The following is a 72,089-nucleotide window of genomic DNA, read 5'->3' on the forward strand; positions in this document are numbered from 1 at the left end:
TTGCTAGGTGCCAAACATTCACACGGTATAAACCACTCGAAACAAACAAGTTTTATTTTGAATTTCCACGAAGAAACACAAGCATCTGAAAGTGTTCATCTGACATTTTGTTGCGTTTTGGTTTCAATATGTCTTTGCCCATTGAAAGCATTCTTTCAACCGCAGCACTGGAAGGTATTGGCGTGTTGTAGCGAAAAAAAGTATTTTGGAAATCTTTCGTTGGAAAAGCGCCCACGGTTAATGGTCCTTTGTGAGGCCTCTCTTCCAAGTACGCTTTTACAACCTCGTCTATGCTGTCTTCGCCAGTGTCCTCATAAAGAGCAAGAGCTTCCTTCGTCTGGTTGCAGTGGCTCTCAGCCTCAGAGTTTTTTAACAACTTTGATATGTGGCGAGTGTCTATCAAGAAAGTTCTAGTATTACACTAACTGTCGCTCCGAGTAACCTACTAACTGTCGCTCCCTAAAAATCCATTATAAAAAACACTATTTTTAAAATGATTCCGTTTGAATAAGACTGATGTTGCTTTTAATGCCATAATTCTCTCAGTAAGCTCTATGCTTTTTTCTGATAAGATTTTTAAAAAGTGGGTTAATGGAAGACAAAACTGCCAGACACAAACAAGTTTAGATTCTGAACTGCACAACTCACAACTCTTTGTTATTAGCATTCAGGGATAGTTAGCATTAGCCTACTAGTGTTATTAGCAGTAGGCTACTCAAAAGCCTCTCACAATTGGCCCCTGGATGCATGTTTTGCTAAACTGCTCATCAAGTTACAAAACATATATAATTACGTACTTACAGAATGTATAACAGAATGTACAACAGAATGTATAAATTGTCAAGTAAAAATTACCTTAGCTTGATAGCCTACTGTATGTAGGCCTACACATTACTACGCTACATATGCCTAGCCTACAACAAGAATAACCGGCAAAGGCACATTAATGTACTACATACAACATACAGAGTACAACATCATGCAAGCAATCACGGTCGGAGACCAAATATTTGAGTTTGTTTAGATACATAGGTTGCACTGCTCATTGCCTGAGAAGTTTCTGATTTGCCCCAAAATGCAAGACTTAACTAATATAAATTAAAGTGCTCACAATAGCTTACAAACGCCTTCAACACTGCTTGACTAAAAATACTTCACACTACGAAGCCAAGTCATTGTTTACATTTTACATGGAGCGACATTACCAACCTACCTACTTGCTTGCTTACACTACATTCCTGTTCTGACCCGTAATTTACTAATTTTTCAGTAGGCCTAAGTTGTTTTAACTAATTCTTTCTTTTTTTCTGCAAGACTGCAGTCTCCACGTGGGACTCTAGCGTCAAAGGCGGTAGTGCGATATTCGATATACAAACAAACTCCAGCTGACTGAACAATAGATGACACTGTGACACAACACTAGAGCAATGGGCAATTGCAAGACGTCAACATTTCGCAGTTTGACAAAAAAAATTGCAAACAACAACTAAGACATTAAAAAGTATGCGTTGACGCTATGCGCTAAAAAACCGCGAAAACTTTACGGCGCAGCCTCAAGCGCAAACTATCCAAAAAACTGTGGCCGCAAGCGTTAGCGCAAACAAAAATTCTAAGCTGCAAGTATGCGGCGTAGAATTTGCGGCGCATACGTACATCTCTGAAACTAAGCATACCGTACCTATAAATGATCCTAAAAATATAGGGTTATCAGTTATCACAACAGAATGTGAAAATTGCAGAGAGCATGTTTCGACTCCAGTGTTTTTATATAGCATTCGATCAGGGATATCTATAACTACGGGATTGGAAACTCTATTCAGTGCTATACATCAGTAGGGTCATCACATTACCACGACTACAGAAAGATTAACAAAATACAATACCCACTAAAAGATATACACAATTCGATTTTACAATAATAATACAAAATGTACACTCACATTAAAACTTAATTGATGTATAAAAGATTAAAAGTACATTTACGCTGCTAGAAAAAAAAACGATGAATCCAAAAAATGAATGAATGCAATGAGTCCAAAAACCGCCTACTGTTGTTCTTTAGCATTTTGCGTACTGCAAATCGCATCAGAAGTAAATGAGGACTGTTCAGCAATCAATGAAATGTGCTGTTGTATCATCAACTTGTTCACAGAGACCAATCCAGTACGGTATGAAACCAATAGGCTACGTTTACAATGTTATCAGAACTAAAACCAATAATCATTCTGGAAATTTTTTAAGCAGCAAACAAAATACTACATGACTGCACTAATGGAATACAAACAAATAAACAAACCAGGCAAGCGCAGTCTTTACAATTTACAGCAGGTGAATTGATTGTTACACTTTTGGTTGTTCGTTTAGCCTACCACTTGCTGCCCTTTGAGGTCAATTTATGTGATTATTTATCACAGCAGCGCACAAAGAAAAGTGACCCTACTGGTGTATAAAATGGTTTTCAGTTCCACAGAGTTTCCAATCCCGTAGTTATAGATATCCCTGCATTCGATACAAAGAAGTGACTGCTGTACTGCAGTCAACATGCTCTCTGCAATTGTCGAGTTTTGTACCACCAAACATTAACAAGGTGGGAAGGTTGTCATACAACAAGCCAAAACTAATTTCGTACAAAAAATTACAAAACTGAAAAAGGCCAACAATTAACATGTCTGCAATAAAATCAAGAACACATATACAAATAACCAAGGTAGCAATTGATTCGTAAATAGGCTAGCGACAAAGCAACGTCCATGTCTGAAGTATAATGCGAAAGATGTAAGGACGCTCTCTATTATTTCTTTTTACTTCAGTTATTCATTTTCATCCTCCGGGATGGCAAGGCGAATTGTATCGCCGGTGTCATTGTTTTCGGTTGTTGATTTTATGACTAGTGTTGTTGTAATTTCGAACTACCCATCACTCCTGATGGATCACTCGGTAGAGGCAATTATCGTACAGTTTCTTGCCCAAAGCAAACAAGCGAGACTGGCAGGATACGAATTCACAAGGTCACGACTACGAGATGGAAACGCTATCAATGTGCCACGCTAGCCGACGAAGTTTTATGAAAAGTATTAAATCTGGCCATGCTTTGCACAAGGGCGTCTTCAGTCGGCCTTTCAAATTCTGAGGACAATGGCTGGGGTTCAATTGAGCTCATCTGGCTTCTGTAAGAATGCAATTCCTCGGTGGTTGAGTTTGCCACACAATGCATGATGGTTTTGACGTAATCTAAAAAAATAAATAAAACCACACTTTAGGTTTTTGCCGATTGAAATGATCAACCCAACCTCTATAGGCTATAGCATTTTCATTATCAAAACTTAATTAAAAACTAAAATTTAATCAAGTGGAACACCATCATTCCGTGCCAGGTGTAGCCTCTGTCTTCGCAGATCTGACAAATAATTATTTTTCTTCACCATACGTTGGCTTAGCTACAACTGGTCGCAGAAAATGCTCCTTTTGCTTGAAGTGTTGGAATCATCATCAGCAACTGGTTGCATCTTTGCTTTTATTGATGGTATGGCAGATTTCTTCAAAATGTAAAGTTTGCTCAAGCCCATTTTTACTTGAATGGTGTTAACAAAATCATCTTCAGTGAAGTGAAGAGAACATATACGACTAGTTTTGTATGGCCCATCCAACTGTCGAACACTTGAAGAAAACTTTGACCATTTTCTTCTCAGTAGGCTACCTTGTTTTGTGGGAAAGCGTGAAAAGAAAGCACACGGTCTTTGTCACTGACACTGTCACATAAACAGCAACTTGTAGGCATTGCCTAAACCATAAATTAAAGGTACTGTTTGTGAGATACTGTTGTTACACTGCAAATGGTTATAGCCAGATTAGGACAAATAAAAAAGTATCAAAATTTTAGCCCTATGAAACTGCAGTTTCAATTGAATTGAGATGCTGTTTGATAAAAATAAACTCAACCTATTTGATCGAAACCTGGTAGTAATAATAAGTTCACTTTTTCATTTCGGTAATTCTTAATTTGTACATGCTTTAGACCAACAGAGCCCCCACAGGCCCACACATTCACGTGTTGCAGTAGCCGTACCATACCTCACCATGTCACCACAGAGAAAGAATGCATCCTTCCCGCTTACGTCACAGCGATGTTGCCATTTTTATTTTCGCAATTGAATGAGTGTCAGATTCGCCGATGTCAACGAAAGTTTGCAAGCGTGTAACTTAGTAGCCTGTTGATATTTTTTAAGATTTACTGGTCAGGGAAGTTTGTTAGTGTCACCTTTTTGGTATCTTAGGTAAATTTCACGAATTTATTTATCTGTCAAAGGCACTTTAACCTTTGGCGCAATTCCTGCCCCAGTTCGAAAGTTCCACAAGCGTTAGGGTTTTGTGAAACGTTAACTATTCGATTCATCGGACATCAGTACAAAAGCAGTATCATTAAGTTTTCCGCTCTGTGATTGTCGAAATGCAAACCAGTGTTAGTTGGTGTGTTTCTTTGATGCGTATGATGAAAGTAAGTTAGTTATTAAAAACAAGTTTTTAGAATACTGTTGACAATTTTGAGAGTGGCTTAGAAAGTCAGATATAAAGTATCAAATACTGGTAACACCAAGGTCGCTTCCCTGAAGAACACACCCTCTTTGGGCAAAATGTAAAATCCGAAACCAACTCCGAACTAGTGTTGGCTGCACCAAATCTACAATGATAATGATAGGACTGCAAGACAGACCCAATTACAAGCTCCAGTAACATTGAGTCGTAAATGTCTGTATGACGTAGGCCTACTTACGTTTCTCTATGTATATTTTAGTTCAGCGTAAAACATGTAAAGACCTCGCTTACTTACAGTGATGTACGCGCATACAAAAAATATTGACGCCGTCAGCGTAAACGCAAACGTTCGCAAAACCATACGCCGTATGCGTCAACGTAACTTGTAAAAAAGTTGGCGACGTCAGCGTCAGCGCATACACTAGCTTAAACTCATTTTGTTTGCTAGGTGCCAAACATTCACACGGTATAAACCACTCGAAACAAACAAGTTTTATTTTGAATTTTCACGACGAAACACAAGCATCTGAAACTATTCATCTGACAATATGTCTTTGCCCATTGAAAACATTCTTTCAACTTATTCAAATTTGGAAAGTTTGATAAAAAAAATGCAAACAAAAGCTAAGACATTAAAAAGTATGCGTTGACGCTATGCGCTAAAAAAACGCGAAAACTTTACGGCTTAGCCGCAAGCGACAACTATCCAAAAAAATGTGGCCGCAAGCGTTAGCGTAAACAAAAAGTCTACGCCGCAAGTCTGCGGCGTATAGGCCTACGTACATTTCTGCTTACTTATAACACTAAAGCCTGGTCTACACTACAAGCCCGAAAAGTGCAAAAATGCATTGTCCAGCCTCGACTGAATAAAAACTGCATACACTGGCAAATTTGATCTTGCGACCGTGTGCATTCAAGCACTAACAACTTCACTTTCTGCTTGGTTACGTTATCTGGCTGGAAATTCGCCTTCAATTGATTTAAACTTATCAATCAAACGCATCCATCACTGTACTGACACAGTGTAATAGGTCAACTGAAAATAATCTAGAATAGTATTGTAGACCTAGAGCTATCCTATAACTTGTACAGTTGAACACTGCAATCAATGCAAGGCTAGCAGGTAGGCCAACCCAAGTTTGACCAAAAGCCTGGTGAAGTGCTACCTGAACCTGACCAACAGCTAAAGATAGTTTGAATCCGTCTAAGAGGTAGGACCACCATACCAGCTGGAAAGCCAACTTTAATCATACCAAAAGCCTAGTGAAGTGCCACCTTAACCAAACTAACAGCTAAGTAGGCCTATGTAAGACTTTTTTAAAGCTAACCTTTTAATTTTTATCTACACACTCCAACTAACCTAATTAACTGAAACAGAGTAGGCCTACCATCTTTCCAGAAAACTGAAACTGCCTTTCCACCAAAGTCCCACAAAATGCCAAGGCCTGAACTCAAACTAAATTTTGCGCCAGAACCTTGGTCAAGCGAATCTCTCCAGAGCGTAAAAAAAGCTCGCGATGACCAGACATTTTCAGGCCGACGGCGGCGCTGTTGCCGAGAGAAGCTTTGTGTTAAATAAACAAAGAATGAGCCACGCTCAGCTCAAAATATTTTGTAGTGTAGGCCAGGCTTAAGCCAGCGCGAAATTTAATTGTATTTCTACAAGAAGTTCTGTTGATCAAACAACGTTTTGTATGGAATTCTCAACATACACAGCTGATTTTTCTTTGCATAATAATAGGACAACCAAAATTCTTTTCTCGGTCAGTTCTTAAACATTGAAACTGTGAGCTTAGGCTAACGAAGTACGTAACGTTCTGGTTCAACAGGTGTAAACTGTTTAGAAAACGTTTAGAAAATTAGATAGAAAAAAAGTTACAACGCAACATGGAGATAAATGAAAATAATGATATATTTTTCACAATGCGTTAGATTTCAACACAAATTCGATTCCGTAAGGCTTCTTTGTTTTTTAAAGAAATTGGTTTATTCTTGCTTCAGTAGCCTATACAGTATTCAGCTATGAGTCTAGAAAACCTGACTCAGTTCACCTCTGCTTGCTGTTGCTGTTGCCACTCTCTTGTCATGGAAAAGTACTAGATTTGACTGAGAAAAATACTAGATTCACAAAAAAAACACTAGTATCATAAATACCCATAGCCGTACAAGCCAGGGGGGCAGCTGCTCCCCTTGTTGTTTCAAAACGTCGCGAATTCGGGCAAAATCTTGCAATTATTAGGGAAAAAATTGTTATATGAAAAACTTCGAAAGTGCATAAATTAAGAAAAACTATGAATTAATATCTTTTACCTATCAAACTAAGTACGGTACAGCCTCTTATTTGCACAAGAAATGTGCCGCAAATTTTTCATTTGGCACACCCGTATTGACAGGGCCCACAAGAGGGGGGACAACCGGTGCATTGCACCGGGGCCCCGTGAGTCCAAGGGGGCCCGACAAAATGTCTAAATTCACGCAATAAAAAGATTGATTTCAACGATTTTGCATAAAATATTGTTTTTATATTAGTTCCGTATTGTTTTGTTTGTTTGTTTTATTATCTTTATCCTGCATTGCGGGAAAGCGGACTTGAGCGCTATGCATCGGTGTACGCCTTCCGACGTACATCTGACCCACGCTGCAGCCGACGGCAATGTCTGTTTCCGGTTGTCTACTCTACTTATGACTTAAATTTGGTACTACCCATTACTCGAAATCGATCACTAGGTAGAGGCAATTATCGTAAAGTTTCTTGCCCAGAGAAACAACAGCAACCCAAGTAGCAAAGATTGGCGTCTAGCCAGCTACACGCTAGCGAAGTTATTGGCGACGCGCCGGCGATAATCGCCAGCCAGCCGCCACCGATCTGCTCATCGTTTAACCAGCGTAACGCTGACGAAAATCGACAATAAAGTCAACGACGCGTAAGCGCCCCGAATGTGAAAGTCGCTCAAGTCAGTTAACGGCGGGCTGTCTGTACGTCAACGAATTTCGCTAAACTTACTGGCACGTTTTTCTGGCTGCGCGCGCTGTCGCTTGGCTGACGAATGCCGCCCTGCTGAAGCCCTTTTTTTCGGCCACCATCAGCAGCTGTTGTTTTGCGAAATTACCAAAACAAAACAGTAAAAGTTTTGGAAGCATTTTGTGTATTAATTGTCTTTTTGTGATTAGCACTTTCATGCCTGGGCTAGGGCATCTCATGCCTTACGAAATTTTAAACGCTGAAAACCATACGATAAAACTATTCTAAAAAGCTGAAATTTCATGACTTTGTCACAAAGTTCATACGCATATTGGAGATGCTACTCAAAAATTTGTACCTCAGATACTTTTTGAAATACAACGTGGTTTATGACACCTTGTCAGAAACATTTTTGCAGTTTGCTCTTTTTAGGAGCAGAAATTTTCTCCTGTTGTTTCTTTATTCACTGGTGTTACGCGCCGGCGCATAGCACGTGCCCAACTTGCAGAATTGAATCTTTTATAGAAACATCACCCTATTTGCATTGATTCAACGCCAGTAGACGTCAAATTATTATGAGCATCTCCTTTTCGTGCGTCGCCTTGCGTTAGCTTGTGCAGCTTTAACCGAAATGATCGCGCCGCTTTTACAAGACATACACAACATCAACAGACGTCGAACGTATGTAAGTAATATTTTGCAAGATAATAACCATGTGTATTGTGCGTGTAGAAATTAAAATTTTACCCCACAAAATTATTGAAATAAAGTGTTTGAGATGAAAAAACGATAGAAAGTAGGTTTTTATTCTAATTTCCCGAAAACAGCTTCAAAATTGACCGTTCGAACGCATATTTTTGAATTATAACATGGAGTAATGCTAAACTAAACAAAAATTTACTTTTCCTTATAAATGTAAGGCATTTTTGGGCGTTTTTACATTACAATGAAATTGCACTAATATTTATAATTTACCATATAATTTGTTTGCTCAAATATCAAGCAGCGAAAGGTCAACTCTGGTTTGCCGCTCTTGCCCTGACCTAATTCTCATAGTAGAGAAATAAGCACAGCTTGATATGTCCTATCGTGTCATTGCGAGTGCTAACAGCTTATAGATACTTTGCTTATGTCGATACAACGTTCAGCGGTGTTGCGATACAACCTAAGAAAATCATGAGTTTGTTTGAAATTGCATTCCTCTTGAATGAATGCTTTTTTGTTACGCAAAACTTTCGCAGGAAATATCGGCCGCTTTACAGCGGTTCACCATCGTCAGACGTTGAAACAGTACAAACATTTGATCTGTGAAAGTAATGCCTATCAGCGAAAATGGAAACACATAATGTCATCCAGGCACTGTTTATTGAAAATGAAGACATGCAGCTAGTCATTGCATTGTGGACCTCTGAGCCCGATAGGACACAACATCCTGCCATCCCAAGTCCTTCCGAAAGTCTACAACAAACTCCCACCCTTGAGAGAAGAGAGTGGTGCTGCCTAAACAGAGCCCGCTGCGGAGTCGGGAGAAATAAAAGCAATCTTTTCCGATGGAAGATGACTCCTGACCCAATGTGTGATTGCGGCCTAGACAATCAGACGATGAAGCACATCCTCACCAACTGCCCCCTTAGCCCTTCATGTGATGACAACGACCTCAAAAACATCACAAACAATGCTCTTACCTGGCTCCGACACTGGCGTGACAAGCTATGAATGAATTGCATTGAGAAAAACTGACTTATCAAAATTTTTCGAAGACAAGTAATTCCAGTCACAAAAAAAATATGACTTGTGCGAAATATTGTACAAAACAGACCGTATTGCAAGTGTAGTAAATTAGCATCGTCAAGTATAATGGTTACGAAATTGAACCGCACAGCTTTATAAGTAATATTTCGATCAATTAATAGATAGAAAAATACCCCGCTTTTGAATAAAACGGTGATGACCAAATCATCATCATCATCGGCCATGCCTGAATAAGGCGTCGGCTACCGTGAGTCTCCACAACAATCGATTGTCCATACTTCTAATTAGATTTTCAAAAGTTTGGTTTGTCCACGTTGAAAGATTTTTGAAGATTTCCAAACGTGGACGCCCCTGGTGTCTCTGACCAGGAAATCTCCCTATCATTGCCGAGTGTTCAATTCCGCGTTTGCGGTAGACATGCCCGATAAATATCATTTGCCTTTTTTTGATAGTTGTGATGAGGACGCCAGGGGTGCACCCAGAGCGTCTCCACACTTCTTCGTTAGTGATTTTATCCATCCAGTTAATTCCCATCATTCTACAAATGAACCAAATTTCAGCACTGTTGATCTTCTTCACTATCTTCGGGCATACAGTCCAGGATTCACAGCCATGTAGCAGAAATGACCAAATACTGTGATTAAAATATCTAATCTCATAATCAACGATAACATGATAAGAACAAATCTTATGATAGCCCGCTATTTCATTATGAAAACCACTGGTAATAGCAAATTTGAGTTTGCTGTTAATTTATGGTTTCGTCCCAAAAATGTTGACATTGTATGGCGGAGTGACTCACGTAGAATAGGTACATCATCCAATCGCCTAGCCATGTGTGGTTTGACTAATGACATGGCTAGCTGCCACCCCTCCACAAAACTTTCGTCTCCCTTGGCTTGTGAAAGGACAACTCGCGGTTCAAGTAACTAATGGTCATCGCATTGACCCGCGCAACGTCTAAAATGTAAGAAAATGCAGACACAGTCCATTTTGCTGATTTCGGCTTGACGCTATAATATGCCATCTTCTGGTCGACGACATCAGTCCCACCCTTGGTAAAATCGTAGAGCTTGATTATTGCAGGTTTTTCCTTTCCGTCATCTTTGGTTACTCCAAGGATTGGCTGCATAGTTGATAAGACCAGAACATTGCGTTTACCGGTAGATTTTGGTTTGACTGCGTACGGCGTAACGGTAATGTGGTTTCTCGACTCCTCCCAGTAAATTTTGGTACTGAAGGCTGCCCAATCAGTGAGAGATTTTTACTCGCTAACCCCTTTTCTATTGCTTTGCCATTTTGCCTAATCAAGTGAAGTGTAAAAGCGATCAAGGGATATGTTTCGTCCTTGAAGCGAAGAAACTCTGTCCAAATTGTGTACCAACGTTTCCACATATTCCATAGTGGAAGTCAGATAGTGTGGTCCTGGTACACCTACTGGCTTACCCGCATAAGCTATGGCGGTATAGGTGAATGACATACACGCACTATTTATGCTTCTTAGCAACAAATCATATTTAGCAGGCTTATTTTTTGCCTGAAGCTTATTGCCTGAAGGACACACCAACGCGGGATGGAAACAAAGTCTCATCCAGTGAAAAGAAGTCTTCTGGTATTAAAATCTTTTCACAATTTCCAGTAAAATATTGGAAAAGTTCTCTGATTGCTGTAAATCGGTCACTTTGCCAGCGATTGGCCCTAGTGCTTTTATCATCAAAACGAATATTTGCAGATAGAAATTTGAATCGGTTCAACGACATTGTCGCACTAAATATAGGATGTCCATATAAATGGGAAAAGCAATCTTAGTTCGGTGAAATGTTCGCTTGAGTAGTCCTCTAATACACCACAATCCAATGAATGCTTCTAGTTCCATGGCATCAGTTTGCTGAAAATGTGAAGCATGCCAAGATGTTCGTTGAGCCTCCGATATTCGCGATAGCCTCTCTCGTATACATGTGCTGGTGCTTGAAACAATGATGTAGATCATCTCTGCTGTAAATAAGAAACGCCATGCATCATACGACGTCGTTGCATATTGATAATCGCGCTTTACTCCTGGTAAACTGTGCACCACATTAGCAGAATTTTGTCTTCCTCTTATTGATGGTTGCTTGGTACTCCAAATAACTTTCACTCTACTTCTTTAGTCAACAACCACCGACATTCGCTCCTCTTCCTGGTCAGGCAATGTATGGTAATTTTCCTCATCCAAGGCGCTATCTAATGATTTGACGGCATGGCTCCTACGACGTTGGGACTGCCTATGTCTGACGGTCACTACCTCATCTTCGTTACTCTTGTCAGATGTTAGCGGACCACCTTCACCATCAGATAAAGGCAAATCAACATTATTATCCGAAAAATTTGCATCTCTTTCATCTTCGGTTGCTAATAAATTTGCCGTTTGCCTTGCATCATAATACACATTCGAAGCCATAATTTTGAACTGTGGTATAAGGTACACACGGGCCACTTGCTGAAACAAAATGACTTCATTTTGCAAGAAAAATAAATCCAACATAGGGTGTGAGAAGATTTGTTCTTCAACTGTTTGTGTTTTGAGCAATTAAGAAGTTAAATTTAATAATACAATAATTGGAGGAAAGAGCAGACATTCGTTACAATTATTATTCAGACGCTATACTATCCCTTGCTGGCAGAGTCAGCCATTTGCATTGATTCAACGTTGGCAGATGTTGAATCGTTGTTGAGTGACTGATTTTGATAGCCGAGGTGACTCAACTACTGTATCGCATTTTTCGCTCGATTTTGCCATTGTAAAAACATAGCTTCATTCTTACTTTTGACTGACGATGAAAACAGCAGTTTTCGAAACGTTTGAATAATATGTTCGCTAATGTGTTAGCTTTGATATTCATAGTCCGAATTTCCTCTAAATCCTACGGTTATGCTCCGAAGTTTATTACTTTACCTCTGGCCTTTTCAATATCAAATTAATTGGGCCATAAAACATATTTTTTTCATATAGCCTAATGATGTAACCTGACTTGTAATATCGCCATGGTATTATGTGCATTTGTACATTACTCCTGTACGCAACGTTGGTCTTTAGCATACTAACATATCGTAGATGTCGTTTTATTTGGACAGTTGCTCATAGTAGCCTACTCCCAGAGCTAAATATACTGCAAACGTGTTGCAGATAATCTATATCGCACCTTTAGAGGAATTCATCAGTACGATTTTACATAATTCAAGAGTTTGCCGCAATAATCAGGAATGCTTTGTGTCTTATTCAAAGTATTCTTCATCTCATAAATAACAAAGTGCCATGAGACATCAAAATGACGTAGAATAGCTGTAAAGTTTATAAGTTTTGCGCAAAAAAATTAAAATGAGCCAGGATACTTTGTTTTCTGTCCGATATAAACTCATCTATATTTGTCTAAATAGGTTGAATGACAGTAAATTGGCATAATTCGACTGTTACAACCGATTACACAAATATGTGAAACGTATAATGATTTTTAGCAATGATGGGACCGCTTGAAGTACCTCTCATTCTTCATTGTAGGGACGCTATGAACTCATAATGAAAACCAATGACCTAGAATTCATTACACCGTGGTGCTGACAAAACACGTTATGTATGTAGCATGACAGGTGTTATATTATATTGTATCGACGCTCTACGAGATAAATACAAGTGAATATACTTGCAAGAATCTAGGGTACGATAAGGCGTTGTGAAATCAATAATCGAGCAATTTTGTTATGATTATGGGAATACAACATGCATCAAAAAGAATCAAATCAAAAATAAATCTATTGCTGTCAAACGTCGTCGTAATCACCGAATTGACATAGTTTGTTTATTGGCCGGCCCAGCGTACCTAATCAGGCGACAATACGTCTTCACAGTTCAGTTGAGTTTTGTTTTTATTTCTGACCATCACAGCGAAAAAGAGGTCTAGAAAAAAGCAAATGACACGAGAGTGGGAAAAACGAAAGATTTGTTTCTTTATTATAAAAATCAGGCAGCTTTCCAATTTGACCCACGTTCATAAACACGTTTATTAACAAACTTTAATAATATGTATTACAAACATGCAGAGGTGGGCAGTAACTAGTTACAAAAGTAACTAGTTACTGTAACTGGTTACTTTTTGAGTAACTGTAACGGTAACTTCGTTACTATTTTCCAAAAGTAACGAAACGCGGTAACTAGTTCCTATTTTAGCACTTTTTCAACAGTTACAGTTACAAGTTACTTTTGTATTGAAATTTCTGTTTCTAATTGCCATCCATTTCTCTGCACATGTTTGTGTCATGCTTTATGCGTGTTTGCTGCGCGTTGAGGAACAATGCATTCTTCTCGCAGCTGTATCGGAGCAGCATTGCCCATGCGCGGCGCTCTTGTTTTGTGATCTTATGGAGCAGGATTGCCATATTGGCGAATTCATCGCCAAAATCCAGAAATCTGACAATTTTTTAAGACGTTTGGCTTCATATTTATGGTTTGGCGATTTGGCTCTTTCTTAGCGCTTTTTGAGAACTGATTTGGCTAAATTAATTGCTTTTGGTGATTGATCAATATGTGACTTTCTATGCAATGTTTAGCAAAAGTGTTTGGCAACACTTGATAGCTCAGTTCATGCTTGTCGAAAAAGCTGCCAGAGGTGTACAGGAGTCGTAGTTTTGGAGTATTTAGGACCCGGAGTCTCGGTGTTACGTTCACTGTTCGCAACCTTATTACCAGGCTTGTCCATAGGACATTTTTTTCTGTCCCATCCCATCCCATAGCAATTCATGCCTGTCCCGTCCCATCCCATCCCATGGGATTCCCATTAAAATACAATTCAATAAATGCTATTAAATTTATGGAAATTTAAGTCTAATGTGTACTAAATAGGACTAAATGTACAAAAAGAGATACAAAACTACAAAATTTATTGACTTTGTTAAATTTTCAGTCAGATTTTGTCATTGGCGATGTCACCGAGCACCAGGGATCTTTCGGTTGGGTAGTCGGTAATCTAATCCTATTTCAGCTGGTCAGGTTTAAACTTTAAACTGGTATTCGTTGTATTGCATTGCAAAAGCTTTAGCCTAACTGGTATTGAATGTTTAACAAGACATATAAAATTAAGACATTGGATTCATGATGTCTTTCAAACCTCATTTTTTGCAAAACAGCTCGAACAATTATCAGCTAAGTAAAGCTCAGATTGCAAGAAAAGCTATAAAACCTATGGCAAATTTGCAAAATTTTCCTGGGGGAGCATGCCCCCACACCCCCTTACATTGGCTATAACCCTCCCTACATTGCATGCCTACGAAAATCAACCAGGATACGCCACTGCTTATGTCTACAACCTCCAAAACCTCGAACTGTCTGTCAGACTGCAGCACCTTACACCAGGCCACATGGCTTTCGGACTTGAGTGTTGTATGATTGTGAAGTAAACTATGAAAGCAATTCAAGCATAACATATCGTATTAATTTTAAAGTTTTGCAAGAAGAATTTCTGACAATCTGTCTAAAATATTTTTAAATAAAAATGCCTAGCTACTGTCCCATGGGAAATGCAATTCGTGCTGTCCCATCCCATCCAATGGGACATTTCCCATGGGATTCCCGTGGGAATCCCATTCCCATGGACAAGCCTGCTTATTACATCATTGTTTTCTCGATTCAAAATCGGAAGTCGATGTCCAAGTAACTTCGAGTCATAGCAAGGAAAACAAATGATTTCCTTTGTTTCGAGCATTCAAAGAGAATATAGTTTTGGGAGAGAGTTTGCTTTTTTGTACCAAAGACAGGCAAAACACAACAATACCACAGGGTTGAGCATTACAACAATATATTTTACATATTTACAAGTAGTTTAACAGTCAAACGTTTTCGGCTTAACTTAAGCCCTCATCAGCAATCTAAAAATATGTATAAATTGCAATAAATTTAAACTTTTTGAAAGTAACTATAACTAACTGACTATAAGGCATCAAGAAACACGCAACGATTATAAGCAATAGTGTGGAAAACAGACAGACGAAAAACAAATTACATCTGGAAAAGGCAACTGCGTAACTAGAAAAGAATTTGCACCACAGGGTGCGTGATACATCTAATAAATGTTGAGGAAAATGGATGCGCCTCCCGCAAACAATTGTTTGTTTAAATTTGGATTACAGCGTTTATGTTGAGATTTATGAGTAACTAGTAACTGTAACTAGTTACATTTTTGAAATCGGTAACTGTAACGGTAACTCAGTTACTATTTTGGCCAAGTAACTGTAACTGTAACTCAGTTACTTTTGAAAGTAACTTTGCCCACCTCTGCAAACATGTATATCATTCAACGCTCAAAGGCCTTGCGATTGTTTTTCCAGCGGTAAAAGATTCTAGTTCATAACTGAAAGAAGTTATAAGCGGTTAAACTTTAAGGCACTTTGTGCCTCTGCCCAGAAAAACATCGTCTCAAAAAGCCCAGATATGAAAGAGTTAAAGCGAGACGCAATTCAAGAATGTAAAACAACTAAAACAATGAAGATTTTTAATACACTGTCTTACCACAGCTCCATTTTCGTGATAGCCTACAATGCTAAAAAAATGATTCAGTAATTAATGAATGGCGGTTTTTACGATCATTTGTAATACAAATAACAAAACAATTTACAAGTCCAAGCCATGTGAGAGCAAAGCTAGACTATAAACATGAGGTTATTTAATAAAAGCCCAACAGCTGTTAAGTGAATTTTGACAGTTATCGGACAAACAATAATTTTTAAGGAAGAAATTCTATTAAAAAAAACTTTCTTGGTTTTCGAAACTACAATGGGTGTGATTCAAATTTTTGCTTGCAAGATTTACCCTAGGGTAAGGGTAAGTAAAGTTTACTCCCGATTAGAAATCAATTGTGTACTACATACTACACTATCATAACTATAGTTATATAACTATAAGTGCATATAGTTATATTTAGTTATATATCGTTATATATGACTATATATAGTAATATAAAAACAATGAAAACTAAAAAGTATATAGTAATATATATATATAACTAGTTTCGAAAACCAAGAAAGTTTTTTTTAATAGAATTTCATCCTTAAAAATTATTGTTTGCGCGAAAACTGTCAAAATTCACTTAACAGCTGTGGGGTTTTTACAAATAAGCAATAAGCATATATGGTAGGTATTCCAATACGTCAAAATCACAGCACTGGAAGAAAATACACAGCAACATCAAGAACACTTATTGCTTCCACTGTACTCTATGATGTAATAAAGAAAGACATAGCCAGCAGAGAAATTCAAATTAATAAGTTTTTTGTGCTATCTGGCTTTGATGGTTGCCAGCACGGCAACCACAATTATGAGGAAGAGCCGCCTGAACGACGACCACAACGCATTTTCGTTTGCACATTTGTTGTGGCTGTCATGCTGGCAACCTTCAAAGCCAGATAACACAAAATTCAAACCCTCATAACATAGTCTACCATTGCATGAAAAAAACGTAAACTGACGTAGGATATATGCAGTATATCAACAATTCAACAATCATGAGTGATTATTGCGTTTCGACATCCATTAGGTAAATATGAAAAAAAACTGAGAACAGGTCGTTTTGACGCCAAAGAGCTTGAGTTCGGGGCAATGTTAGGGATTAGGACTGGAAAACACCCCTCCGAAAACACGTTTGAATAACAACAGTAAACATATTAAAAGTGAACACTAAAAGGTCAACAAACAATCAAAAAACAGATAGCGTTCATGTAGGCCATTGTCGGAATTTTTATTTGCGCCGGAAGTTTTGTTTGCGAGTTTTTTTTTTTTTTTCGTTTCTGTCACCAGCCGCCTTCAAATATTGCTTCATTGCAGATTCGATATCTTTGTCCGTCGCCTTGGCTTGCCTTCGAATCACATCTGTAATAATACAAAATGAGCTCTCTGTGAAAACAATTTTGCTCACAACAACGTAATTACACTACTACCTCATTATTAGGGATCGAACCGATGGCAAGTGTCCTTAATCTGGACATGAGCGGGGTTCACTACAATTAAATGTACTGTATATTGGTATAAACTTACAATGCAAGACGGGTAGTAATATAAAAAATACGTCAAAAAATTGTAATTAGGGAACGTTCAAATATTACGTAACGCCTTCGACGGGGGGGTAATGCAAAGCGTTACGTTAACGTCATATTGGGGGGAGGAGGTTCAAGCCAAACGTTACGTAACGCTTTCGATAATATAAGTGATATATACAGTATAATATACCGGTAATTCATCAGTAATTAACTCAGCATTATTGAAACATCTTTTGTGATAAGGTGCTGCCGAAACCCGTGTTTTATCCTGCAACAACAACCACGCATGTGATATTGGAAAGGGAGTGTGGCAATATTTTATTTAGGTTATTTAAGTATGAGAATGGTTTGTTTATAAGTTGAATTAAGATGAAGGCTGTCTAACTGCCTGATGAAATTTCTATCTATCTAATTTATCTAGTTTGGCTATCTGACTCCATGAAATAATTTCCACACAATTGTTCGAATTATAATTTTAAGTTATCAGAAGGTGTTCGTATAATGTTGTAGGTCTATAACACAATTTGAATTTAAACAGTACAGAATAATGAAATTACAGGATAGTGAAACATTATCACGAGTTATTACATTTTAATTAAACAATCAATTTAATGTTTTTCTGAGAGCTGAACTGGTCTAACTGAGCTCTGCTTGAGCTGGTCCGATTTGATAGAGCTCTCGTCAAAGGACGAACAAACCATTTTATTTGTGTTCCCTTTTTCTTATTTACTTCGGGAGCAGTTGACATGGAAAATTACAGAAACTTTAGTAAAAGGCAGGAAAACTTATATGTTGAAATAATGGATCGCTACAGGAGGGCTAAATAGTAGAAGCTGATCTAATACTGAACGTTGTCACATTTTATCCTTTATATTACAGATAAATATTCCATTCCCTGATAAAATTTCCAATTTGTTAATCCTCAGTTGATTTGATTTATATTTAACTTCCATTCATAAAAACAAAGAGGCCTGGCATTTTCCACCATTGTACTGTAGTATGCATGGTGTTTGTAGAATCTGAACCTAAGTCGACTCCACGGTTACCAACAAGTGGCCTATGTGTTTGTCTACTGCCTGAGAACTAGTTGCAGATCGCTCCTTCCAGTCGGTTGACCTTGCTGAACCTCTTGCTTAAACTGTGACCTATCTAAACCTTAGCCCATAGACAACTAAGTAGGAAAACAGTATATTATGCAAGCAGAACACTATTGAGTCACAAACAAACAATGAAAGAAACAATTACAAGAAAAATGTAAGCTCTTACCTTAGCAGTAGACCAAACCGAAAAAAGCAAAAATTAACCATAGCGAAGAGACAAAAACATCGCATGTCCGAAATCGCTCATGCTTGACAATACGGTATTTAAACATAATTTGAGAAGGGGCGAGTTCGTAACATACCGGCCCCGAAAATGCGAAAAACATTTTCTATCCCTACAAAACGAGTCCGAACATAATTTCCACTGGGTGATCGTAACATGTTTGAATAGCCTAACATCAGAAAGTTAAGCCTGACCAAAGCGGCCATCTAACAGAAAAATGCGTATGAATAGAATGAAATACACAACGACCCATCGTACAATTCTATACACAATAAGGCTCTAAGGAGTAACGACATCTACAGATTGGAAAGCTGACTCTAGACTTCAATGTCACACTATAAAACTTCAAGGTAAAGTGGGCTACATGTAACAAACTTAAGCCTCTTGGGCTGAACACGTAAAATTGAAAACACGCCTAACTGGTCACCATTGTCAACGGTGTCAGAGCATGCCGAGGCAGCGAGTGACACAGCGGAAAATAGAGACCAGCACATTACACATCAGTATACGAAATTTTCATATGCCACAGCAACGTCGAGATGAATCGACAACGAGAATGAGACCGTCCACACAAATAAACGCCAATACAGGCATGCAAGAATATAATACTACGTAGTCATTTCACTCAAGATTAAAACGTCATTCTAATGTTGAGTGAAGCCTTCAGTCACGCTACGACTGAGAAACACTGTAGCACTTAAGTCAGCCACAAACCGGAGATAAACAATAGCTGACGTATACGGGAATAAACAACAGGTGCAGCAGCAACGTCGAAATGAATCGACAACGAGAATGAGAGCGTCCACACAAATATACGAAATTCTCACATGCCCCAGCAACGTCGAGATGAATCGATAAGAATGAGAGCGTCCACACAAATAAACGCCAATACAGGCATGCAACAGTGACTGGAATATAATATTAGGCCTACATAGTCGTTTCACTCAAGATTAAAACGTCATTCTAATGTTGAGTGAAGCCTTCAGTCACGCTACAACTGAGAAACACTGTAGCACATAAGTCAGCCACAAAGCCAGAGATAAACAATGGCTGACATGTACGGGAATAAACAACAGGTGAAACACTATTAAAGTCACCGCCACCACCGAAACCAAATACTACAGAATATTAAACAAGTCAGTAATAATAAAAGAAAAACGGCCTTTGAAATAAAAACGCCGATGAAAGGCCACAAGGTACTACAAATTTAGTTCAAGTCAGTTTTACAGTCCTGCAACAGACAATTTCAAACATAGTCTTGCAAATGTCCCTCGAGCAGACAGATCTTCCTGGTATCCCTCATGAGCACTGCATCTGCTGTTCGCACGCAGACCCTTCGCACAAGGCCGTCCTTGTCGGGAAAGCATTCTTCAACGATGGCTTTAGGCCAGGTGCCCCGTTTAGCGTTGTTGTCCATCAGTAGCACGAGATCACCTGGTTCAAGGTTGGGTGAAGTACCCCACCACTTCTGCCTAGGCTGCAGCAAAGGAAGGTACTCACTCATCCAACGGCTCCAGAACATTTCCGCTAGGTATTGCGTCTTACGCCACGACCGCTTGTATCGATCACTCTTCATAAAAACGTCTGGCGGCAATGAGTCGTCGATAGAGCCGGTTAACAACATTGATGGAGTTAAGGCACTTAAGTCTCTGGGATCTGTGGACACGTCTGTTATTGGACGGTTGTTAAGGATCGATTCAATTTCGGTTACCAGGGTAAGCAAATCGAAGTCGTCGAGAGTGGCTTCACCAACAACAGCACGCATGATTTTTCGAATGCTACGAATCATTCTTTCCCAAACGCCACCTGCGTGGGAACAAGTCGGAACATTAAATGACCACTCGATATTGTCCTGGAGCATTGCCTCCTGAAGTTGCTGGCCGTTCCAAGCTTTGATGCCGTCATTCAACTCTCGTTCGGCGCCTTTGAAATTTGTGCCGTTGTCGCTGAACATTAGCTTTGGCTTTTGTCTTCTGCTGGTGAACCGACGAAAGGACTGGATGAAAGCGGAGGCCTCCAGCGACTGAGCGATTTCTAGGTGGACGGCCCTAGTTGCCATACAGGTAAAAACGACGACGTATCGCTTTACGTCACTTCTGCCAAGCCTTACAACGAGTGGACCCATCAGATCCACACCTGTCGCAGCAAAGGGTGGGTTTCCAGCTATGACCCTGGCCTCGGGAAGACTTGCCATGCGTTGACTTCCGGTACTGCTATTCCAAAGGCGGCACTTAAAGCAGGAATGAAGCACTCTTCGCACGGCTGCGCGTCCGCGCAGTATCCAGAATTGTTTACGAATCGAATTTAGGACATGAGATACTCCACTGTGGCCTTCTTTCTCATGGTGGTCCTGAATTATCATGTCAGTTATTCGATGCTTGCTGGGAAGAATGATTGGATGTTTGGTTTGAAAAGGGAGAGCTGAATTTTGTAAACGCCCATCCGAACGCATGACCCCGTTCAGAACAAAGGGGCTTAGTTGACGCAACTCTTGGAAGTAGCTGGCGTTTCGCATTTCTTTGTCGGGGTGTAGTCTTTCTGGTGACGTACAATCGGACACGTTTGGCAAAGCACGCATGGCGTCATGAAAGGCGTCCCATTGAACTTGCTGTACGATTGCTATAGTTGCGTTTTTCAGTTCATCCACGGTGAGACGTCCTACAACCGGAGGCGAGAAACCCTGCAAATACTTCCATTTCATGAATTGCTTCCATTTTAACCACCAGGCGGTTAGTCGTTGTGCGGTCTTGTACTTAGAGCAGCGCGCTAGCAGCTCATGCAGATAGCTCACGGGAGATGTGACGATGGCGCAGATATTTGTCTTTTTCAACTCTGGGTCATCCGAGGTAAGGTCCTTGATGCAATTCGGTTGTTGAGGCCAACTAGCCTCGGGTTTAAGTAAAAATGGTGGCCCCTTGAACCACAAGTCAGCAACATCAGCCTTGTCAGGCATTAACCCGCGTGATGCAATATCAGCGGGGTTTTCTTCAGTAGGAACATGGCGCCACTGACGGGGTACAGTATGTGCGTGAATTTGTTGCAGGCGGTTGGCCACAAAAGTTTGAAAACGGGTGGAAACATTGTTAATATACTGAAGCACAATCGTCGCGTCCGTCCACATAACCACACTATCAAAATTCAAGTCCATTTCGCGACAAATGAACGAACATAACTTCACAGCGATGGTGGCGGCGGTCAATTCGAGACGCGGAACGGTCACTGGCTTGAGAGGGGCTACACGTGATTTACCCATGCAAAATACGTTGTCTATCTGTCCATCAACATAAACGGTTCGAATATAACATGCAACGCCATAACCAGTGACGCTAGCATCACTGAACACGTGCAAACCAATATGGTCAACTACCTGGTCCTGACGTTTGAGGCTTGGATGGATGGAAATACCACCAAGATGGGGAAGTCCATTCAGCCAAGCCTCCCGCGTCTGTCTTCGTGACTCCTCCAGCGGTTCATCCCAGGTCGCTCCACCCTGACACGCTTCCTGCAAAAGCTTACGGGCTGGCAGGATAAAAGGCTGCACGAACCCCAGAACATCATAGACTTGACTAACCATCGAGAGCAGACCTCTTCTAGTAAAAGATTTTAGCTCTATGTTTACCTTGATGGTGAAGCTATCCGTCGCGATGTTCCAGTAGACACCAAGTGCTCGCTCTGTGGGTAGGTCACGAAGGTTCAAGTCCAGCACAGACGATGCTCGATCTGCTTCGGGGATAGAACTTGTCACCTCGACCGTGTTGCTTAAAAGTTTTGTAAGGTTAAAACCCCCACTGGCTAAGAGTGACTTCAATTGGGTGACTGCTGCAATAGCTTCCTGCGAAGTGTCGTAAGATTTTAACAAATCATCCACATAAAAATTTTTATCTACAGTTTGTAATACTTCCTCAGTAGCTGCAGTTACGTTGTCACTGGCAGTTTTCTTCAAGGCAAACGCAGCACAACTCGGAGAGCATGTAGCTCCAAAGACCAGGACGTTCATCCTGTAGTCGACAGGGGTCTGGCTCATATCTCCATCCGGCCACCACAAAAATCGAAGGGCATCTCTGTCCTTCTCAGACACAAAGACCTGGTGAAACATGGCCTTTATGTCTGCTGCAACAGCGACATTACCTTGCCTGAATCGCAACAATACACCCGTTAAGTTATTGTTGAGGTCTGGTCCCTGTAAGAGTTTATCATTTAAGGAAACGTTTTGAAACTTAGCAGCACAGTCGAAAACCACACGGAACTTTTTCCCGGTGCAATGGTGAGGCAGGTACCAGACGGTATCCGAACACTTTAATTTATCATCAGGCACACGACTAGCATAACCACTTTGAATGTAATCATTAACTTTCTCGCAATACTGACCGTGCAAATCCGGATTTGCCTTTAATTTACGTTTCAGACCTCCAAGTCGCTTTTCTGCAACAGGTCGGTTGTTAGGCAGTGTCGCATTCTCTTTCCATGGCAGTTCCATCTCATAGTGGTCTCCTTGTTTGCGAATGGTGTCTTCCATAACCTTCAGTGCTTGCCGGTCATTCAAAGAGGGCGCACCTATTTGGGGTTCGTCGATGTCCTGAAAATCCTGATTTAAAATGTTAATTATCTGCTGACATGAGCTATCAGCAGGTGACGACTTAACGAACAAGCATGTTGAGCAGACACCATTTGCGTCCGATACTGACTCATAGTCTGACCCAAAGATAGTCCATCCCAGAGCAGTATGTAGCGCAAATGGCTGCCCAAACTGGCCATACCTTTGCTCAGACGTTCTAAACATCTCATGAGCATTAGCCCCTATTAGCAACTCCACCTTTTTTGACTGCAATTGGGGAAGGTTTACATCTGCCAAGTGAGGATAACCTTTTAACAAATTGGCACCAGGGATGTTATCTTCCAAACGAGGCAACTCGCTTAGCACTCTACACGAAGGAATTCTAAAGGATTGATCCTCATTTATTCCCTGAACACACAACTTTCCTGTACTTATTCCACACTTACTTACCCCACTAATGCATTGCAGCTCAATATCATCCCTTTTTGTTTTTAGATTCAATTTGCGAACCAAGCTAGCACTGCACAAACAGGTGGTAGACCCAGTATCCATCATCGCATACGTTGTTGTGAATTTCTTCGAACCTTCCTCCTACACTCTCACTGGCAGAATGTTGAGCATAGCAGACACCTTACTACTTGGACCTTTGCGTGCGACGGCTACAGTTTCCTGTCTATCGGAAACACTTTCTGCATTCGCTGTGGAATCACGCTGTCTTGAATTAAGGTGAACCAAGGTGTTATGTCTTCGGTTACAAACCTTACATGCTCTTTGGAACTTGCATGCCCTACTTAAATGACCTTCTTTAAGGCAGTTATAGCAGAGACCTTTCGACTTGACAAACTTAAACCTTGCGTCCGATGACATGTCCAAGAATGAAGAACAAGACCACAATGGGTGCACATCACTGCACAACTTGCACGATTGCTTTGCTTCTTCTGCACCGGCTGCCTTAGTAGCAAAGGTCTTGAACCTTGGCTGCCTTGTCGCTTCTCTTGCTTTACTGGAGTTAGGCTTAGCACGATTCTGGAACACTTGTTGCACCCATTCTGATTGTGAGTAATGGGCAGCATCATCCACCACTCCAATCAAGTCGCTAAATGTAGCCCTTTGGCCACAACCTTCCTTGCTGTATGACAGCTTGGCAAACTGTTCCTGTAACTTAACGGGAAGTCGCAACAAGATTTTGCCTAGCACTTCTGAACCGTTCAATTCACCTAAAATGCCCTTACTTTCAAACAAACATTTACAGCTGTTCATTTTAATTACCAGCTGATTAAGTGACCCAGACTCATGCTCAAGAATTCGTGGACCCTTTAAGAGATCTTCCTTCGCTCTGTGCATGAGCTGGACACCACTTCCATATCTACCATGTAGTAACTCCCAAGCCTTGTAATAAGCTTTAGTTTTGTCCAGTGTCCACGTATGAAGAACAACCCTGAATAACTTCGGCTGCCTCATCCTGAACATACATTTGAAGGAACATTAATTTGTGGTGATCATTGGTGCAATAGGGTTCCACAAATGCCCCAAACTCTTGCGCAAATGTTGCATAGTGAGCGACATCACCACAGAATTTCCTTATTTGAAGTTGCGGAAGGTGCATGGGGGACGGATTCAGATGATGCAAACCTGGAGGTAAACGATGTGGTATACTTGGGGATTCACGGGATGCTCTAACCCTCACAGACTGACTTCCAAGGGTACCTACTGGAGTCGTATCCTGGGAGCTGGGATTGCCTTCAACCTCATCTAGCACATGGTACATCGACTCATCATGGGGAGTAGCCTACCACTGCAACTATAATTTTGATCGTGCTCATCTTCATGGGGTTCTTGTTTGACAGATGGTTTCATCGAGTGACCAGACCCAGATGGTTTCATCGTGTGACTAGACACAGATGGTTTCATTGTGTGACTAGACCCAGATGGCTCATCTTCCCCTTTAGTCACTTCAGGCTCTGATTCTGTTAATTTCAACTTGGCCGTGAGCAGAGACATCAAGGCCTCTTCCCTGCGTTGAGCCTGCTCTCTAGCTAGAGCCATCTCCTTTTGCATCTCGCGCAGGATCGAAGCAAACTCCGACTCAGCACTTACTGAAGGTGAACTAGGAAGAGACTGATTGACTGCTACCGTATCCTCAGACTCTGCCATAGTGGCTTATGATAGGCCTACTTATAGCAATTTGTAAAAATGATAACACAGCAAATAACAACACACGAAGTTGTTCGTAGCAACAACTCTCTCCAATAAGGGTTCCTGTAATTGCCTGTAAACTCACTTAAGTTTAACCACTGTGACAAGGTCAACTACAGAGTTAAAGCTATCCGCAACAACAATGAGATAAAATAGACCAATTGGCTAACTAGCAGCCAACACAGTTGCGAAACTATGAGCAATTACAATGAAAGACAATAAACCATTAAAAACTACTAACAGCCAAAACACAGTTGCGAAACTATGAGCAACTACAATGAAAGACAATAAGTTATCAAAAGGCTACTAACAGCCAAAACACAGTTGCGAAACTATGAGCAACTACAATGAAAAACAATAAATTATCAAAAGGCTACTAACAACTCCAAAGAATGTTAGATTAAACCAACTGAAATCAGAAGCTTAAAGCAACCTAGGTACCTTCTTAAAGGGACTGAATTCCAACAAACGAAAAGCCAATTACTTTTCTTGTAATAAATGTAGAATCTGAACCTAAGTCGACTCCACGGTTACCAACAAGTGGCCTATGTGTTTGTCTACTGCCTGAGAACTAGTTGCAGATCGCTCCTTCCAGTCGGTTGACCTTGCTGAACCTCTTGCTTAAACTGTGACCTATCTAAACCTTAGCCCATAGACAACTAAGTAGGAAAACAGTATATTATGCAAGCAGAACACTATTGAGTCACAAACAAACAATGAAAGAAACAATTACAAGAAAAATGTAAGCTCTTACCTTAGCAGTAGACCAAACCGAAAAAAGCAAAAATTAACCATAGCGAAGAGACAAAAACATCGCATGTCCGAAATCGCTCATGCTTGACAATACGGTATTTAAACATAATTTGAGAAGGGGCGAGTTCGTAACAGTGTTAGCATTGGCAGCACGTATTAGCCTACTGACGATAGCTCGTAAAACTACGTAAATATACAATTATATAAATACAAACTTACCAAATAACACTTTTTTATTTTCAGATCAAGAAAAGCAGTTTTTACATTTTTTCCAGTCCAATTAAACTGAGCGGCCAGATCGTCATTCACAAAAGGTCGCATAACTCTCCACACAGTTTCGGTACAATCGTTTCCTGAAACCGTTCTTATTTTCCATCGCTGTTAAATGAACATCCACACGTTACTCAATAGTCAGTTTAAAACTGAACAAGGTAACAAGCCAAGTCTAGATCGTGAACTCAAACCAAACAACTACACATTCTATATATTGGTTAATCATTAGGTTATGCTTTAAAAATCATCATAAATTGGTCTAATAAACATGATTCTATTTTACAAACTAAAGTATTTCTGCACACAAAATGTATGTGGAAGCGTTTAGAGCAAAACAAAGAAGTTTTAAAAATTAAAACTGAGCAGTTGAATAATTAGAAGGTTCTAATCTTTTTTAAGTATGATTTGCCGTAGTTACCACCTGCAAAGCGGAAAAAAAACATGAACATCTGTAATGTACCATTAACTCACTTTCTGAAGTAGCAGGCAAGCAGCAGCTCCACGTTTTGATGCACCAGGTTGATATTCAGACGCATGAGCAATTTTTCATTAAAATATAAATCAGGAGACAGAAAAAGCTTAAATCTAAAATGACAGCCCATGGCGTTAGTGAGTGTTAAAAGTGGTAGGCACTTTAACATTACCCACTCGTCGAAGAGGTACGCAATCATGCGTGACATGTTCATTCGCGATTCAGCTGATTTCAGTCATGTGACTCGACACGTGATATTCTGATCGAAAAATTTTGATACAAAGAAATTTAACTGAATGCTTTGCCACAACTACCGTTGCCCAATGGTTAGGGCAGAGGAGTAGTAATTTCCATTTCGTAGGTTCGATTCCCACCCTCTGCTAATACTATTTTTTCTTCTGCAACTGAACTGAGTGCAAGAAGGATCTTAATGACTGCAATCAATGGAGTTTATAAGGAAAATTGTGACTAAACACAAAGCAATTTCACATTGAAAAGCAGGCGCTCTTCGACCAGTGATGTAAAAGTGCCTACCGTTAAAAGTCCTTAAAATTTCGAAATAGAACTGAATTTCCTTGATATAGAGAGCCCTGAAATCATAGCCGCAGGAGTTTAAAACATTTTTTGGGGGCCGAAAAAAATTTGCCCAAATTTGGCCTTTGCAAATATATTGTCAAAAACGCAATATTACTCACAATCTCTGAGGTAGTGTAGTCTAAGAACTCCATACTCATCAAATGTAAGCCGACAAAATGCAAGCCTACCATAAGGTACGGTAGGCTACGCTATAGCTACTTTAAACACTTTTCACATTCATTTGAAAATTTCAAGGGGTCGATCTTAACTTTTTTTTCACTAGTCCGACCAGTTTAGCCTACTGACTTTTCACTTGTCTGATGACGTATTAAGATAAGTGTTTTGACTTGCTGGCTTCTCTGACCTCTGTGCAGGAGTGCTCAACACGTGTCGTGTCTAGCAAAGTTGCGAGAAAAAAGTAGTCACGTGCTCATTGACCCACTTTACAGCCTTCTTTGTGCAATTTCGCCTCTGGCAAGCAAATTTTTGCAGTATTTCAGAGTGACGTCACCAACCGCCATTTTGTAAACCAAAACTTTTCACCGGCGAATATTTTTACTAGCCAATCGGACTAGATAGCCTACTGCAACATTTCTACTACCGGTAGTCCGCGCAAATTTTCGCTAGCCATTGGCTATAGCGGACTAGCGTTAAGATCGAACACAAATTTTGTGTGTATTCTTTAAAATATTTATGCTAAATATTTCAAATTTGGTCATCATTGGGTGTAACCAGACAAAAAACTTGCTGTCCACTTTGAAAAGCACTACAAACACATTGATACAGCCAAACAAAAAATAGGTGGGGCTACTTTAAACACTGTCCAAATTTATGTACACAAACATGAAGCTAAATCACTAAAAAAAAACACTAGATGCAATCCAAAATCAATAGATCTGGTGAAAAAACACTAGGAGTGGCACCACTGACAATTAAACAAAGGACAAACAGGCTTCAACTCATATCAACTGCTGGTTTGAAATGGCACGTGACTTCAATCAAGCGCAACTAAAACGGTATGATGAATTTTTTTAATCAAACGTGAAGTGAGGCCTTTTGTAGGAAACTCGACGGCGCGTTGTCAGCGGAAAACGAGCAAATATTGAAAGCGCGTCTCTCGCGCGAAAGTCGATGGCGTGAAGCCAGCAGAAAGCGACAAACTTTAAAGAAAAAAAGTCATGACGAGATTCGCCATTCAAGCGCTGGCTTACCGCTAACGATTTTCGATGTCGCCAATGTGAGCGCTCGCCGCCCTGATGACGCCAGCTGCACGTCGACTGTTGCTACCTGGGAAGTGCGGGTGGCTGGAGTCGAACATGCAGGCTCTCGACTGCGACTAACCACTCGGCCACTGCTGCCGATGTTGCCAAATTCGCAGGCCGATTGGGGAGCCAGACCCCACTTGTGCATGTTGGAATGGAAGCGACCAACTCCGGTTCGGATTCTGTTGAGCTTGACCCAAGTTGGCCGAAGCAGGTTCATACCAGGGGGGCGCGCCACCGAGTGGGGTATAAAACTATGTAGTTTGGATGGATGGTTACGTTTGATTCTTAACCAGCTATCTTAATACGAGCTGTTTTCGTACGCGGAAAGCACGTTACGGGCTATCTTAGCCTCGCACTAATTAATCGTTAATAACGGGAGTTATGAAAATCACACAGCAAAAATATTTTACAAGCTAATAGCCATGTGTATTGTGCGTATATAAATTAAATTTTTACCGAACAAATTTATTGAAATAAATTGTTCAAGATAAAAAAAAACGTCAAAAAGTCGGTTTTTAATCTAATTCCCCGAATATAGCTTCAAAATTGAAATGTTTTCCTCATAAAACCCGGTGTCGCTACAGATAGGGTTAAGGCTTCCATGATCTTAGTCTGAAAATCAGAAAAAAAAATTTTCATCTGATATTCATCCTGTGTATGTATAAAACATTTAACCCTTTGCTTTTCAACGTTTTTTTGGAAGTTAACTGCTCAAGGGGGGGGCCGTTTTTGAATCAAATTCTATCAGCTGTTACGTGTTATCTGCTGATGCTATTTCAACAGAAGTTGCACTGGTGTGAAAGCAAATCATTTGTCTATAAGTTTGAAAAGTCATTATTTTAAAATTTTATATGTTAAACTTAATATTTCAATTTTTGCAAAGGTACCCAAAAACGACAATTTTGATTTAACTTGCCGCTATTTAATTACCGTGCTAATCTGATTTCATGTAAACTTCTGAACTGAATAACAAAGAGCTCGATCGAACGCACGAAGTGTGTGTGCGGTGTGCCGAATCATTGCATTGATTAGAATTTACGACTTGCGAGCAAATCTTATTGTAAGCTACTTACTGATTCTAAAATAGTTACAATCAGAGTAACATTGTTACATGAATTTGAAAAAAAACAAAACTGCGTTTGTTGTCTTACATTTTTTCCTAAACTAATGCATTCCGAAACTCATGGCTAGCTTCTAGTTTTATGGAACCAAATGTCTCATAAGTTGTGTATTTTAAGTGTACAATTGAGTTTGTAGTATGAATATTTTTAGTAGAGAGAAGACAATTGAACAAGTTGTTAAAATTATCTGAAATTTCTAAGTTCAAATTAGGTGCTTTTGAAATTGTGGATTTGTGTCAAGTCGCAACACAAATCAGGCCCGTAATTATACATTTTAGCTTGGGGGGGCTCAAAAGCTGTTGCGAAGTAAAAGGCTATGCACATAACATTTGTAGTTGCAATGAGTCTAATTTTCGGTTTTTCGGGCAAAGGCACGGCATATGTTATAAAGTCACAAGGTGCTAGATAGCAGTAATTTCGAATGATTGGGATAATTCCAGCCAAAACATGGGTAATTCCAGCCAAAATGATTGCAGAATAAAATAGATGCAATATTTTTAACACAAAACTTTGTCAGGAATGACCCTCGTGACTTTGTCTGGTACAGGTCTCCACCAAACCAATTTATCCCCTTTGGGGTGTAATATTCTCCAGTAAACGTCAAAAAACACTAACAGCTATCCAATGTTGATGGATTTGTTTTTAAGAGATATTTATGGACAATATTTCCAAAACCAACCTCTTACTCCATTGTAATTGCTTTCACCTGAGATGCCTTGCCAAAAAAACTCACCTAAATTTAAAAATCATTATCGTGCAATCTGTCTGGAATAACCCTATAACACCGACACACACCCCATCGGCCTGACACTACAGAGACAGGCATGGGTGCGCCACAACCGTCTCCGTACGGGCATCGGGCTTTTCTGCTCAACCATGCACCAATGGGGAATGGCTTCTTCCTCCTCCTGTGAATGTGGTGACGAGGAACAGACCGCAGACCACATCATCATTGACTGTACCATCTTCAAGCCACCAAACGGAGTGGAAGGTCTGCGCGTCATGGGTGATGAAACTAAAGACTGGCTGCTCTCTAGCAGCTTTCCAGTGTAGTCCGGGAACATCGTAAATCTGGAGTGGTAAAAGGATAGACCCTCGACCCCAGAAGCTCAGACGACGACGACGACGAACCCTATAACTATTACCCTACCAGTAGCCTACATCACAACTACAAAATTACAAGCAAGATAATTGTACAAAGTGACATAGGCTATGAGAATCAAAACAAATTAAATATAGAAAGTCTTGGGTCTGGGATTACTCATTTGGAAAACCAAATGTAGCTTGCCTGGCAGAGTTTGCATTGATGAAGTCCCTTGATATATCGTTTACATTCAAGCTAGAGACTTCTTCTTTGTGTAAATGCAACAGCAATAAATTGTACAATTTGTCATGAGACATAGATGTTCTTAAACAAGTTTTTAAACGCTTCATTGCTGAAAATGAACGCTCCCTGCAAGCATTAGTTGATGGTGCTAACAGAATCATTTTCACCAGTTTTTTGACTTCCCCAACAGATTTGAATACAATATGTATCTCTTACTTTGAGCTTGGGGGGGGCATTGCCCCCCAAGCCCCCCCGGCAATTACGGGCCTGACACAAATATCATGCAGGCCACATCATAAGTCCAGGGCTCCCACACGGCATAAAATCATAAAATAGCATAAAATTTCACCCCTATTATAAAAAGTCATAAAATTGTCACAAAATTTGACCATTGGCATAAAAAAAAAATTAAAACAGCCTTCACAAACTCGCTGGTTAGTAATGAAGTATGTTGCGGTTTGTGTTTTAGATCAATATCCCAATATTAAGGAATATTTTCTGAAATTTCTACCCAAAGAGAAGAATTTTAGAAGCACAGTTCAAAAAATTGACCGATATAAACGGATATGCAAGAATTTATATGATCCTTTGGTTGAGGCAACGCTGTCTTTGCAGTGAAATTGCAAATGATTTTGAGGGATTTTTACAACCTTTTCAAAGTAATGAACCCAAAATTCATTTGATGTGACCTGCTATGTGTAACCTTATTTCCAACATGATTGATGTACAATTAGTTTGTTAGCAAGAAAGCTCTTTCCAGCAATGATACTATAAATATTAGGAGCTGGTATACAAGTTCCCCCCCCCCCCCCCTTGGTAACTCATGACAAAGAGGAATTGACCAAAACATGTGGATTGAAGTGTGTGAACAGTAAAGCAAAGGTAAAGTAGTTTCACCCTATATGTTTGGTGGTCCTGTCTTTGTCATGAGTTACCAAGGGGGGGGGGGGGGATTTGTATACCGGTACCAGCTCCAAATATTGGAATTGATGTTGGGAAGAACGAAAATTTGAAGCCTGTGAATTTAATTAATGTTGGTACTAAAGGAAAGCAATTGCTACTAGACCCAATTATTTCAAAATCAGACCAAACGAATTTCAGAAATGGATTCATGAATTTCTACAAAAAATCTATCAAATATCTGATTGATCATTTGCCTTTGAATCGACCAATACTGAAATATGCTCAGTATCTTCACCCAGAGAAACGAAGTGCACATGGTGCTACCAATGCTATCTCGAATTTGACCATTAGAGTGGCTAGTGTGATGAAGGGACGTCTTCCATCTGTTTTTGACATTTTTAACTCAACAACAGTAGAAGAGCTTTGCGACAAGGTTAGAGACCAGTGGCCGAGGTACCGTACCAGTATGAAGATGTTAAAGAGGAATGGTATAAAAAAAGCACAAATGATACCACTAATGAGTTTACAACTTTCAAAAGTCAACGTAAATATTCCTATTGGCAAGATGCCTTAGAAAGATGTGGGTTGCTGCCGGCTGATAAGAATGAAAACCTCAATCAAGCCACAAATGAATTGACCATTATTGGCTAAATATAGGACAATTGCTTGACGAAAATGGTACTAAAAAATTTACTTACCAATCTAGCTGTATGCGCATTAAGTCATGGAAATGCTGCTCCTGAACGCGGTTTTTCAATTAATAAGGCTTTACTTGCCAGCCATGGCTACACAGTACAAAAAGATACCATTATATCTTTGCTAATTGTTAAAGAATGGATCAATAAGTTTGGAGGCACTTTAAAATTTCCTATCACACAAGAACTTCGGCAACAAGTAAAAGAAGCAAGAAGTAAATATATGGCATTTTTTGGAAGAAACAAAGATTTTGAAAGAACGAAAGAGGCAGAATTGCCAAGAGCAAGAAGATACTGCAGGACTTGAAACAGAAAAGCTGTCACGTAAGGCATTGCTGAATGATGATATTGAGAGATTCGAGATTGGGTTGAAGATTGCAGAGGAAATTATTGAGCAAGAGAATGCTAAGCTGCAAGATGCTCTTTCTAGTAAAACACTTCATAAAAACGAACTATTGTCTGCGCATGTGAAAATTAGTATCGGCTTTGAGAGAAAGCGTCGGTGCGATAAAGAACTGGCTGCCCTTAAATTGAAAAAAGTGTAGTTTGGGTGAAACGTAAGGGTTATTACTGCTCACCATACTTTGCATACTTGTGAAGTGAAATAGTGGCTTTTCAAAAGTTTTTGAAACATTGTAGACTGTAGGGCAGCGTTTGTTTTACACTATCTGTACCTGTACCTTTGTTTTATTGTGAAGTAAAAGTGGTGTTTCAGTATAATTTTTGGAAAGTTGTAGAATGTAGGGCAGGTGTTGAGTATGAACATGTGGCCAAATGTTCATAAACAACCACTTTGTATTGTGAATCGAAGCAATGTTATTCATTTTTAAAGTCTAATACTGAAAATTTTACAGAGCTCCCTTACCTGGCAGTTTTCATATTTAAGTATTTTACATTGAAAGAATGTGGTGTGGTTGTTCTGAACTCAGTATAATAAGCACTGCTGCTGTAAAAACAGCACTGGCCATAAAAATATGCACTGCTGCTGTTAAAATAGTTTTGCCAATTTTTAAACCAAAACACTTTTTAACGATTGTATTTTTACCATTCCAATTCGTGCAGTAATTGTTGTGTACATGATCTTAAAAATCTGCCCAAAACATAAAAAAAGCCATAAAATTGTACTGCATATCATAAAAAAAGTATAAAAAATAGCCTATTTTGAGCATAAAATCATGATAAAATTGAGCAACTCTAGCGTGGAACCCCTGTAAGTCATTTCGCTTACGGGTGTTTATAAACATGACTCATAAATTACATCCACAAAAAATACAGCATTTACATCAGGGGTGGGGAACCTTTTCAGTATTGCGGGCCACATAAAATGAGAAATAACACAAGCGGGCCACTAAAAATTTCGAAATTTTGTTTACAGAAAAAACTGATTCGCAGCGGTAGGTGCTTCCAAACAGAGACACATATTTCAAAGCATGTTCCCGCATGACTGGAAAATCACCAGCATTTATGCAGCTTTGATAAAAGTTGAGCTGTGGAATGTTTTGGTACATCGCTTTCAACGTACCGTCATTCTGGAGATCTACTATTTCATGTTGGAAGTTATTAGGAACATCATTATTAAGAACATCTTATTGTTTTCAAGTTGTACTTTCCACAGATGTAGTTTAGCTTCAAATGATTTCACTTTTGCAAACAAGGAGTTCAAAAGCTGATTCGGCCCCTGCAACTTGACGTTGAGCTCGGAGAGGTGCTCGCTAATGTCAACCATAAACGCTAGGTCACACAACCATTGGCTATCAGTGAGTTCGACGACATGGTTTCCCTGATTATTCATGAACTGATCGACTTCGTTTCGTTTCATTTCTTCATCGACGGCCATTCGCAATATACCGAGAATGCAGAGCCTACTCTTTTTTGAGCTGTTGTTTCAATATATTTTGGGTAAAGAAATTTTGACGCGGGCCACATGGAACAGTCACGCGGGCCACATTCGGCCCGCGGGCCGCAGGTTCCCCACCCCTGATTTACATCAACAAAGCTAAGTTCGAAGCTCACTTTTTATTGGAGATTGTGTCAATCAATTTGAAATAACATTTTTAGTCCGCCAGCGTCGAAACAATGCAACAGCGAATTGAGGAACATGCGTAAACAAAGGAAATGTGAAATAACCCACAGTCAGCAAATCTACATAAATTTAACGTTTACAAATGTTGAATCAATGTAAAAGGACTGGATTGCTGACTGGGTCCTTATTGTTTGAAGCACAAAAAATACGCGTAAAGGCGACAACATCAGCAAGGCAGCGATTATGTTTCTGGCCAAAAAAAAATTAACTTTTGACTTCAAAGATAAAAATGATTATAACGAAGCTTCAAAGTTTGTCGTAAAAAATATTGCAGAGATACAATAAAAATAATCATTTTGTGCCAGATTGTGGGAAGACTTCCTAGATTCTTTTCAAACATTTGCATAATTGCAAATTATTTTCTATAACTTTATATTGCCAAAAAATGGCTTCTTTGTTGAAACACCGTGGCTACAATTCTATAAAAAATTCTTAGGCCTACTACATTGAAGTAATGAATTTTTTTTTTGTGATTTTGCTGATGACGTTTTACAATATCCGAGAAGTAAAAAGTAATAATGATGAATCAGTGGCGTAGCCAAGGGTAGGGAAGGGTTGGGGGTTACAACCCCCCCCCCCCCCCTTTGGCACGCATGTGACATCACGATATTGAGAATGATGCTTTCAGTCTCTATGTCCCTAAAACAAAGTTTGCCTAATTTTAAACGAAACTGCATTAAAAGAGCGAGTTTTGCCAATACCAAACATTCAAATATCTCAGCCAAGAATTAGCAACAAGAAAACATACAAACTTAGGTTTATTACCGAAAAATGCCGAAGAAAACATGATCTTATCCTTTTGCCATGCCACCGGACAGCACCATTTTACAGGAATGTTGATACGGTACCCACATTTTTGTTGAAAATGCTCTCAGAATGCACCAAATTCAAAGTAATATTTCAAAATTTTCTGGGGGAGGCCCCCCAGACCCCCGCCGCTGGGTGTCGCCTTTGGCGAAAACGCCGTCGGGGTTCGCCTGCCGGCCGTCAAAACCCCCCCCTTTTAAAATTCCTGGCGACGCTACTGTGATGAATTATTTTACAAAACCGTGGTTTGCAAGCGCTTCACAAAAAATTGTTGGGGGAAAATTTACTATTAGACGTAAAATGTTGGTAAAAGAAAATTGTCGGTTTACGTATTTATAATGTTTATTGCGCTGTTATCGAATTATAAACTGCCTGTATTCATAGGCGCCGACTTTTATTTTTGCAGGGGGTGGCGGATAGCACAATATGGCAACCTAAAAACTTTCAAACTGCATGTTTTTGTTTAATTTTTACTACGCGTGTTTCGTAGATGCAATTGTCTTTTCACACCTGATTTGTAGCTCGATAATTTACAAAGCAACTTTAAAACAAAGCACAGGAGGTATATGTCGTGAATTTTATTGTTACGTTGCTGCTCTGACACTTAACGTTTGGCAAAAGTCTTTTTGCGAAGAGAAGCTCTGTCAATCCAACTGTTAATCAACTGGTCAAGTTGTAACCGTGAAGCTGCAGCTTGATAAACATTTAAAATTATGACGTGGTTCAATCGCTGTTGCGTCATGGTAGATCGCAACTTCGCAAGTAGGTTTTTATGCGCCTGAGTGCACTGAACGAACACTCCGCACAATGCAGACCACGTTTGGAATTGGAAGCATTAATGAAATTGTTTCATTGCTTGCAAATAGATCAAGCAGTTGCGACATAGTTGCAAATCGGACAGAATGCTCATCTTTGCATCCATCGTATTCTAGCCACGGGAATTCGCTCTCCCACGATTTTTGATAGCTTCTCCCTTTCAACAGCGATTATCCTGCTCGTGCTCGGTTCTTCCACCTCCCTGATCGTGCTAACGCCTTTTGGCAGTGGCACACTTTCGTTTCGTTCAGGCGTTTGGTCACTTTTATGCTGACTGAAATCCTGACTAGACGCAACAAAAATGACTCAATGGAGAGCTGCAATTTTGAACGCTTTTTCTTTAAGCTGAATAAAACTGGAATGTCGGCGAAAACTTTTACTGGACGACTTTTCGTAATTTTTTCTATGATGTAACCAGGAATGTAACAAGCAACTCCTATGTCAGACCAATAAATTCCCGCCTCACAGTTTGTCACACATTGACATGCAATATTATTGCATGAAGTAGATAACAAAGTAGAAATTAAAGCATGAAGTGTACGGTCATAATATGACAGTACACTCCAATTGATATTGGAAAATAATTCAAAATGCAAAATCTGGAGTAATTGAAAAAGGTTGCTTTTATTATTGGTAATTGGCAGGGGGTGTAGCTTTCCTCGAATAGAATCATGTAAACGTGTAAATTTGCAGAACGTTAAAACTGCTACTTTACTAAGTGCACTTTTTAAATAAAACTCAAAAAGTTTCGAAAATTGCATTTGTTTAATGAAATTTGAAAATAGATATTCATTTAGGGGGTGGAGCTACCAATCATCGAGATAATTTTATTTCCAAGTATTTTATAGCTGGCATAATTTATAGCGATATTATGAGCAGTTTAAAAATTTTCAAAAAAGATTTTTGAGGGAGGCAATGGAAAGATCGTATTTTATTGATTGATAAATCCCATTGTAAACCTGACAAATGTAACAATGACTTATGACAAGTAACAAATAAAACGATCGCAACAACAACAAGGAAAAAACTCGTAGCCACGTGTTGCGTAATCTTCACGTAGCTTGCTTGATGTTACGCGAGTATCATGCTTGTGACAAAAACAATCATTTTCTTTGCAATACTGTATTGGTTCACCTCTTGCTTTACGTTGACTTGAAGCGAAAACCAATGATCAAAAAAAGATTTAAACGTCCTTTCAAATTGCAATTATTTGCAGTAAGTAATGCAACCTAAACGGGGTGGCTGCCACCTCGCCACAGTGGTTACGGGGTGGCGTGGCCACTAGGGTGATGACTAAAAAAAATTTTTTTTGCCTGCTATGGGAATCGATGAACTTTTTTATGTGTACCAAGAATGTGAAATTTTTTTTTGAAAATTTTTCAAAAACCTCCCCCACCAATTGATATTTCTGACGTCACCTAAGTACATTTTTCTCCTTTTTTACTCCTCATACATTGTTTAAACTTGTTACAGACTCCTTACCATACTAAAAAGGTGGCCCACAGTATGGTGCAGATTTTCAAAAAAAATTTGTCAAAAAAAGTCAAGGGAGTTCTGAGATTTTACCCTTTTTGTCATTATTTTTTGCAACAGCGCCTCTAGCGGAAAATTTTTAATTAGTGCAACTTCAAGAATAGACCTTTTGCACATTCAAAATCACCAGAGCGTGACGTTTGAGTTACGCGGAGTCTGAGGGTTGAGAATCGCTTGTTTACTACGGTTTATGAAGGCGTTTCTTGTTATTGCAAGCAAGCGTGAGGTCGGTGGCAGGTAAAAGTAAATTTTTTGTGTTTATGAATTGTTGTAGATTATCGGTACACTTCAATTCTTGTTCGTTTTAATCATAGTGTGTTGGCTAACAGACTAGGAAAGGCAATTTAGGACGCCATTGTGAAGCGTGTGCATTTTGACCGGGAATTATGGACCACGATAGTGGCACCTTGTCTTGCAACATTTTATTTTCATTCTGCATAACATAATATGCAACGAACCAACCACATTTTATTGATGATACCAAGCATAGTCACTGGTATTTTTCTGTCGAAGATGTGAAATTGACGAATGCGATGGCGTGCAATACTTCGTTTATTCAACACTTCGTCCTCACTCATTTGAGGCCTTCTACCTAGGAACGGTGAGATATTCAAATGTAGACCAATACCATGTAGACTAAGTCTTTTTCTATAAGAAACCCTTTATCGGCCATAACAGCATAGCAGCTATTTTCTGCTTCAAAAGATGAAAAGTATTTCTTTGGTGATATATTTCTTTGTCACTCACATTACCAGTGTACCACTGAAATACAAATATATTACCCCCATTTGGATCAACTCCCACTAATGACTAATGCCTTTGCAGTGTTCGTACTTTTATAGTTTGAGTAGCCTACGTTTGCGACTGACGGTGAAGTGAGGACAGTGTTTCGAGACGTAGGCCTACTTCAGTGCAGTCGATGATGATCATGGTGCTTGGGTAGTCCTTTTTGAAGTCTGGCTTCATGGTTGCTATGATAACGTCACGATGAGGTAATATGTTCAAACTAATCAACCTTAAATACATGAGGTGCATTCATGAATGAAAAATACAGTGTAGGCTACAGTACAGTACGTAGGTAGGCATCCTTCCATCTTTTCAGATGATGGTAGCACTCTGGGTACGGCAGCTTCTCATGTGGCTCTGAAGTCCAATCCTGGCGTGGCAGTCTCGTCCACAGTTTGGACATATGAAATCAGAGGAGTTCTGAGGCTGCTGTCTCTCTTTTCTTCTTTGTCTTTTTTGCTCTAGTTGCTTCCTCCGCCTCGACTGACCCTTTGCTAGACCCGCACTGACTTCGTAGCGCCATCTACTGCGGTTTGCTGCGATCAGTTCCCAGCTGGTAGAGTCTATGTCAGTTAGCTTCAGGTCACGTTTGTAAACATCTCTGTAACGCAATGCAGGTCGTCCTACTGGGCGTTTCCCTGTGGCAAGTTCACTGTACAGAATGTCCTTCGGAATGCGCCCATCCTTCATTCTGGAAACATGCCCCAACCAGCGTAAACGTCGCTGGCAGAGGAGAAGGTGCATGCTCAGGGAGCAAGAACGTTCCAGAACAGTGGTGTTGGGTATTCTGTTCTTCCAGGAAATACCAAGAATGCGCCTCAAGCAACGAAGGTAAAAGCTTTCAAGGCGGTTTTCTTGTCTGGCATAAGTGGTCCAGGACTCACTAACGTACAGCAGAGTACTAAGAACACATGCACGGTACACCTTGAGTTAATTTAGCAAAGACTTATAACCCGTAGACTGCTGTCCTCCCGTTTGTTTTTCGCACCCAGGGATAGGGGCGACTGGAGTAGCCTCTCCAGAGTGCTGGACTGGGCGTCTGTATGGAGGTCTTGCGCTGCCCAAAAACACAACAGGACCCCCCTCTCTGCCTCTCCGGCGTGGTCCGAGGGAACGCAAAGCGTGACGCTCGGCGACGGTTTGGCTGCAGGAGTTGCCGGAAGGATGTCAGAGTTTGACAGTCGACCGCCCCACGTACTCCACTCCGGATTTTCTGTCTGGGTTGACTCCCGTAGCCTTTTCCAGGACTGGATGTAGCCGTAAGACAGCGGAGGTTTTGAATCAGGGTTTGCCTTCTCCTAGACGAACTGCCGTCCAAGGCTGACGAGCTCCGTCTGTTGTACTGTCTTTTGTCTGACCTCTCACCTGTAACCTGCCCGACATGGTTAGACCTGCCAGGGGCTACGAGCACCCGTCGGTATAGCCCACAGGATCCTTGAGATACTCAAGCTTCCCCACCACGGCAAGGTAACAAGTACGAGAGTACAGTACGAATGCAGAATTAATACACAACCTTGTGCTTTAAGTCTGTATAAAACAAACCCAGGCGAAGCTTCAACACCAGCAAAAATTCAATCTTTCACCGCTAATCTATGTAGATGTAGTGCTCCTGTAGCATTTTGAGGTATTTCGAAAGTAGCCTCGTCATTAAGTTCTGCATCAATATTTTGATTTGCATGCTTAGCTTTTGAAGCTGTATAATCCAAGAAATTCTTCCTATCTTTGCCTGGCAAGATCGCTTCCAATACAGCAAAGAACTGGTCGAAGGTTTACACTTCTGTAGCCTAAGTTTACAACTTAAAAGAGTTTTATTTTCTGGCAAATTATACTGAAACACTGATACACGCCTGTAAAGACCACAAAACAACAGCTCAAGCAAACGTTAAACAATTTATTCGCCTGCAAACTACGCCACTAACCTTATCGCACAGCATGTGAACAGCGGCAAGTCGTTCACGACTCCAACGTCACGCTTTGTTGGTTTGTTATGCAAAAGGTCTATTCTAAAGCGACTTCGGTAAATTTTTTTGTCAATAAGCTCATTTTGAATGTTGAGGAGGTTTATTGTTACGTTATTTTGATATATTTTTGTCACTAGAGGGCACTAGTGCTTTATATCTGAACTGATAGCCTATAAAGCTAGACCAGACAAGAGTTTTTAATAGCATTGGAAGTTGCTAATAATTTAAAAGAATAATTGAAATCATTTGATCTATTAATTATTAGCAGCTTGTTGCACTGTACATAAAATCTTGAAAGTGTAGCCTAGTCTATTTAATGGGCCTATATCATGCAATTTATCATGCAATTGAATTCAAGTTAGCCTAGTTATCTGGTTAGTTTTTTAGTTACCGCTATTGGGTTTTGGAGTTGGGGCTGCTTAACTTGTTGCTTTGGATTGCATATCATGAGTCCAGCAAAGATGGCGATTCTGAAAGTGACAGGGCCTCCAGTTATTCTGAGAGCACAATATCAGAAGAAGAAGAAGATGGGTTTGAAAAGAAGATGAGATCGTCAACATTGTCAGCAACAAAAATGGTGGTTCGCCATTCTTTGTCCACGTACAAAGCATCGGGTGTGTGCTCCACTCTGAATGAAGAAGGGGTTACTCTCCCTACTCCATCACAGTCTGGCGTGTGGCGTAGTGTTATAAGAGCTGAAAACAACGAAAAGGATACAATAAAGTTGCTGTTGAAAGAAGGAAAATATTACTGTCTCCATTTTGATGGAAAAAGGTTGTCTGGGGAGGAGTTTCAGGTGGTTTGCCTCCAAAGAGAAACAAATGAGGTTAAACTTGGAATACTAAAGTGCAAAAGTGGATCTGCTCAAAATATTCATAATGAATTGGAACGAATTTTGAATGAATATGAAGCCTGGTCCAGTATCAAAATGATTATTTGTGACACAACCGCTGTGAATACTGGTCGACTAAATGGTATAGTGGTGAAATTACAAACAAGAATGGTTGAGATGGGACTGGATCGACCACAATATATTGGTTGTCAACACCATATACTGGATAGAATTCTGAAGCATGTCTTGGATTTCTTTGTCAGCAAACATTCCACCAAACCAACTCTGAGTTACAAGTTTATTGATGATATCTCCGAAAGATATGAAGAATTGCAGAGATATTACAGTGGAGAAGTTTGTGTCAACATCAATGAAAATCCTGGTTGGAGAGATGACTTCACATTCTTATATGAGCTGTGTCGTTCTTTTCAATTTTATAAGGTGAGCTAAAATTTGAACATGCTGTGCTGTAAGGTTACTAAATGTACATCTTTTAATAAATCAATTTAAAATTCATAATTTTACAGTTGCATCATGTTTTTCTTCAAATAAAATGGAGAAAACTACCTTCTTTGCACAATGCTAGATGGAATTCACGAGCAATTTATATTTTAATCGCATACTTCTTAATCCCGCAATGGAAAGGAAAATTAGAAATCCCATGTCACTTTATTGCTAATGGATGGCAAGAGCAATGGTTTTCTGACCAAAGATACTCAGAGGAGGCATACCCAAAATTGTTATTGGCTGTTGAAGGAATCAAAGTAAGTAAAACTAGTGTTTAACCATAGTGAACCGTGATATTTTGAAGTAACTTTATGGTACCGGTGCTATTTATATCATAAAAGCATCATCCTCATCAAATTTTTACTCTTGAATAGCCAAAACAATGTTTATGAAATAGTTCAAGGTTATACCGGACTACCAATACCAACAGTAAATTAGGCTTTAACAAATATGTTTTATTTTAAGTGTGACGGTGCACTGAAATGCTTGAAACACATTGGAACCAGGATTGCTCTGTTCTCGACATCTCTCACTCGAATATGATTGCTGAAAGAGCTGTTAAGCTGATGGAAGAACTCCATAAGAAGTGCACCAAAGAAAAATATTTGAGTGTGAAATTTGTTGCATGCAACAAATTGTGAAGCTGTCAAGGACAAAGTATTGTGTGTATTAATACTTTGTGCACCTGTACTGCATCTAAATGATTTTGTCACAATAATACAATTTGCCATTCATAGTACTAAGTAACTGATTGTGACTTATGTGTAGTACATTAGGAAAATAAGTAGAGTAATTTTTACTGATTATATTGAAACATTGCAAAAGAACATGGAAATATACAATAAATTTGGGAATCATGCAGTCGATTTGAGGATTTTGCAAGTTTTACACTAAAAAAACAAATTACTGCCATCTAGTGGTAAAAATGTAACAACTAACAAACTACCAAGTCACCCAGTATCAAAAATAAACCATCTGACAAAAAAATTGGTCGAAATCGCTTAAGAATTCTTGAAGTTACACTAATTAAAGATTTTCCGCTAGAGGCGCTGTTGCAAAAAATAATGACAAAAAGGGTAAAATCTCAGAACCCTCTTGACTTTTTTCGACAAATTTTTTTTGAAAATCTGTACCATATTGTGGGCCACCTTTTTAGTATGGTAAGGAGTCTGTAACAAGTTTAAACAATGTATGAGGAGTAAAAAAGGAGAAAAATGTACTTAGATGACGTCATAAATATCAATTGGTGGGGGAGGTTTTTGAAAAATTTTCAAAAAAAAATTTCACATTCTTGGTACACATAAAAAAGTTCATCGTTTCCCATAGCAGGCGTTTTCGATTTCCTCAAAAAAAAATTTAGTCATCACCCTAGTGGCCACCCCATAACCCCGTAAGTCGGCGCCAGTGCCTGTATTGTCTACCTTTGTGGTTGCCGGCCAGCTTAGACCAGCATGCAGACTACACGTTTTTGGTATTTGCATCGTGTTATGATTCTCGAAAATTTCCCACAAGGTCTTTATTTTCATCGTGATATTTTTGTGCCTTTTCTGTCCTAAACTTGAAGTCATTGTGAAGCACAATCCACATCGGTTTTTAGACTCAGTCTTCATTGAAAATCGTTTGTGTGGCGCATCATTTCAAGTAGTGTCTTCCCCTAAGCTGTTACACAAACCGCCCAGAACCAGGTTGTTATTATGTATCTTACAGCCGTTGAGAGCCCGTTATTGTATGTGTGGAATTATTACTGTAGATGTCTGACTAAATTCATGCCAAAGTCGAGCAAATTCTGCTTTCGGGATCCTTGCCGTTATTTACTGTATTTTTTGTTGATAAGTTTAGGCAGCATTTTCCCAAGATAAATGAAGACATCGGTATTGTTCGTCACTTAGATTTAGTTTTCTCAGCATTGTTTATTCATTCTTTGATCCACTAGTTTGTCTCACTTTTGGTATAATCGGATCGTTTATAAATGGTGGGTCTTCACAATAGCCGGCCTCTTATACTGTACATTGGCGCAACGTATTCAGATGTTGAATCAATGATCAAGAAAGCTGATATGTTTTTTGTCTAATGTGACGCCTAACTTTATGCCTTGTCTACATTACAAAATATTTTGTAATGTATTTTGTAAAATATTTTGTAATGTAGATGAGGCATTATCATCTTTATTTTGCGCTCTTTGGAACAACACACAGTGCACGGTGAAACAAAAATGCAGGACATAAGAACAAGTAGGCGACATAAAGCAGGGAAGGGACGCCATCAAGTTAGCTGCTACGTGTAAATGGAGCCTACCTCATAATTTTGAGTGTATCTCACAATTACTGTTCGCAAAAACACTATTTCTCCGGCTTCTCCCAAAAGCATTTGCAGTCATACATTTCCGCAATTGCAACGCTTGTCAATGAGAGTATTTCCATAGAACGTTTATTTCGAAACCAGGTTTTCTAGCCTTTACCCAAGATTTCTTATTGTAACATTTTTTATTCGTCAATGAATATTATCTGCTTGAAACAACTGTTTTGAATAGTTTGTGGCCTACATAGCCTACTATTTTGATCGTGGATTGCTATTCTTCTTTGTAGAGCTGATAACGCATAAAACGTTTGCTATTATTTTTTCTAATTAACAGCTTTGTGATCACTGGCTTTTCTTTTGTAGCATAAGAAATAACGCGCTTTGTATTATTGAGGTCAAACCAAACAAAGGAAAACAAGAGGATGTTTCTCTCTGCTCGCGAATATCGATGCACGAAGCAATTATGAGCTTATGGTTTGTTATCACAATGTAATCCATTTCACGCTTTGCTGGAAGTTAGCTAGAAATAGCAAAAATTCACCAAAATCTTTAATTTACAAGAAAACTACACAACTGTTAGCATCGAGAAAAACCAAGTGCATGGCGTTACTGTGCTTCAAATAATCAAAGGAAATATGAGGGGGGGGGCCAAGTCTGGCCTCCCTTTGAGGAGCAAAGTGTTAAAGTGCACCAATATTTCCAACTGAAGTCGCCTACTCCCTTTGCTCTTTCTTCGAATGTTGTATATAAATTTAGTTGTTTTTGTGACGCAAACCAGACATACATTGGTATGTCAACCAGACATTTGTTGACAAGGGCCGGGGAGCACTTAAACCCAAACTTAACAACTAAAAGTGCAATTAAAGAGCACATCGCCTTTTGTGAAACGTGCACTGACAATGTCTCGATCGACCAATTTAAAATCATCACTCGAGGCAGATCTGATTTTCAGACTAAGATCATGGAAGCCTTAAGAATCAAACGTAATAATCCATCTCTCAATCGGCAGTTTTTCGCCTGTGGCTCATCGTTCTTTTTGTGTGTTTTCTAATTGTTTGTCACATGCTTATAATTTACACTTCATGTGATCTGTTTCTCGCCGTATATTTTACTTATAAAGATTCTTGTTTTCTTGTATCACTTGTTCAGTTTGTGCTTTTCAGTCCGGAGTGTCGTTACAGTTATAGTGCAAAGTCAAATTTATCTTATAATTTTCATTTTATGTATATAGCAGTACATTATGTTAAACCCACTAAGGTTACTTTGTTTTGCTTGTCTATGGTTCAAAAATGCAAACTCTCTACCAAAGCTTTATTGTATATACAGTTCACAAATCTTTTGAAACTCCAATAAAATTATCATCGGCCAATATACACATCGAACCAAGACTGCGGCTCCTCCATCACAAATGATCACGAACTGCCACTAGTTGGTACAATTTCATAAGTAGCATAACTGTCAATGATGCATAGAAATTGCCTTTTTATTTGATCTTTAAAACTGTTTGCACTTTTTTATTTTGCAAAAATTTCATCCACACAAACCAACCATAGTTATAGTTTAAAGCTATTTGGTTTTCTTATTTACGAAATAACAGTTGTGAAAAGTTTCTTAAAATTGCGCAGTTTAGCTGATTTTAAAATCTTTAGGCTAAGCTGCAATGGATAGCTCGAAATTCAACTCTGATTTGCCTCACTCGCCACTTCTCTAAATCGGCCTAAGATATATACTTTAAAGAAGCGCAAGAAAATTTTGTTTTATTAACAACAACAAAAATTATGAAAGAAAATAAGCAATCTTTATTCAAATATCCAACAAAATTACAGTAATAACTCATCGTTTGTTGCAAAACATTTCTTGAAATTTCAAATTAGTTTAACACAACTTCTTGCTTCAAAGTTCCAGGCAATAATTCTTTAACAATCTCATTGCAAAGACAACTCTTTTGTCTCGTTGTGATATCAACTGGTGCAGAAAAACTTAACTTATTTCAGCCAAGTAGTTACGCCTAGTGGGATTTTCCACAAGAACTTTGAGTCCTTACCAAGGCTTTGTATGATCCATCAAAAGCTTCGGCCCTGAACTCAGAGTGTTTTCCACTGTAAAGAAACGCTTGTTGACAGAAATCAATTTTAAAAATATGACCCAAAAATCTCGAAGGCTGCTTTTAAAAAGTTCACAATCCACAACTTTGATTTAAATTTTGATCAACATTTAAACACCTACGTTTTGTATTTCCGATTGACAAAAAAAATATTTTTTGCGGTTACTGAAATCGATTTACTCCGGTATACATATTTTCGAACATTTTGACCAAACTCACTTTAATTTTTAAGGATATTTTGCTTAAAAATCTGGTCAATAACCGACAAACGACCAAAAAAAGCTAGGCCTGTAGTAGGCTTAGTAACATTTTTCACAGCTATGTCAAATACAAATGAGTTTCTGATTCAAACTCACGGGTCAAACTTTATGTTTCTATTTCAAGTAGAACCACAATTATAACGCGTTTAAACTGTCATCTATATTGGTGGTTTGCAATCTATATGCGACACTTGCTTTTGAATACTGTTAAACATTTCTTGTTATTATATTCACACAACGTAACTCGTAATATTTTTTTCTATCAACCTTTTCCGATTTTTAAATTCAATAATCTTAAACTTTAAAATAAAAATTACTCACTAAAGTTGTGCTTGCAGCCCTGGCAGTGCCAACTGCGCATTGTTTTCTACTTCAAATGGACCTACAGTACGCCTAGCATTGAAGATTTTCTTTTCTACAGAATTAAGCAATTTCTTTTATATAAAGGATGTTTTTATTGAAAATAATCGAAAATAAGGAGATGCAAAGACTTATTTTTAAAATACCATTTGCTTTAATGGAAAACTTGCAAAGTACGCTTGCTGACAACTTGAATAGACATATGATCACAAATTTTCATAATATTATAATGTTTTTGCTCGCCATGTCTTCTAATTATTCAGTTTCAAGGCGGCAACAGATCACCTCTGTCATTCACTTGAACAAAACAGTACAAGTCTTTCCACTGAAAGAATGAAACCATGGATGTTCATTTTCAATATTTCTTTTTTTTTCACAAAAGTATAGTTTTAACATTTAGTTTGTTTCTAACTTACATTCGTATGCACTGCTATAGAAGTAAGAAATATATGTTATCAAAGACATATCGTTATCTAATGCAGTCAAAAAAAAAACAATGTCTAAACTCTTTTTTTGCCTTGTTTAAAACATTAGTTGAAAAAATTGTCAAGTCGCTTATCTACATTGTGGTTCTGGTTTTGTGCCGAAAAACCTAATATTAATGTTTATATTCTTGTTTTATTTCAGCTAGACAGCTAGAAAAACTTTATTGGTGAATAAACTTAGGTTTTTGTTGTAATTCTGACTGTGAATAAATTAAAATAAATCGATTGCATCATGTCTTTGGAAGAAGAAGAATTTAAACTTGGGGAAAAGCTGAAAGATATTTGTGACTTGAATGGCAAAGAAAAAAATATTAAGGAATCCGCAAAACTTTTGCATCAATTGGGACTTGTTTATCAAAGAAGAAATCCAGACAAAATCAGCCTCATTCAAAGTGCTGCCTTGTTGAATGCAGCGATAACAAGAGAACCTGATAATGTGGAGGAGGTAGAGAAAGATTTGCAAAAGCTCTGCGAAGACATTCTTCATCAAGCTGGTGCAGTGAAAAAACAAGCAAATACAGTTGACAAAGCAAAAGATGTCAAAGAACGATTAAACAAAATGAGGAAATCTGTAAAAGAATCTTTGCTTGAATTGAAAATAATTCCAAATAAAATAAAAAAACAACAATTGCACAAAGAAGAGCTGAATAAAATTGTTAAAATGCAACAGATTCAAGATAAAGTAGCCGCTGAGTACACATCAATCATGAAAGAAATCAGTAATTACTGTGAACAAGTAATGGGAAGGCGGCCTTGTGAATATAGTCTTGTAGGCATGGGATCATTAGCCAGAAAAGAGATCACCCCATTCTCTGACTTTGAGAATATAATTGTTTTGGAAGAAGGATGTCAAAATTTATGCAATTATGAAGCTATATTGGAGTATTTCAGGTGGTTTTCTGTCATCTTTCAGGTCATATTGATTAATTTACAGGAAACTATATTGCCAAGTGTAAGTATAAATTGCTTGAATGATACAACCAAAAAAGATGGAAACTGGTTTTTTGATGCATTCACTACTCGGGGTGTCTCCTTTGATGGCATGATGCCACATGCCTGCAAATCTCCACTTGGTCGACAACAGATCACTAAAGACAAACCGTGGACAACAGAATTAATTAAACCTGTGAGTGAAATGCTGAATTATCTGAAAACTGAACAGTCTTTGAAGAACGGTTATCATCTCAGTGATATTCTCACTAGAACCACTTTTGTCTCTGGTAAAATAGAAATCTTTGATCAATTCTTTGAAGGTGTGCAAAAAACATTAAACACAATTCCTTTTCAAGTTTTAAAAGATGAAATCACCGAACAACTCAAAGACGATTTGACCAGTTTTGGAATAAAGCCAAATCTTTCAGACTCATCAAATCAAGACGAATTTAACCATAAACGAATTGTTTATCGAAGTATGACATTATTCATATCTGCTCTTGGAAGACTACATAACATTTCTGTCAATTCTTGCTTTGACATCATTGTAGAACTTCATAAAAGAAAATTAATCAGCAAATATTCCATGCAAAAGTTGTCATTTTCCGTGGCAGTAGCACTTGAAGTGCGCTTGAAACTTTACATGAAACACAAAGGACAAGTGGATCTGATGAAAAATATTGCACCAACCATCGATTCAAAATTCGAGAAGTCAACGTTAATAGACGTGGTTGAAGAACACAGCTGTATCAGCTTTTTTCAAATTGCTTATTCGTTGCAGTGCGACATTTGTAAACAATTGCAAATAAAAAAGTTTCATTTTTACTCACATTTAACTTTGTTGAATGTTCTCATCTGCAACTTTCTCAACTTAAAAGAACCAACGAAACAATTGATGGAATCCTTCATTGATAATCCAGTTACAAATTCACAATTACTAGATTTTGAAACAAGTATCCGTTTATTGGAAGAAAGCATGCTCATGATAGACCAAAAAACAAAACAACCAATAATAGAAATTCAAAATCAGCCTACACAGATAAAACCAAATGCATACTTCGAAATAAGCAAAGCTTTGCATCACATGAAAAGTTACAACGACGCACTTGAGTATGGAGAAAAATATCTTGAATTCATAAAACATTCAGTTTCAGAAGACGTTGACGAAAACATCGACACTGCCATACTTGCAGCAATTGATATTATTGCACACTGTTACATGGAATTACTACAGCATAATGAAGCGTTGAAAAACTATAGAAGACTTTTATCAAAAATTGAAGAAATCAATAAAGGCGATGAATTAACCAATAGAAAAGTGGCCTATATCTTACATCAGCTTGGATGGTGCTTACATGCCGCAGATCAAAATGTGGAAGCAATAAGTTATCTACAAAAATCCCTGGAAATAAAACAACGTTTATCTGCAAATGCAGACACGGATCAAAGTGTAGCCAGCACTCTTGGAATGATTGGTCGTTGTTTAATAAATACTAAAAATAAATGTGAAGAAGCCATGAGTTATTTGCAAAAAGCGCTAAAAATCAAACAACGAGTATCATTAGACGAAGATGCTGACAAGGGTGTGGCGATCACCTTGCATTACATCGGTCGTTGTTTAATGAAAACTAATAAATGTGAAGAAGCAATGAGTTATTTGCAAAAGACGCTAAAAATCGAACAACGAGTATCATTAAATGAAGACGCTGACAAGGATGTGGCGATCACTTTGCAAGAAATCGGTCGTTGTTTAATGGAGAGTAATAAATGTGAAGAAGCCATTAGTTATCTGCAAAAAGCGCTAAAAATCCAACAACGAGTATCATTAGATGAAGACGCTGACAAGGATGTGGCGATCACTTTGCAAGACATTGGTCGTTGTTTAACGAAGAGTGATCAATGTGAAGAAGCCATGAGTTATCTGCAAAAAGCGCTAAAAATCAAACAACGAGTATCATTAGATGAAGACACTAACAAGCATGTGGCGATCACCTTGCAAGACATCGGTCGTTGTTTAATGAAAACTAATAAATGTGAAGAAGCCATGAGTTATCTGCAAAAAGCGCTAAAAATCAAACAACGAGTATCATTAGATGAAGATGCTGACAAAGATGTGGCGACCACCTTGCATGACATCGGTCGTTGTTTAATGGAAAATAAGAAGTATGAAGAAGCCATGAGTTATCTGCAAAAGGCGCTAAAAATCCAACAGCGAGTATCATTAGATGAAGACACTAACAAGCATGTGGCGATCACTTTGCAAGACATCGCTCGTTGTTTAATGAAAACTAATAAATGGGAAGAAGCCATGAGTTATCTGCAAAAGGTGCTAAAAGTCAAACAACGAATATCATTAGATGAAGACACTGACAAGGATGTGGCGATCAGCTGGCAAGTCATCGGTCGTTATTTAATGAAGAGTAATAAATGTGAAGAAGCCATGAGTTATCTGCAAAAGGCGCTGACAATCAAACAACGAGTATCATTAGATGAAGACACTGACAAGGATGTGGCGATCACCTTGCACGACATTGGTCGTTGTTTAATGAAAACTAATAAATGTGAAGAAGCCATAAGTTATCTGCAAAAAGCGCTAAAAATCAAACAACGAGTATCATTAGATGAAGACGCTGACAAGGATGTGGCGACCACCTTGCACGACATCGGTCGTTGTTTAATAAAGATGTGAGGAAGCCATGAGTTATCTGCAAAAGGCGCTGAACATCAAACAATGAATATCATTAGATGAAGACGCTGACAAGGGTGTGGCAATCACCTTGCAAGACATCGGTCATTGTTTGATGAAAGTTGTAAAATAATGTAAATAAGCCTTAAATTATCTGCAAAATTTAAAAAAATACAACAACACTTGTAATTAAATAAAGATTACGCTGGTCAACACACATTTTAGTGCCAAGAAAGTTTTAGCGGTTTAGGGGTATTTTGAAGCCGCTGAATCCGAAAATGAAGTTGGATTTTACGAATTGGCTCTAATATTTGAGATATTCCATGGTTTTACCCCAAAAAAGTGCTAAAAATATGCAAATTTTTACATAGCTATTTTCTTTATGCTATAACTTTGATGAGACCTTGTCTGTCTTTTACAAGCATGTCTAATGTCTATACCTTATTCTTGCATTTTTGATGCGATTCTGTGAAATATGACAATTGTTATTGCAGAGAGCCTTCTGTAGGCAAATCATGTTTTATGTGAAAATCAAGCAAAAGTTCAAAAAATTAAACAGTATTAGCAGTAAACAACAGATTTTCGTTTGCAAAAACAGGTAGCGTCAAAGCACAAACACTACTTTTAGTAACAACCAAAGTAGCCTACATTTCGTAAATCGTTAAAGCACATTAATCAATCATACAATGCGAAAGGATTAGTCGATGTTTACAAATTTTCTTTTGAAAGACTTTCTGAAATGGGATGTGGCCAAGCAGTCACATTGGAGACTCGACCAGCAGTCAGCCATCATGTGGACATCCCACATGCCCTGGTACCGCTTTTCTATGACCTTAATGTCTTGGTGGAACACTTTTATCCGTGCTTTTCACTTAGGTCACCAAGGTTTGCAGGAAAACAATCTAAGTGGCTGATGAGATAGTGAACCTTGATACTTATCTTCACACCTAAAGCTTTGAACTTGGAAAGCGTATCTTCTACCAATTCTTGGCAATTTTCAGCTTTTTTGTTTCCAAGGAATTTCTGTGTAACTAAAACAAACGATTGCCATGCAACAGACTCCTTGTCTGTCAGAGACTGCACAAAAAGTGCATCTTTTATAAGTTTGCGGATCTGAGGGCCATCAAAAATGCCTGCTTTCGGCTTTTCGATGGGCAAAGCAGGAAATTCTGTGCAAATATTACGCGCCAGGCTCAAGACCATGCGGATGCGGCCTTGGTTCGACACTCCGGGTGTGTGCTTGAGCAACACATTCTAAGGACTGCTCTCTATTCAACGGTACCTAATGAATGGAATAATTCTCGGGCAAAAAAAACTTCTACAATCGGAAAGCTTCACTCTGCCAATCTCGGTAACCAGTCCTGCGTCAAGAGCTTCTACAAGTATGCGAAACTACCAGGAATAACCTATCAAGGCTTTGTCTGTCCGAGGATAAAGATTCAAAACCAAGCAACCAAACCAAATATAATTGAAGCAGTCGCCAGTCGTAGGCAAGGCTTTCAGAAACTGCTTCATCAAACCAAGTTTGATGTGTAGTGGTGGAATGATGATTTTCTCTCTGGCAACTAAAGGTTCCGAGGATAAAGATTCAAAACCAAGCAACCAAACCAAATATAATTGAAGCAGTCGCCAGTCGTAGGCAAGGCTTTCAGAAACTGCTTCATCAAACCAAGTTTGATGTGTAGTGGTGGAATGATGATTTTCTCTCTGGCAACTAAAGGTTAATTGATGATGTAGGTGGCCACCTCTTTATTCACCAAATGATTATTACGAGCTCGGCTGTCTCACAAGCAGATGAAATATAGATATTTTGTGTAGCCGTTTTGCTGGCCAAGCAAAAATTTTCATGTCTACACAAATTAACCATTGGTGAGAGTCGTAATCCAGTTTCTGTAATACCGTTTTAATGTTATTGTACTCTTCTTTTAGTTTTGTTGAATGGCCAATTGGGAGAGATGCATATCTGTTGCCGTTATATAACAATACACATTTTAAACTTCTTTCGAAATGTCTATGATCAAACGCCACTCCTGAGCTCTATATTGTTGTAACGTACTCTCATTTATAGCAGAAGCCCTGCCATGTCTTTTCAGTAAACAAATTCATCTTGCTGGTAAAAATATGGAAGCAGTTCTTTTTCTCTCGCACAGTAAAATATTATGGAAGCTCTGGTTCCAAGACAGTTTTTTTGAGTTGGGATGCCAAAATTTCTGCTGCTTATTTGGATAGGTTGAGATCCCTGATCAGATCACTCGGCTCATCCTGTTTGAATGTCTCTGGAATAGCTGAACTACTTTCGAACACATTTCCATCACTGTCACTTGCAGAGCTTTCTACCTCTTCATGAAGCTCATCATATTCCATGGCTATGTCAAGTAAATCACTAAATTCGTCGTCGTACAGGTCGTTGAGCAGATTCTAAACCTGGGTAATTCCAAGTAGTGCTTTTCTTGTGACGATTGCACCTGTAGGTGTACCAAACATAGTTAGCAGTTATTGAAATAGCTTTTTGGTTCTCTCCAAACCATTGATATACCAAAATTAAGATTTTTAAGTGTAGCCTACCTTTAGTCCACTTTCTCAGGCTTTCTACACATGCTTTACAGACAGTATGAGGTGCCCATATGGCTTATCTTGGTCATTTAGCCAAAATTTGAAAATGCGTAAGGGGCTTTGCGTAAAATATCAAGCGTAAATATCACATTGATTTTGAAAGAAAGTGGAAATTAAGTGGAATGCTATTGAATGTGTGTTGCTTCAGTTTTATTCAGAGTTGTTGATCTGTCATGCTGGGCACAAAGAGCAGCGTAAGGTTGAAAAATAATGGAAAACAGTGGCGTATATTCAGGGTGTTCAAGGTGTTCACTGAACACCCCAAGAAATCCAGAAAAAAAGAAAATTTCCATCGGTTGTCGATGTTCTTTACTTTCATGATATTCTAACATCTTGCTGCATCCCGATTGCTTTTTTTTCAATTGCAAAACTCGTCCCCTTCTAATTTTAATACTCCAACGTTTGAGGGCATTGCCTTTAATTTTTTTCGGTCATTACCTTTAAGCTGGGTGTGCACTAACAGCTTGGCGAGTGCTATTTAAAATAAACAATTAAGAAAAATGACGTCACAAGGCAGCGAAAACAGCAATGGTTTTAGTTCAGCCAGGCTGTTCACTCGCTGATCTGAACACCTTGGCGCGTCATTGGGGAAATCCCAGGCAATAGCAAGTTTTAGCTTGTTGGATTACAAAGCTTATGGCAACAGCCAATATCACTGATGCAGCATTCTAAAACAACACATCTTCAGCAATTTTTTTTCTACGAAATATCACGAATTGGATTTTTTTTTACTTTTCTTTTGGTTTAACGTGTAAAACATACGGTAACCCAAATTTCTCATACTGTATTACTGTGACATGCCACTACTAAGCTTACATCCCAGGTAGCGATGCCTGTCATTTTTGCATTAATTCAACGTTGGATCGGTGTGGAGGTGACGAGTTTAGCTGACTGGGGTCTAAAATTATCGCTTTATCAACACAACTTTATAGCAAAGCACGCTTGATATCTTCAAGACATAACTTTCCTGGGTATAATTGGACTTCCGCAAGATGATGGTGTTGTTTTTGCTAGTTTGTTTTATTTGTTTTTGTCATTGTTTTGATGTCGTCAAGTTATGGCCTATCTATTTTGTGATTCATGCAAGGCATGGTGCGTTGCGGTTGAAATGGCTTTGCCCGTGGTAGGATTTCTTTGTGGGGTTTTCTTTGCCTGCCTTGCTCTTCTATGCTATGAGCTAAACGCATCAAGACGTGTTCCCCTCACGACCATCAGCACTCTTGATAACGCACCATGGCCGATCTTCATAGCAACTGTCCATACAAATCTTAAATATAGGTATCAGCTAAAGCTATGTGGGCTGATAAAGCTATAGCCTAAATATATGTTTTTCATTTTTTTGTAACATTTTATTTTTTTATTTTTTATTTACATCTTAAATTTTTCTGAAGGTGTTGCGACCGTGCCAATTTTTTTTCAACTCAATAACATACTTCGGTCACAAGCACGTTTTAAGTTCGCGTTTTGTCGCTTCTACCTTTTTCTCGACCTTTGCTATGTTGACGTGTATTGTTTTTGATATGATGGTCAGAAATAAAAACAACTGAACTGAACATCTAATCGTTTTGTAATTAGAGTGTTTGTATCTTACTGGTATTGTACCTTATTGCTGAAACACCTTAATTATGTAGCCTAGCAGGTGCCAGCTGACTCAAAGTCGCTTTCTGTGTCTCCTGGTTTGTCTGTATGTTGTGGTTAGCCTACTTTCGCGTTTTTTTAGACTTCTGCTGTGTTATGGCAAGTAATATTGTTCGTTTTGATGGTCGGAAATAAAAACTGAACTGAAGTACGTGACTTTAGAAATGCAACTTAATGTTTGATATTAACTTATTATAAGTCTTTCATTCAATAGGCGCTGTCAAATAAATATCTATTTTGTATTCTTCTCCATTCCGACAACATTATTTTTGTCAGTTCTGTTCATGTTCAGAATTTGTGCTGAAAATACTCTCAGAACGCACCAAATTCAATGTTAGTTTTAAAAATTTTCTGGGGGAGGCCCCCCAGACCCCCGCTGTTGCTTTGCCGTCACTGAACATCCTGTCAAAGTGGTCACGGTACGCCACTGATGGATAATAGATACGGCAGTTCAAACATTGTTTGTGGCGTTGTTTTAATTACCGGTTTCAATGAACTATAGGTTATTGTGATTATTACTTGTATTGTTTGTTTTTGTTTTTTTTTGCATGTTTGGTGGTAAATGTGGACGTATTGGTCTGAAGCAAATAAATCACAATAAAAGCATTAGCTTCCGAAGCAATACCTACGCTACATGTGGAGTTATCACATGGCATTTTTTGCTAAAATTTACAATACCAATAAAAAAGTTCATAGAGAATTATTGCAACTTGTGCATCGATGGCTGCATCAGCTACCTAGGCACAGAAAGCGACAATGAGAACTTTACAGCATAGCCTGCTGTATAGGAACAAAGTTTTATGTCGAGAAAAGCTGGTAAGGGTTTCATTGTTGTTTCTTTGTTTCATTGTCTTTACATCCACAATTTTACCATAACTGTATAGGATAAACTACAATTACTATTGATACCAGAACCTTAGCGGAAGAAAGAATGCTAAAGCAACGGATCAGACCTTGTGCAAAGTTGTTTGCATCAAATTTCCCACCAAGGATCGACGATCCAACGCATCCTCAAGGTTTTCTAACATCTAACAGAAAGGAATAAAGCAGTTGGAATAAAATTGGAACCCATCATGCTCGAAGTGCTTATATTCTTCATCAAATACTGTTGTTTATTCCATATATTTAAAACTTCTATATTGCATAGCCCTATAGAGCCGTGTTAAGCGCACCCGGACCATGTCAACCTTCCTCATAGCCCCAGAGCCGTGGCTACGGCTGTTTAGGCGCCTAGTCATTTAAGTCTGTTTAATGTTTTATGGCTGTTTAAAAAACAAAATTTTGCTACAAAAGATCGAGACTCAATAACTTAAATCATGCAAGGCCGTATATTTTGATCTTCAAACCCCCGGTTGGGGCCCACCTCCGCCGAGGGGTCCACTCATATTTAGTTTGTGCAGCTTTTTTCGACTTGTAATTTTTCATGTTTCGATAGTAGGCTATTGCACACGTACTTTTTTTTCCATTTTTGCAAAATTTTCTCGCTCGCTTTTCTCCAGGGATATCTAAAGAAGGGGATATGAAGGCTCGCAGCGATTGCCTTTTTTTCATGACACTACCAGGGCGGTAGTTTGTAGTGCTTTAAACATGTGGTTCTTTTTAAAATCGTAGAAAGTTTTGTAGTGCAGCTGGTACAGTGATCTACAGAAGACAGTTAGCAAATGTTACGCAGAGCATATTTAAAGAATACTTGTTTCCAAAGACAGTTGAAAAGTTACCAGTAAGCTGTTTTTTTAACAAAGCCTTTGCAGTAGGCTAGATGTAAAGCAAGTAAATGGGTAGTTGAATTAACAAGCAACCATGAGCATGCTATGAATACCCAGGCCTGATTCTAATAGCGCAATGCAAGTTATCATAACAAGATTTATTAAACTACTATCGGTGCCAATTGTCATTTTACGATAAACACAGATTAGCCTATTTCTTCTTCTTTTATTGTCGCACTTGATTCCAAGCATTGACTGCCTCGTGTATGAAAAGTTTCCAGGATTCTCTGTTGTTTGCTTTGTGTATTAGGTGTATGTTGGTGTTAGTTTTGTCGGTTTGTTGGTTTAAGTATGTTAATCTTTGTCTGCCTTGGGCACGCTTCCCTTCAATTTTGCCTGTGAGAGAGAGATGTTCTAACTTTCCTTTTCGCAGTACGTGTCCTAAAAATTGAAGTTGTTTTTCTTTGATATTTTTTAGAAGATTGTTTGTTTGTTTGACTTGATTTAAAACAGTTTGGTTGCTTTTTCTGTCAGTCCAGGAAATCCTCTGCATTTTTCGGAATGCCCACATTTCAAACCCATTTATTCTTTTATTAATTGATTTGGTAATTGTCCAGGTTTCTGAATTATATTTAAAAATTGGATAAATGTAGCACTTCAATACTCTGAATCTGGTTGCGAAAGATATGTTCTTGTTGCATAATATTGTTTTCATTTGCTGGAAAGAGGCTTTTGCTTGAACAATACGTATATTGAACTCTTTATCATCTTTGGCGTCCCAGTTTATTGTTGTTCCAAGATATCGAAAGCTTTTTACTTGTTTTATAGTTGTTCCGTTCATTTTAATTTGACAAATTGGAATTTCATTTTCTTTTGTCAGACGTATTAAAAGCCTTCGTATCCCCTTCTTTAGATATCCCTGCTTTTCTCGCCTAATAACATCTTTATTCACCTAACGAGCATGCATAGCTTCAACAGTAGATTATGGAAGTAAAAAGTTTTTTGTGTCCCAAAAAAACTACAAATATGATGTAATATTCTGAAGTAAACCCGGTTCACTCAAATTAACTCGTTAACAATTAAATTGATAAGTTTTAGTGTTAATCGAGATAAGTTATGAAGTTAAATGTGCTATGAAAATGCTAGTGGTGAAGATGGTTAGGCTACACCTCAGATAGATCTTCAAAATTTTAGCCTGCTGAAGGGCATATTATAGTATATAGGCTATGTAAACGTTCTAGAAATAAACTGTTGAAATCCTTCTGTGGTCTTAAATATTTTTTTTTTAAATGGTGGACTAACTTAAATTTTAAACCAAAACTTCCGCACAAATCCAATTTCAATTTAATGAATTTAATTGTTAATGAATTTGGCTTAGTCCACACAGCGACCTATGGTTAGACAAAAAGTGTGCATCTTGATAAAAAAAAAAAACACATTATAGCACTCTTCATAATCATGAGAGAAATCAATGGCTATCCGCTATGGGCAGCTCATATTAGATTTGTGGGTTGAGTGTGAGCAACCCACATGAAACCCATAAATGAATATGGGCAGCTTATATGGGGGCAATGTGATGCCCGCGGACACAATGTGTATGGGCCCCATATGGGCAGCTCACACGGGGCCCGTACGCGAATTTTTTTTCCCACGAGATTTCTGTCTTATTGATTTTAGTCACTCTAAAAGTAAGATTTTCCGAAAGTGTTTTGAGAGATTGTTTGATTCAGATTGCGAAATAACTATTTGCTAATGAAATTCTGCAATGATAATAAAATATAAGCTTTCCCTAACCCTACTTTTTTTGAAAAGCTCTTGTGCACCGCAAAAATTAATGTAAAGAAAAAAAAAGTTTGGCTTCGACGGGCGTCGAACCCTCGTTCTCACGATCACTAGGCAGGGTATGAAGCCAACCGTGCCAACAAGAAAATGTTGCATTCACACGGTTTTAATACAAACTTTTACCAAAATATGTAAATGAGACAGAAATCTCGTGGGAAAAAATTTTTCGCGGCCCGTACATCAGCCCATGTGGGGGCCCATATGGGCTTGCTGGCTGGGTTTCTGGCTTCAAAACTTATTTTCAAACTTAATCCATTTTTTGTTATTTCATATGCCGTAGAAACTTGGCACAAGAATGCCCAATCAAAAGTCAAAATGACACCTCTGGGTGCATTACCTGAGCATATCTTCTCACCTGCTTGATTTAAGAGCTATCTCTACCAGGACTTCTAATCATTTTTATTGTTATTGTGTGTGAATGACAAGCGCGTACGTAAAGTATAAACAAAGTTATTTATACATTTACCTCGGATGCTCGATAAAGTCAAAATGACTCTTGGAGTATAGGAACTTGCTTGTAAAATTGTAGTAAACGTCAGGCAAAGATAGCGTGGTGCTGATCGTATCAGAAAAAGTAGGTTAGGCTGACATGCTATACCTGTACGCTAAAATACTAGCCCTATGTGTAGGTCTATTATTTTATCACAGAGTCGAACAAATGTGTTAAACATGGACAAACACGTTGACAATATATTCGAAGCACATGAAGCTACTACAGACTTCACCTGATGTCTGTCACTCTCTGTGTGGCAGTCTAGTCAATACTTGCAACTGTGATGACGATGAAAACATATCAAGTATTTTTTTTATTTCTTATGCCACTTTTCAACACGATTTAAGCCTCAATGGACCTTGTTAAAATCGAATAAAAAATTAATAAAAACCTAGCGTTGAAAACAAAACGATATTGATCAAGAGATTGAAATTCTCCGAAAAGATTTTTTAAAACTATGGACACTTTCATTGTTTTGAAGGTGTGTTTTTAAGCAATTTATTCGTAAAAAAAGCGGAATCTTTATCACAAACAACACATGGGATCAATATTTCCTGCACGCAATATTCGCTTAAAAACAAAAAAGCACACTTTGTCTGGATACAGTGAGCAATCTACACAGTGGAATGAAATTGAAAATATTACGCAGTGATTTTGTGGTGGCGAAGTAGCCCATATTGGCAGCCACATTAGGTAAAAATCTCGTTGTTTTGTAACGAAAAGGTAAAAGAATAACTTGATTTCTAAAAAAACATACAGTGTGGTTCAGTACAAATATTTTTAAGCACAAAATGAATAAAAAAAAAACTAGAATATTTATTCAGAAGCATTGATTCAACGTGAAGTTTAAAAGAAAGTTTTCTTTAACGAAGTGACAGCGATGACGAAATCTATCGAGTAATATCAGGATTGAAAAGATTACAATCAATTACAGTTGAAGTGATAAATAATTGACAGTTTTTATATCAAATACAGTATAGACACATTTTGAGAGTGATCAACTAATACAACTGTAATACACATAAAGTTAAAAGGACAAAAAATATCCAATAACAATAGACATATGTGAGTTTCACTTACATACATCGTTCGTACTTCTTCTTCAATTGTTTTTGTACAGTTTCCTTGACAAGCCACCAACAAGTAACCTAACAATTACTTTGACAAACACGATCTACTTGTTGGTGGCATATCACAATCGTGTAAATAAACCCAACCAGGATTCTACCTGTCAGTCTAGATAGATCGCATCACGAAAGACGGACGAAAATGTGAAATGGTGATTTTTTATAAAGTTGTAAAGGACAACTATTAGAGTTTCCATTTGTTCTTCAACATTTAATTTCGAAGTCTTCTATTTCATAAGCAGAAGGAGGTGGGTAGCTGCAAAAAGGCGTAGGGATAAAAAACATTTACATATAAACTGATGTTGCACTTGATGCAACAAATTAATATAAAACTAGCTCATAAGCTTAATATTTTATATTGACAGTTGCAATCTTTATCTTCGAACTGAGAAATCATAATTCTGGCAGATTTGCATAGGCTACTCGTAAAAGCTTTGAACCACTAACGCGGGCCCGGTTTCGCTTGTTGTTGAAGTGTTCTTGTCTGAGAATTATTCTATTCACTAAATTCAGCTAAACGTAAAGGAGTTCTTGCAATGCGTTGCTCAAGCGCACACGCCGAGGGTCGAACCAGCGCCTTTTAAATTTGCAGTTTCTCCATGCAAAAAGTCAGGCACGCGACCAACTGAGCTATCAAGGCGGACATACGGTCCATTGATATAAGCCATTTATTAAGCAAAAGTTATATTGTGACTGCTATAACGTCACTAGACGATACAAGCGTACCATTATGTAGCGTAATAATGGAAGCTCAAACAAGCTTGATTGTGTGTTACGTGACGAAACACATTGAAAGACCATGACTACAAAAAACCTCTATTTCGAAAATCTACGTACAATTACAGAATAGACAAAAAAAACAATATTTTGTAAATTCTAGATCTATCTATCTTTACCACAGGTTTATAAGAAACCAGTGGGTGAAAATTTAGTCACTACTGTAAGTTATACTTTAACCAGACATGTGTAAGAATGTGTAGGGATGTTGTATTGCAAGAACTCAAAGCATGGCCGCTATAAGAGAACAAGGAAAATATTTGATGTTAAACAAATGCCCAACAAGATACCTCTAAAAATAAGATTTTTTCAAAGAGACATTTGGAGTCTGTCTCAAATACCGGAGAACAGAAACACGGCAGTCCTCATTGCATCCCAGGACCTTAGAAAGATCCTGGGCCTGATTCTAAAAGCATCCCTTTAATCCCTTGCCAAAGCGAGTTATGGGTAATAACTTACGTGTAGCACGATCGAGCGACAGTATTGAAATCATGCAGCTGGCTCGTATCAATCGTTGTGAGCGGAGGCTTCATTGAAGTGCGCGGTCTCCCGTGCTTCTCGATGTATGTTGATTTAGTCGTAGAGGAGAGATTGTGGGACGGCTTTAGCTGCAATCAAGAAATTGATTGACATAATTTCAAATAGACATGCATAAAATTTCTAGTTCGTTTTTTAAGATTTTCTAAGCTCAATTTTTCTAAACAAAAACACAACGAATCCAACTGCATTTGTACCTATCGCAGTAATAAACAGTACAAACATTCACTGAAAAGATCAGCAGTCTTACTTTCACCTCAAACGAGAGATCGTGCGTCAAGACACCTTCCTTGTTGTTCTATCCAATTATATACGGAAAAACTTCTTTAGAAAATTAGTGTGGTTTTCTTGTTTAGCGTAAGTGTTACGTTAAATAACGCAACAAAATTATACAAAAATAGTATACCTTCTCTGGTAAGTTGAGCTTCTTGTATGCTTCATGAAAGTCGCCAAACCTAGTCCGAGGGGCCACTCCCCAGTCTTTGAAGTTGGACTTGCTTGTCGTTGAGTCTTGGAACTTTCCACGGGTCGTGGCTTTGTTGGTTCTTGGTCTGTCTTCCCTTCCTATTCGAACCACAGCGAGTTCTTTCGGCGTGTAATCGTGCTAAAATGGGTTGGTAGTATATTTGAAAGCGTGAGAATATTTTGCTGCAAGGGATCTTTCACTTTATGGCAAAATAAGAAAGTAGGAAAGTCAAAAAACATAATATGCGTTCTTCTGGTGCAAACTAAGCTGAACTATCACAAGATTTATAATGTGATAATATGCTTTTGTTCCGACGTTTTGTCAATCAGACACGACTGACTTCTTCAGGGGGCTAGACCACCGTCTATTTGATTTACTATTTTTTAATTCTCACCAGTAGGCTGCAGGTTTGCGAGAAATTATTTAATTTAATTTCAAACTTCAACAACTTGAAGTGTTTCATCAATACAATGATGCAACTCAGGCATACGAGCATGTTCAATAGTTGCCTAAATCTAAACAGTTTTCTATTAAACACAAAAAAAAAAGAACGATTGTCTCAACAAAACATAAAGTCCATTTCACCGTCATGGTTGTATTTGTCTGCATTAAGTCGGACGACATTTGAGTGTTGTCTTCAAGCTTAGAGAGGCCAGGTCTTTTATGAACCTTCACATCCCATCCGTGGTATTGGTCCCTCTGCTCGGTCTCGAAGACGCGGCTAAAACACATATTCAAAGTTAAAGTTGTCTTCATTATAAGCCGTAGAATCTGCAACTTCATTATCTAGTTTGAGCTGAAATCTTTTGTGGCATTTCCTGTAGATGCCAGAAATCGCTCAATTTGCCACATCACTTAAAGCGAAACGTTTTTCCTTGGGGACTCCAAAAATACATTGCCCACGTATTGAAAGCTTTTTATATAAAATGAATGGTGTCAAAAATGCACTTTGTTTCATTACAGAACTGAAGAGTCTAAGTGCAGTTTGGTTTGTGTTAATTTGTGTTGAAATAACCTACGTCACAAGTTTGAGAGAGGAGTAACTTTGTAGTAGCACAGAGAGAGGATGGGCAATCATTTTCAACAAAAACTATGAGTTCATTTTATCAAATCCAGAAAAATATGCCAAAAAAACAAAAGAATTTCAAAGGTTTCAAAGGAAGAATTTCAAAGGTCCTGGCTTAACAGCCACTAACAATCATTTTCTTTTTCTGTTTGAATTAACATATACTCTAAAAGATCGTCGTTAATATTATAGTATTCACACTTTTCGCAAATATTTAAGGTATACATACTCATTGCTCATTTTAATCTCCAGAGTAGCGGGAGCTGGTGTAGTTGGCTTTGGAGGAGATACGAAATCTTTCCTCTTTGGAAAGTCCGATTGGTATTTACTTGTTAATTCCATCTTCTTAAGAGCGAGCATCTTGGCAATTCTAGATGGTCTCATAATGGCAGCTGGCTGCCTCTCACCTTCAAACATCTGGTAGGTTGCTTGATTAGTGGTCTTCATATTTCGCTCTCCTATGGTACCAGATAGTTTTTTACATAAATTTCTTCCCCAACGTTAACTATAAAGGTCAGATAAAATAGCTTGATTCAATTGATAAGACATTGGTCATTATAGCATAACAGCACTAACGACTGCACTAATCTTGACCGTTAGTTCACAGCATCCTGCGGAGGCCTGCACAGATTGGTCAATGCGAAAAAGAGAATACCATTTCCATCATGTAGTGCTGCCATGTATAGAATCGTGAGGGCATGGTTGTATGTCAAACATTCAAACAACAAAAATATTACACTTAGTCTATTTGAATTTATAATAGGCGACCATGATATAAATTTTTGAAACGATTTAGAAAATGTTATTTAATCAAACACAATGCACGGCCACTCGGCCAGTTCTCTGTACGATTATAGTCTACACAGCATTTGTTGTCCATTCTCATCACCGAGTGGTGAGAACGTCTGCGCGACGTTCGAAAGGAAGTGGGTTCGACACCGCTGCAGAGCACGCGGCTGTGTCTCGGCGAAAGACACTTAAAGGCAAGCCAAAATAAGGGGAGCAGCTGACTCGAAGACTATAATGTCACTTCGCTGCTTCCTGTCGTCTGTTGTATCGCATCTGTGATCGCAGTGTTGTGTATGTCATCGCAATGGGCGCAAATAAAAGCATGATTATTATATTATTATTATCTCCCCTTTGATAGACCCAGTTAGCCTATTGAAAAAAATTTTAAAGCCTACAAATCGAAACAGTGCATTGTTATCAGCCAACCTTCCCCAACTTTGATGTTTCCCTCTGTGACTTTCACCATTTCAGGCTTGGGAATAGTTTTGTATGGATAGTCAGTGTGGGTTCTGGATTTGAACAAATCCTCATCTTTCGAGATATCTTTCTTGTCCGGGTATATCAAAGGCGCAGTAAACGCCGGAAATTCTCCAAAGCGCTTTTTCTGCTTAGTCTCCCAGGTTTTATAAAAGTGCTTGTTTGTCGTACGGTTGTCAAACTTAATTTTTGGTTGCTCTTCTGAGTTGGTTTTAGGTCTCTAAAAATACATGTGTTTAATGTAAACAATAAATGCTATTAGTACTACAAAAGTGCTCAATGCCAAGCAAAGCAAATTACGTCAAAGTCAGTTTACTCAGTATAAACCTTAACAGCCTGTTTCACTTTTAATTAGGGTGAAACCGGCTGTTAAGGTTTTTAGTGAGTTGTAACTGAATTTCATGTGTTTAGTGTAGGTAGACTAAAAATAATTGGCTACTATTTGGCAAAAACTAAAAAAGTAATATTTGATCTAATACGAAACAATTTAGACGCTGTTGTATTGTCAATATAGCACCAGTTAAATCATACAGTATAGGCCACAGATAAATAGCACATGGTCAAGTTATAAACACATATTTTTTAATACAATTCATAATGTAAAAAAATGGTTTAAGATGCTAAAGTTCAACGAATAAATTCACAAAAGAGACAGCTCAGTGAATTGTTGGAAATACAAATCAAACGCAACTTTAGCCAATTGCGATTTGAGTTGATAAAATCACTCGACTGGATGGCTGTCATTACAAAAGAAACCTTTTCAGAAAAGGATCAAAATTGTTTGTGGTAGTTTTAAACCTTTTAAAAACATTTTGTAGACTGTGTTTAAACAAATTAAGATATCGGTTAATCCGACTCTATTGTCAAACGCCTACTAGTCTATGCTATTCAGGACTTGATGCCAAATACAACAATACACTAACCACAGATATGGCTGGAAGAGCTGACTTTGGGATGAAGTCGTTTCTGTAGACAGTCATGTTACTCAAAGGCTCATCAGAAACAACATGCTTTTCCACCTAAAAAAAAATTGATTACAAATTTACAATCTTTACAACAACTTAATACTTAAGAATTTTCCATAGATGCTGTGGTAACCTTGATGGTGTTTCTACAAATGCTGTAGGTGAAACCTGCCAAAGTAAAAGAGAGCTTTCGATGTGATACAAACCGATAAGCTATATAATATATATACATCATTTTGTAAACAAAGATCCATCTACGTTCTGCAATTCCAATCGATTCCGTGGGCGAAAGCGCCTGTACGACGCTCGGTGTGCCTTTGACAAGACCAACAAGACACTTAATAACCTGGTTGAAGATGAGTACGAAGATTGACCTCCTTGCCTTCCCGTCACAGTAATCTACATGTACAACCATCTGACATACCCCACCCTATGCTACGACATAATACCGCAATACTCATTAGGCAGACACTGCATTGAAAAATTAATAACCTACTTCTGTGAGGCTTAACATCTTTCTAAGACAGGAAAAATCTAATTTTTAGTTAGTTACACATGTAGCCTACCTCTTACATGAAAAGATAATACTTCGTACAAGCGATTACTAAGTTATTTCATGAGCAAAGCACGCCTAGTTTCGGCCTAAGTCACGAGCAAACTTTAAGAGTAAACTAAAGACTTTACTTATTGCGAAATAATAGCCTGCAACGTTCAATTTCATCCAGTTTTATATAGAAATATTTTATTAAAAAGCAGCCATGTTTCGAAGACTTGAATACTTTCATTTCACTAGCTCTTTGATTTCATGACATCATTGCGACTTGATTCAGCAGCATCAGTTTGCATTGAGAAAATACGTTTGTAGAACAGTTACCTCACTTTGGGATATACTTAACTGCAGAGGTGGGCAGTAACTAGTTACAAAAGTAACTAGTTATTGTAACTAGTTACTTTTTGAGTAACTGTAACGGTAACTTCGTTACTATTTTCCAAAAGTAACGAAACGCGGTAACTAGTTCCTATTTTAGCACTTTTTCAATAGTTACAGTTACAAGTTACTTTTGTATTGAAATTTCAGTTTTTAATTCCCGCTTATTTCTCTACATGTGTTTGTGTCTTGCTTAGTGCGTGTTTGCTGCGTTTTGCGCAATAATGCATTTTTCTCGCAGATGTATCGGCGCAGCACTGCGCATGCGCGGTTCTACTTTTGTTTTGTAGTCTGGTGGAGAAGGGTTGCCATATTGGCGAATTTATCGCTAAAGTCCAAAAATCTGGCGATTTTTTAAGACGTTTAGCTTTATATTTATGATTTGGCTCCTTTTTGGCGATTTTTGATAACTGATTTGGCTAAATTAATTGTTCTTGGCGATTAATCAATATGTACCAAAGACAGGCAAGACACAACAATACAACAGGGTTGAGCATTATAATAATATATTTTACATATTTACAAATGAGTTTAACAGTCAAACGTTTTCGGTTTAACTTAAGCCCTCATCAGAAAACTAAAAATATTTATAAAAATGCAGTAAATTTCAACTTCTTGAAGGTAACTAACTAACTGACTATAAGCATCAAGAAACACGCAGCAATTAAAAGCAATTTGTTGATGCTTATAGTCAGTTACTTAGTTACCTTCAAGAAGTTGAAATTTATTGCATTTAGTGTAACGCTTGCAATGCCTCTAAAAAGATTGTCTGACATTAAAACCAGCAACAGCATTGCTGATTGCTTGCCGTTGGTGGACGTTCTTGTGGAAGCAATACAAACCAGATTTGGTCATTGGTTCGAGGACAGCGACTTTCAGCTTGCGACTGCATTCCACCCACAATATAGACTTATTTGAGTTTAATGCCTGATCATCAAGCGACACTGCTGAATTGAAGACCAAAATAAAACAGAACATGCTTCCAGCAATTAAAGAAGCAAACTGCTCTGCTGAAGAGGGGAGTATAGCAGCGACACCGAAGTGGATGGTGGTAGGTAGAACCACGGAGGACTTTTTGCACCACTTTACACAAAAACCAAGAAAAGAAAGCAATGCGCGTTGAATCTGTTACAGGAGTGTTTGGAAGCGGACCCTGAGGACAAGTTAAGCGGATCCAGATTCACAATTGGACCAATGAAAAAACTGTTTTAAAAACATAACACTCCCATTCCGTCCAGTGCTGCAGTAAAAATATTGTTTTCATTGCAGCACTTGTTCATCACCAGACTTTATTCGTTCATCCCCGACGCCGACACACGCTCCATCGACCTGACACTACCAAGACAGGCATGGGTGCGCCTCAACCGTCTCCGTACGGGCGTCGGGCTTTTCCGTTCAACCATGCACCAATGGGAAATGGCCTCTTCCTCCTCATATGAATGTGGTGCCGAGGAACAGACCGCAGACCACATCATTGATTGATTGATTGAATAAATCTTTATCCTCGGACTGGGAAAGCTTCTTGCAGAACTTAACCCTGGCAGTTTCGCATACTTGTAGACTAAAGGCTTTAAATCACTGACGCAGGCTCGGTCACCGAGATTGACAGAGTGAAGTTTCTGATTGTTGAAGTCTTGTTGCCGGAAAATTATTCCATCTATTAGATGTCGCTAAATGGAGAGCAGTCCTTAACGTGCGTTGCTCAAGCGTATGCCCTGAGAGTCGAACCAGTGCCGCTTGATCTTGAAGCTTCTTCGTTCCAGAAGTGACGCGCTAACCAATTGAACTATCGGGGCGGACATCATCAATGACTGTAGCCTAACATCTTCAAGCCACCTAACGGAGTGGAAGGTCTGCGTGTCATGAATGATGAAACCAAAGACTGGCTGCTCTCTAGTAGCCTTCCAGTGTAGTCCGGGAAATTTGACCTACCTCGCTAGGTCAAATTGAAATTATAATATTCGAAAGTTGCGTTTTGCTAAAACTATGAAGAGAAGAAAAGGCAGAAATAAAGAAATGAATATGGAGGATTGGAGGTCATGAACATTTTTATTTATTTAATTAATTTGTAATTTTTCGTTTGTTTTTGGTCCAGTTGTGCTGACATCTATTGATATTGTAGGCTAATTCTTATTTCGACTCAGTTGTGCTGACATCTATTGATGTAGGCTAATTTTTATTTTGACTCAGTTATGCTGACGATTCCTAATGGAAGAAAACCGGTTCCATAACATAAATTAAATCTTATTGAAATACTATTGTGAGTGTTAGCCTGGTCAAATGTTTTAAGGTTCAGACCAAGGAAAAAAGCTATTGATTTATTTTCTTAGTGATATTGCTTTCTGTATTAGGTAGATCGCCCATTTGAGGAAGTGTCATAGTACCAGATCACCTTTTTCAGTTGGTTTTTCCCATTTTTGAAGGAAATAAACATATAAGCCACTGAGTATTTTTTTTAAATAAAACCTTGTTGGTTTTGTACTTGTGCTGTTATGTTAGCATGGTTGGCTTTAACACTATATATCAAATATTGCGGTTAACCTGGACTTGCATGCAGAGCTGGCCAGGTGCAGAATTTTATGTTCAGTCTTGTGAACAACTGAAAGTGACTAGTAACTGTAACTAGTAACGGTAACTAGTTACTTTTTAAAATCGGTAACTGTAACGGTAACTCAGTTACTATTTTGGCCAAGTAACTGTAACTCAGTTACTTTTGAAAGTAACTTTGCCCACCTATGCGTAACTGTTAACTGTGAAGTAAGTAACGATCATGCCACTAAAAACGAAACTGAATCTATTGCTTAAGTTTGAAAGGACTACAATTACTGTATTTTGTACTCATATTCTTGCTTTTATCTAAAAACTTACTGGTACAATCATATCCCGTTTTGCTCTAAGATCTTTAGTGATGTAGCTATTCATAGTGGTGGTTTCGGCCAACATGGGGGGCTGCCTTGGAAGTGGTGGTGAACGCGGGGGTTTCAAGTTTTTAGCAGGCACAAAGTTTCTACAAATGAAAAACATTAATGCATGTGCACAGTAACAGAATTAGTTTGTTTTCAAATTGAACTGTCATGCTTCGGACAAGGGAACACGACATTCTGTCGCGGCCGACCTGTCGCAAGACAACTGACCGCAGCCGACAAGTCGTAGAAACATCTCACCGCGAGATTACTTAACGAGAATTCTAGTTCAATTATTGAGAAAATATTTCATGCAGCGTCGAAACTTTTCGTTCGTCTTACTAATCCGATTCCGGTTAACACTTTCTTCACAACATGCCCCTGGCTTGTTTGATTCGAACCATGGACATCTGTTGATCTATTTTAGTAGTTGGGCACGTTAAGCACAGCACTTGCTGGATCTCTCGGGTCACATGCGTCAGAACTTCAGTAGCCTACAGCGGGGTCAAAGTAAACTAAAACTTAAAAAAAAAAAAAAACTTGTTAAGAGTGACCTTTTTGCCCTGAGGTAAACATGCACTCTGCCAACCCAACAGACCGTGAAGTGTGGAGAGGAAGACTTCGCTATTGACAATCAAAATTAGTTGATGATTTTAGAAATCTTGGTTGGTTGGTTTTGAATCTTTATCCTCGAACTGACAAAAGTCTTAATAGGTTATTCCTGAAATTTCGCATACTTGTAGAGGGTTTCGCTTGACCTTAAAGCTTCTTTGTTCACGAAGTCAGGCGCAAACCATCTGAACTATCGATGTGGAACTGCACATCAATTGGTTGTATTTATTTTTAATATTGTACGGTTTTGAAATGATGTTATGAATGAAGAAACATTTCTTTCCCAAAATTTTATGAAATGGATTGCTATGAAAGAATGCAAACTTTAACGTCCAAACAATTTCTGAGTTTTCGTTGAAAAGTTAAATTTTTAGAATATTGTTTGACGCTCTGAATCTACTGTAAAACAGTAGAAGCATCATTATTATCACAATATCGAGTTTTGCCAATAGAAAAGATTGTATAAAATAATTTCATTGTATTCCTTTTACTTTCAAACTGGAAAAATGCATGAATATGATCGGGAATGTAACATCAATTCGATGTAAAAAGTGAGAATTCCTCCATAGGTTTAACTGTAGGCTACAAGTCATTTCCACAAAAATAGGTACCTCAAATGACTTAGAATTTCAAACAATGCTACTTTCTTATAAAAGAATTTTTATACAAACAAATGACAACACATTTTAGAAGTGTTTAAAAATATATATGGCAATATGTATCACCTAAACGCATGTTTGTTTGCCTTTTGAAATATTTTGCTTCAAACTGTATCTTGTTTCCAAGTAAGCTACATGTTGGATAACGTTTGAGTTTCGGCAAGTGCCTAGTGAAAAAACTGTGTTAGAACTTAAACACTGGTAAACAAAAGTATCTGCAAAAATCCAGCAGTGAGATGTCTCTGCGACATGTCGGCTGCGGTCAGCTGTCTTGCCACCTGTCTGCAGCCAACCTGTAGCACTGACATAGCATAGCCTACTTACTTGTGCTTGATATACGTTGCATCATAATCTGTGCCATCACCACCAAGTTTTCCTTGATTTGCATCAACTTTTCTTGCAAATTTCTTAACTATTCTCGGCCTACCCATGATTTACAAACTACCTGGAACAGTTTAACAAATGAGGCACAAAACCAAAGTTCTAATATTTCAATGTTTTCAAGTCAAACTTTCTCAATGGTTTATCATCGCCTCATGCTGCAACTGACATTAATATTCTCAATAAAAAACACAATATCATTTTCTGCAGAAAAAAAGGCAGGAATATATACAAGTTGGTGGGACGGCGCAGCAGATAAGGTGCTCGCTTTCCAATTATGCCTTCCTGGTTCGACTCCCGGCTTATGCTGGCTGTTGACACACATCGCTCACCTCTACCCAGGGTGTAATAAATTGGGTGGGTGTAGTTGCTGAAGTAAAAGCGGCCAAGAGAAAGGAACTGGCCACCTTACTCTCGTTAGTGCCGAAGGCTTAGTATAATATAATAAGAACCCTATCTTCTCATCCAGAGATGTACGTATACGCCACAAATTGCGGTGTAGACTTTTTGTTTACGCTAACGCTTGCGGCCACATTTCTTGGGATAGTTTGCACTTGAGGCTACGCTGTAAAGTTTTTGCATTTTTTTAGCGCATAGCGTCAACGCATACTTTTCAATGTATTTTTTTGGCTACAACATGCCAATACCTTCCAGCGCTGCAGTTGAAAGAATGTTTTCAATGGGCAAAGACATATTGGAACCAAAACACAGCAAAATGTCAGATGAACACTTTCAGATGCTTGTGTTTCTTTGTGAAAATTCAAATCAAAACTTGTTTGTTTCGAGTGGTTTATACCGTGTGAATGTTTGGCACCTAGCAAACAAAATTAGTTTGTAACGCTAGTGTATGCGCTGACGCCGCCGACTTGTTTTACAAGTTAAGTTGACGCAT

General features: G+C 38.5%; 2 protein-coding genes across 2 annotated transcripts; both read right to left on the reverse strand.

Annotated features, from left to right (window-relative positions):
- Window positions 1-19,877: 19,877 nt before the first annotated feature.
- LOC145775504 (uncharacterized) lies at window positions 19,878-25,340 on the reverse strand. The gene is made up of 4 exons (XM_082586800.1): window positions 24,980-25,340; window positions 24,722-24,818; window positions 23,946-24,648; window positions 19,878-23,594 (listed from the first exon to the last, which is right to left on the reverse strand). The coding sequence occupies exons 1-4, from the start codon at window positions 25,338-25,340 to the stop codon at window positions 19,878-19,880; spliced, it is 4,878 nt and encodes a 1,625-aa protein (XP_082442926.1).
- Window positions 25,341-59,810: 34,470 nt separating this feature from the next.
- LOC145775334 (uncharacterized) lies at window positions 59,811-71,262 on the reverse strand. The gene is made up of 9 exons (XM_082586611.1): window positions 71,141-71,262; window positions 69,511-69,649; window positions 65,673-65,768; window positions 64,699-64,969; window positions 63,713-63,941; window positions 63,003-63,138; window positions 62,358-62,555; window positions 61,874-62,022; window positions 59,811-60,893 (listed from the first exon to the last, which is right to left on the reverse strand). Exons 1-9 carry the CDS (start codon window positions 71,245-71,247, stop codon window positions 60,842-60,844), a joined length of 1,377 nt encoding a protein of 458 aa, XP_082442737.1. The 5' UTR covers window positions 71,248-71,262; the 3' UTR covers window positions 59,811-60,841.
- Between the last annotated feature and the right edge of the window lie 827 nt (window positions 71,263-72,089).

Source organism: Aplidium turbinatum, chromosome 8 (assembly GCF_918807975.1).
Source record: "Aplidium turbinatum chromosome 8, kaAplTurb1.1, whole genome shotgun sequence".
In the NCBI taxonomy this organism is placed as follows: domain Eukaryota; kingdom Metazoa; phylum Chordata; class Ascidiacea; order Aplousobranchia; family Polyclinidae; genus Aplidium; species Aplidium turbinatum.

Coding starts and splice junctions, on each gene's coding strand:
- LOC145775504 (XM_082586800.1), bottom strand. CDS start 25,340: ATGGCAGAGTCTGAGGATACGGTAGCAGTCAATCAGTCTCTTCCTAGT. Junction 24,819..24,979: donor TCAAAATTATAGTTGCAGTG/GTAGGCTACTCC, acceptor GTTTACCTCCAG/GTTTGCATCATCTGAATCCG. Junction 24,649..24,721: donor TATGCAACATTTGCGCAAGA/GTTTGGGGCATT, acceptor ATGTATGTTCAG/GATGAGGCAGCCGAAGTTAT.
- LOC145775334 (XM_082586611.1), bottom strand. CDS start 71,247: ATGGGTAGGCCGAGAATAGTTAAGAAATTTGCAAGAAAAGTTGATGCA. Junction 63,139..63,712: donor GAGATTAAAATGAGCAATGA/GTATGTATACCT, acceptor TATGTGTTTTAG/CCGCGTCTTCGAGACCGAGC. Junction 62,023..62,357: donor AGCTCAACTTACCAGAGAAG/GTATACTATTTT, acceptor TCTTGATTGCAG/CTAAAGCCGTCCCACAATCT.